The sequence below is a fragment of the Castanea sativa genome, chromosome 3 (assembly GCF_040712315.1).
Source record: "Castanea sativa cultivar Marrone di Chiusa Pesio chromosome 3, ASM4071231v1".
NCBI lineage: Eukaryota > Viridiplantae > Streptophyta > Magnoliopsida > Fagales > Fagaceae > Castanea > Castanea sativa.
The window spans coordinates 12086617-12158705 of NC_134015.1; the positions used below are offsets into that span (position 1 = coordinate 12086617).

Sequence of the window (72089 nt, forward strand, 5' to 3'; positions counted from 1 at the left end):
GGTTTTTTTTTTTTTTTTTTTTTAAATATTTTACTTTAGATAATTAAAATATATAACAAAAAAAATCGTAAGGGTAGGATTTAGTTAAATAGGTTGACATGTGACAAGTTTTTATTGGTAGTATATAGAGTGGGGCAGAAAAAATAAGATATAAGATTTGAACTCCCACAAATGAGGGTTTTTTTTTTTTTTTTCCAACCTTTATGTATATTAATAATTTTGTCTATTTTCTTATTGTCAAATCAAGGAGGAGGTAGGATATGGGTGTTGGGTTTTGGAAAACCTAGTTGTGTTTGATCCAAATTATGACCCGACCCGAAATAAAATTGCTACAGTTTTTAATGGGAGATTTTTTGAGGTTTAGTCCATAGAATGGAGGCTTGGGCCTATAGGATAGAAAATTTGTTGTTTTTTGGAGATTGGGGTTTGATATTGTTTTGAGAGAGAAAATTGTACTGCTGCAACTTGTAATATTTCCCCGAGAATAGTGAAATTCCTACAACTCCATAAACGTAAGCAAATTGTTGAATCACGTAAATATTGTCTTATGTGATTGTTTTTCATTGGCGCATTTTTTCTTCTTCTATTTTTGCATCTCACATATTTGATAATTTTGTGTATATTTCCTTAAATGGGGAATAAATTATCATATAGTATATAAGCTCCTGAGGCTCCATTGCTGCCACAGATTCACTACCCATGGCTCCCTTGAGCGTACGTTGCTTCAAATTGTTGCAGCTGTGGTTCAGACATGCAATCCTCTTCACGCTGATCACAACTTCTGCTTGATCTCTGAAGAACAGCATTTACAAAAGAAATTCCTTGGAACAAAATCTAGTTGGCATTTGGATTTTACAAAATAAAAGAAGAGAATGATATATGAAATCAGCTTGATTTTGAAGGTAGCCTTGAAGCAAAGATTCATTTTAGAAATGAATACAATTTTTCTGATGTGATATATATTTTTCTCAATGCTTCTACCAACTGGGTTGTTCCTGCCTTAAACCATTAGTTCTTTACTGTTTTTATGTTCTGATTCATTGATATGGTATTTGGTCCTATAATATTTACGAAAACTAATTTGTGGGGATTTAGATGCTATTGCAACCATTTTTCCTTGAATTCATTAATAAAAACCCTGAAACTTACTGTAGCCACTTTTTCAGGAATTACAATTTCAAGTGACAATAGTAAATAAGTTGGCAGTGGCAGAGGAAGCGAAATGAAGCAAAGGCGTGTGCTAGCTGCAACCCTCAAAGCAAGTACCGATGGAGAGCCTCGTTTCGAAAAGCCCCATTGAAAGATTCGTTTCCTTTTGGAAATCAAAGTATGGCTACTGAAATGCAATTTCTGATTTGTAAATGGCTGGCCAGAGAGTTCTGAGGGACTATTGTGAATGAGAAGCTTTATTTGCGTTACTAATCATTAGAAATTTAGAACTATAATATGTTGCTATGCCTCGTTACAATGAAGTGGTTAGTTTTGATTAGCAGTTAACAGTTAACACAACCATTGTTTGACTATGGACCTCATTCGTGAGTGTAGGATGAAAGCTGAGAATCACACTAAACGAGCCCGGCCCAACGAGCCTGGGAGTTGGGACTAAAGGATACACAAACCTTATAATTTAAGTTTTTGTAATAAATTAAATTTTATAATTTCAAAAGTAATAAATAAATCTTGAGGTTTGAAAAGTTAATAAATTAAATCCTTCACTCATATTAAATCCCAAACACAACATTATTTCACTTAAATGGTCAAAGATTAAATTTGTTTTACTTCTTTAAAATGTATTTTTTTCCCCTTTTATATGGGTCCAATTAGAGCATACATTAATAGTCTTTTCTTTTTTTTATAAAAAAATTGTGAAAATTTGAAAAAGCTTTCCAAAAAGTTTGATGATTTTTTTAAATTTTTCATTAAATTTTTCTAAAACGATTCACAATTCATTTTATTATTATATATCATTAATTCTATAATATTAATTTTACTATATAATACAAACTACAAAAGTGGGCCAATTTCACCTTGAATTCCTAAAATCTAAGCCATCAAGTTTGTAATGAATGAATTGAATTTTATTGCATCATTAATAACTTAAACAAATATTCAAAAATAATAGTTAAAGGTTTTTTTTAATATATTAATGATATGGTAAAATTTAATTCATCCATTTCAACATGAAAAATAGAATTTCAGATATTTCAAGTTGGAGTTATTCCAAAAAAAATACAAACTTTCCCTTACTCCTTTTGTTATTCTCTATAATTATCTTACTTGGTCAAAAATTTCAGAAAAAATTCTAAAAACACGAACTTTTTTACAAATTTATTTATGGAGAGCTGATGTGGCATCGAGCTTTGGGTTTACTTATTGGTTGAATTAAAAAAATAAAACCCACTGGACATAACGGAAAGCACATCAATGATCAATCCTTTGAAGACTGCTTGTACTCTCTGTCTCCTTAGCTTGTAGCATATTGTAGCATCTCTCTCTTCTTCTAAAAAATAAAATCAAATATATACGGTCTCTCTCTTTCTTCCCGGGCCTTTTCATTAGATCATTTCCCTTTTAATTGAAGGACTTGACAAGAAATAGATTTCCAAATGTGTGTTTTGACAATGAGCCCAGTTGGTGCGCAAGGGTTGGAAACACGCAAGGGTTGTAAAGGAAACGCAGACTCTCTCCAATGAAGGGCCTTCGCTACAGCCTAAATACAAGTTTTTTTTTTTTTTTTTTTTTTTTTTTTTTTTTTTTTGTGTTTATCTTTTTTTTTATAGAAAGAGTCTGTAAATTTTATTAGGTAACAGCAGTCAAATAGACTTGAATTATAGCGACTTTAATTATTGCAGAGATGTGTAGTGAGACATCTTTCATCTACACTAAAAAACTTGTGACATGAATTACATATCTAATAAGGTTGTAAGCTACATAGTTAGGTTTGTTTTCACTCTTCACATGCAATGAATCATAAGCCTACGTACATAAATTAATCAATTTTCTTTGAAGTTGAAAAAATATTCTTGTCGCAAATATGTCCAAATATTGAGGATGCAGTGTGTTTGGCCGTATTGTATTTGGTTGTTTCTTGCAGCTTTGCCTTGAACTCTATTTTAATTTTCGTTTATAATTTATAATTAAGGGACAAGTTGATTAGTTTTGTGCATGACAGCTAATCAGCCCAATCTTAAGCATTGGGTAGGTAGTAGCCTTGTACGCATGCAGTAAGTTACAATTATTAATACTAGTTTATTGTTTTATTTTGTCTGAGTTCTGACAGCTAATCTTTATTATTGGATTCCTAAACAGAAGATTAGGACTGATTTATAATTAATGGACAAGTTGATTGATTTTCGTGCCTGTAAGCTAATCTTAAGTTTAATTTGTATTAGAATGGGGTTAGGTTAGCAGTTTTTTCAAGTCATTTTCTCTCCCAAGTTTTTAGTCAAAATTCAATCTCCCGAGTGTAACACTGTTTTTTTTTTTTTTTTGGTTTAATATATCCCCACCCATATAAATCCCCGAAGACAACATTATTCTAATTAAATTGGCTGATATTAACATTATGGATTTTAATTATAATTTTATCTTTTATTTTTATATAATTAATTCTATAATATGAATTTTACATAAGGCTGTAAATGAACCAAGTCATTCATAAAAAATAGAGTTTGTTTGAATAATAAAAAAATAGAGTTTGTTTGAATAAAAACTTATTCATGTATGTTTGTTTATAAACAGCCAAAATGAGCATTTGTCCCTTTTGCACAAAACAAGTAGCAAAATGCCCATTTCGCCCAAAACAAGTAGTAAAATGCCCCTATTCTGAAACTATCCAGCAAAATGCCCTAGTTTTGGAACTCAATTTTTAAAAAATCAAGTTTCAATAAAAAAAAAAAAAACTCGATTTAATGAAAATCGAGTTACTTGCAAAATGTTACATGGAACTCGAGTTCCATGTAATTTTTTTTTTTAAGTTTTTTTAAGTTTAAGCATATGGCTAAATAATTTTAGAACCGAGGCATTTTGCTACTTGTTTTGGGCGAAAGTGGCAAATGCGCATTTTGGCCATTTATAAACAATCTAAACTTGAGCCTTTAGTCTTGCTTAATAAATGAGCTAAGTCCAAGAAAAAAAAATTGATGATAAACATGCTTGTGAACATTAGGGCTCGATATAAAATAACCTAAGTCTAGACTTGATTATGAGTTTAGTAAAAAGCTTGAAATAAGCTTGAAAATTCAGTCCATATTAGTTCAGATCACTCATCTAAACAAAATATGCTTGATATAGGCTTGATAATGTAATTGTGTTAGATATCAAGCTCAAAAACTTGATATTAAGCTTGATGTTTGGCTCGAACTTGGGTAAACTAATGAATCAACTCATACCAAGCAAAGCTCAAGATTTTAGACTTTTTCCCAAACTTAAGCTCGAACATCATTTATATGCTTAGTTCGAGCTTCAGCCAATCTTGAATACTTATTACTTGATAAAGCTTGTCTCATTTATAACCCTAATTTTTTTTCTCTCTCTCCCTTTGAGGGAGAAAGGATTGAATTTTATTACGTCATTAATAATTTATTCATATATTAAAACAATGATAGCCAACGTTTGTTTATATAGTATCGACTTGGTAAAATTTAATCCACTTACTTCAAAATAGATCATAGATGGATAGGATTTTATAAATTTTAAGTTAGAGTCATCCTAAAAAGTTTAGAGGACTCTAATTAAGTCCTAGCAAGTCTTTTTTAATAATTAATAATAATAATAATAAAAGATCTATGCTTTTGAAGATTTTGATAATAGACCGAGTTCATTATAAAGATTGGGAAGTAGCATGAGCTCAATTGAAAGAAAGTAGGGATTAAACAAAACGCATACCATGGACGGAGTTATTATTGGACTAGTGCCCCCTAAATTTTTTCTTAAAAAAATATTATTATTAAGTACTAATTTTAGCAATTTTGTTCAATAAAATTACACTTGCCCCCCTTTAATAATGCTATCAATTTTTTTGAGAGTAATGTTATAGCCACAAACGTTTTACAATGTTTATATAAACTATTGAGGTAGCAAATTCTTATTGGTTCGTACACTTGCATAAAATTTTGTAGTTTTAGCATTTTTCACCTATTAAAGAATATAAAAAATTAATAGATTAAATTTAAAACAAAATATACAAGCCCAAAAAAATTAGCCAAACAACAAAAATTACCAATAATAATAAAAAAAAAATTAAGCCCAATCAACTTATTTTACCCAAAACAAACAACTTAGTCATTTAAAAAATTTTAAACAAAAATCCTTAATAGTAAAGCAGTGGACTCGAAAGCTGGAGTTGCTGTACACAGGTAGCAGTAGAGTTGCCCCCCCTAGCTCCAAGCCCTGGCTCCGTCCCTGACACATACCCTCTTGAGCCTCGAATGCAAACATTTACCTTATAAGATTGTTTCATGTAATGTATTAATGTTCCCTCTCATAAGATGTGGGTGAAATAGATGTGTGGAATACATCAAATATGAGAGAAACATTCAATGAGACAATCTCACGAGATACTTCTTAATTGGAGAGCATAGTTGCAGATCTTGTCCAAGTTTTAACTCCTGTCCATGGCAAGGCGCCACACTCTTATTATTATTATTTTTCTTAACAATACCTATGTATATAGTATAAACCAGTGAAAGCACCCTTCTTTGGAGTCCATAGTCCAGTGTGTGAATGGATTGATAAAAAGTCACAAGTCTTACCTCATAGGAACTCTGATTGCCATAGGCATGCTTACTTTACTTTCCTGGACAGCAGTTACTAAGACAAATTTTATTTTGGTTTGACAATTGGCTTCCTTTTGGACTTGTAAGGAAAATTCCTGCAGTCCTCTTACTAAGTTGGAGTTCAATCTTAAGGTGGTGGGACAATCTCTCCACTCGGGAAAGTGGGATTTTTATTGTAGTCGGATTTTCCTTTGAAATTCCTTACAATTACAAATAAGTAATCCAACTATGCAAGTCACTATCTTCTCAAAATAAAAAATAAAATAAAAACAAAAACAAAAACTATGCAAGTCACTCATGTCACAAATCCACCTTCCCATGATAAACAATTTCGGCCGACCAACTCAGGCAATTTTTTAGTCTAGGCTGCCTTTCGATTCCTTAAATAAAATAACCACAATGATAAGTGTTACCAGATTACAAATGGAAATAGACGAGATGACCAATATAAAATAAAATCAAATATGAAAATAAAAATTTTTAAATATAAAAGATTAGAATAAATTAACAAAAAATTTAAGTACAAAAGTTGTATTTTAATATATTATATCATATGAAACACAAACGTAGGCTTTGATCAACTTTAAGATGCCCCGAATAAGAAAAATAGTGTACTTTTAATCGACTCAATAATCCAGCCTCCCTCTATGGCACCACCTAATGAATTCGATGAAGAAAGCAAAGGGAAAGAATGGGGAAAGAGTAAAGACTGAAAAAAAAAAAAAACAAAAAAAAAAAAAAAAAAAAAAAAAACGAGAGTAACTTAATAAACTCAATCATTCTGCCTCTCACCATCCAATATAGACAAGGAAAAAAAAAAGTTATAAGCTCCTGTCCCATGACTCTTTGGCATTTTCCTATAAGAATTCAAAAGATTCGTTCCACATCACGTGGATCCAGAATTATTTATAATAAAAAAAAAAAAAAAAAAAACTAAAAACAAGGACTTCCATGCTTGTTTTTTGTTTGCGTTTAGTCTTTAGAACTCTTCAACACTTTTAACTACTCCTCCATATGCATGTTAGTTTAATATACATGAGGTAATTACAACGATGAATCTCCTATGAAATCTCTTATGAGTAATCAAAATATGTTTAAATCTAGGACTTCGTGAATTTCAAGAGGTTTGGAAAATTGCTGCACCAATCTTTTGAGGTTTTCCAGCTTTCTTAAATTGGAAGCGTAGTATGAATCTCACAAATATAGCTGTATGCTCAAATCTTTATACATAATTTTTGGCAAGATATACACGTAAAATTTAACTTGAATGTATTAATTTGTTAATATAGTATTAGGTGAAAATAACCTTGCAGATGTTCAATGCCGATGAGAAAAACCATATAGTACTTTTGCTTTTCAAATTAAGATGGGAGATGGAATGATATCATTGATATGTGCACACCAATGCAATTCTTGTAGCGGATTATCTTTGGCTCAAATGGCATTTAAATAGGATTGTTGATTCAATAGACATTTTATGCATATGTATTTTACCAAATAAAAAGGGGAAAAAAAAAACTATATCTTTCTCCCTTTCAATTGAAATGTCAAATTTTCATTATTGGTTACGTCTTTCTTTATTTTCGTAGAATGTTAGTATAATTTATTTGACCTAGAACAACGCCCTTCTCTGTAGTCCGTAGTCCAATGTGTGAATGAATTGATAAAAATTCATAGGTCTTACCTCATAGGAACATTGATTGCCAAAGGCGTGCTCACTTTACTTTCCAGGAAAATAGTCTCTAAGACAAATTTTATTTTGGTTTGACAATTGGCTTCCTTGTGGACTAGCAAGGAAAATTCCTGCGGGTCCTCTTGCCAAGTTGGAGTTCAATCTTAAGGTGGTGAACAATCTCTCCACTACGGAAAGTGGGATTTTTTTTGAAGTAGGAATTTCCATTCCTAACTATTACAAATAAGTAATCCAACTATGCAAGTCACTATCTTCTCAAAAATAAAAATAAAAATAAAAACAAAAACTATGCAAGTCACTCATTTGTCACAAATCCACCTTCCCATGATAAACAATTTCGGCCGTCCAACTCAAGCAATTTTTTAGGGATAATGCTAGAGATATAAACTATTTTACAAAAAAAAATTTATAAACTGCTGATATAGTGAATGATTATTGGTAAATAAAAAATAAAATTAATGGTGGACCTAAATGAAAACTAATAAAAGGTTGTTCATATCAACATTGTGTAAAAATATTGTAAAATAATTTATGTATATAGCACTACTCATCATTTAGTCTAAGCTGCCTTTCGATTCCTTAAATAAAATAACCACAAAGATAAGTATTACCAAATTACAAATGGAAATAGACAAGATGGCTAATATAAAACAAAATCAAATATGATAAATAAAAATTTTGAAATATAAAAGATTAAAATAAAATAACAAAAAATTTAAGTACAAAAGTTGTATTTTAATATATTATATCATAATTTAAAAATCTATTTACAGTAATCTTATGAAACACAAACGTAGGCTTTGATGAACTTTAAGATGCTCCAAATAAGAAAAATAGTGTACTTTTAATCAACTCAATCCAGCCTCCCTCTATGGCACCACCTAATTAATTCGATGATGAAAGCAAAGGGAAAGAAGGGGGAAAGAGTAAAGACTGGAAAAAATAATAATAAAAATAGTAGTGTACTTTAACCAACTCAATCATTCTGCATCTCGCAGTCTCGCTATCCAATATGGTGAAGAAAAGTAATGTGAAAGGAGGGAAAAAAGACAACGAAGAAATAAAAGTTATATCTCCTGTCGGACCTGTCCCATGACCCTTTGGCATTTTCCTATTTAGAATTCAAAAGATTCGTTCCACATCGATTATGTGCGTCCAGAATTTCCAAAAAGCTAAACAGCAATAATTGTAAAGCCAACGAATCGCGTAGCATTGATTGATCACCAATACTACGAATAAATAAGGTAATGGGACAAAAACTTCCATGCTTATTTTTTGTTTACTCAAGTGTTTAGAACTCTTCGCATACTTAACTACTCCATATGCATGTAATCTTCTGTCTAATATACATTAGGTAATTAAAACAATGAATCTCTTATGAGTAATCCTATTATGTTGCTTAAAATATTTAAATCTAGGACTTCTTAAATTTTATGAGCGGAAAACTACTGCACCAATCTTTTGAGATTTTCCAGCTTAAATTAGAAGAGTAGTATAAATCTCACAAATATAGTTGTATGTTTAATCTTTATATATACTTTTTGGTGAGATATATATACATGTAAATTTAACTTGAATGTATTAATTTGTCAATATATTGGAAATAACCTTGGAAATGTTCAATGCCAATGAGAAAAACCATATAGTGCTTTTGTTTTTCAACTTAAGGTGGGAGTGATATGTGAACATCTACGCAATTCTTTGTAGCAAATTATCTTTGACTCAGATGCCATTTAAATAGGATTTTGGATTCAATAGACATTTTATCATATGTATTTTACCAAATAAAAAAGAAAAAAATAAACCTATATTTTTCTCCCTTTCGATTGAAATCTCAAATTTTCATTATTGTTTACGTCTTTCTTTATTTTTGTAGATTGTTAATATAATTTATTTGACCCAGTTCATAGGTACACAATTCTTTTGGAAAATTTTTGTATTTATCTCAAGAATTGATAATTAATTTTTTTGTACTCACCCAACGGGCAAAAAAATATTTTCTGTCTATATCAGGATTTGGTTCAAATATCTTTTTACAATGATTTTAGGAGAAATGATACTTTATCACCCTAAACTAACTCACATTACACTTTATACTCTAAACTTTTCAAATACACGTTTTACACCCTAACTATGACCAATGTTACATTTTACACCCAACATTAAGTTTGCTATTAACTTGGATCAAAATTTAAAGTTTAGAGTGCAAAGTATAATTAGAAGTATATTTTAGGGTGGTAAAGTGTAATTTATTTTTTGTTTTTAAGCATTAGGAAAATGGTCAATTAGGTCTTTTCATGTAGTGTCATACTTATCCATCCAAGTTAACAGTAAAATTAATGTTAGGGTGTAAAGTGTAACAAAAATCATAGTTTAGGGTACAAAATGTGCATTCAAAAAGTTTAGGATGTAAAGTGTAGTTAGGAGTTTAAATAGGATGATAAAATATAATTTTCCCATGATTTTGCATAGGAATTATATTCGTAGAAAACTAAAAAAAAAAATGTAATATACATGTGCTTTTATATGTTGTCATCCTAATTTTATTTTTTTGTCTAGAAAAATGCCCCACTAAATTTTGTGTTCTACCATTAGAAGATTCACCTTGGCCTTCCTAAAATTTCATCTCAATTTTAGAAAAAAAAAAATTACATTTTCTATTTTAGCAAACCACTTTTCAAAACATTCATATTTGATTATCTGTCCTATACCCTAATACATTAAAATACTATTGTTTATTATTTCTCTCACTTTTCAAAACATCAAGGGGTGCTTGGTTGGTGTTTTAAAACAATCATTTTTAGTTTTTAAACAACATTTCACGCATTTTTACACACTTTTTCACCCACACGTATTTCCACATATTTTCAAACAACAATTTTCAATTTTTAAACACATATACCAAACGAGTCCCAAATTTTCTTTATTTTGGTTACTAAAACACAAAAAAGAACAAAACAATTGTTTGAGGGAATGATTTTTATTATTTATTGACCCATAGTACATCATGTTGTTTATTTTATTATTTCTCTCACTTTTATTTACTTTATTTTCCTAGATTGGTCTCTCACCCTATTTTAGGGAGATGGATGAGAATGCTCAGTTTAGACTTGATCCGGCAGACTTGTAAGTTGTATCCCGTTCTTCAATATTCTATTCCTTTTACATATCAAGTTTGCCCATGAAGCATTATATCTTAATGGAAGATAACTCAAACAAAGATTGAATTGTCAAATACAAAACACTTAACCATAGATTTATTAGGTTTGGTGGGTGATGACATCATCAAACTGACCAAGAACAGGACTCTGTGATTAAGTTTAAGTGAAATTGAGAGACGTCATTTTTTTTTCTTTCTAATATCTAACAAGGTAAAGGGTGCCTAAGATCTAAAGTTTTACATTTATCAAAAAAAAAAAAAATCTAAAGTTTTTGAGAAGTTAAGCTCGAGTTAACTCAATTAATAAAATTTATTATTGTCAAATAAAATATTTGATATTCAAACTTGTTTATGTCAAAAATTAGAGTAATGCAACAACTACAAACTATTTTACAATAATTTTTACAAAATGTTGATGTAGTTAGCCTCTTATTGATTTTCATCTAAGTCTACTATTGATATCACTTTTTCATTCACCAATAATTACTCACTACATCAACAATTTATAAAAAAATTTATAAAATAATTTGTACCTCTAGCATTATTCCAAAAACTAAACAACATTTTAAAATGATAATTAAGAACAATTATTATGAAGCAGTCGTAATAAATTGAAATGCTATCTTCCTTATTAAAAAAAAAAATTAATGAGCAAGAAAAGAAACTCTCTTCCGTCCTTTTGAAAGACCTTTCCTACTCTACTTTCCTTCGTTTCATTTGTCCTCTGAATTAATTTTCGCAGCAGCTTTCTGTGTTGTCTCTCTTTGCCCTCTCATTTTGGTTTTATTTTGCTTCACTTCTAAAAACAAAAAAGTTTGATACTTTCTATTATACACCATTAATTTTCGTTGTAGTCATCCTCTTATTAGTTTGGTTTTGCTTTGCTCCGGTTCTTTTAATAAAAAAAAAAAAAAAATGCTGTAAAGAGTGAGATTTTTCCGGTTCTTAATTGTCGTTTTAGTTTGATTTTGCCCCACTTCTCAAAAAAAAAGAAAAAAAGAAAAAAGAGTGATGTATTTTTAGCTTGTCACCGCTGCTCTCATTTACTATAGCGACCATCCTTGATCTGCTATGTCAAAGGAGTAGAAGAGAAACCTGCTGAAATTGTAGTGTGAAGGAGAGTGGTACTTCCTTTTATTTTTGTTACCTTAATTTTGTCCTTGCTTGATCTTCTTCGCTTATGCTATCCATTCATTCCTCTTTTTGTTAGATTTATGTTTTTGTTATATAAATTTTAATTTTAATTCGCTCTACTTATCAAGACTTGTAACAAAGGGAAAAGAAGAAGGTATCGTCAACTATTTAGTTTACTGATACTCAGCAGAAAGACTGTCCGAGTGGAAAAGAAGCTGCTCTTGAAAACAAGGTACCTTCTTACTTCTTTTTTCTCATTTGTCCTTCCACATGGTTCTTGCTTTATTCAGTTTATTGTGGTTGTATTTTTTTTCTTCTTTTTATCTCAGTAATTGTGGTTTAAATAAGTAATAGCCGTTCCTATTGGTGCTTAATTAAGGATGTAATAGCTGACCTTATAAAGAAAAAAAGAAAAAAAAAGAAGGCATACGAGTAGATAAGGAAAGAAAGTATCACACTTAAGAATTTAAAGAAAGTACCAATTCTAATAGTAATTTCCATTACAGAGATTTTTTTTTTTGTCTTGAGACATACAAACTATTTTTTTTAAAGAGAATTTCAACTTATGACGTCTGCTCTTGATAAATTTTTTATCATCAGACTAAGACACTAATTGATTTTTAGTGTAGGCGGGAGTTAAACTCCAAATCTCTTATTCAACCGTCAAAAATTTTAACAGGTGAGTTAACTGGAACTTACAAAACATACAGGCTTTTTTACAAAAGAAAGAAATGAATGATTTTAAAAATCTTGCAAATCCCCCATATGACAAAAATGAACTTCAGTACTATTTTTTCCTTTTTCTTTTTCTTTTTTGAGGGAATGAACTCAATGAAGGGAGGTTTAAAATCTCAGGTTCTCCAATGAGAGAAACTAGGTAGTTCCACTCAACAATAAATTTATAGAACTGTGAAATTTTTGTCATCAAAACAGAAACTTAATTAACTTCTTCTTTTTCCCTTATTTAAAGAAACTAGTTTATCATGTATGCTATTGGTAATTGGTAACCATGTCCATAATATATAAAAGGGAGTTAGGACACCAAACGGCATGAGAACTTACATTTCAAGAGCCAAATTTTTTTTTTAGAAGCATTTCAAGAGCCAAATTAATTACCTATTAGAATTGATATTATATTTATCCCAAAAAAAAATCATATTAAATTCGATTTTTTTTTGGTTATTCGTGGACCAATTTCTTTAAATGATGGATCCGATAGAGGATATATGATAATAACTACTACAAAATAACAAAATAGCTTCTCAAATATCATTGTGGAATGTTATTTTATTGAATTGGTAGATCTCTTGAACTTGGCAAGGATGTGTTCTTTGGGAGTGGTCTGGATCTTGGAGGATATTAAGTTGATTTGTGAACAATTTGTTAGTATATTCTTTGTTACTGTTCCTTTCAGATATAATCTTATTGCTCTAACTCTTGTTAATGCATAAAGAGACTGAGGAGATCATTGTTTGGTTAGAAGAATACTCTTCTTCTCTCTTTCTCATTGAACAGCATGATATTGAATGAATTAGTGGCGGAGTCAAATTAAGACCAAAGGGCGCTTCCCCCCCCCCCCCCCCAAAATTTTTTTAAAATTAATTAGTATATATTAATATGATAATTATCCTTACCAATTTAAATTTTTCTAAGAAAATGTTGGAACTGCCCCCTCCCAATTTTCGGATATGATTTTTGTATAAAAAAAAATGCTAAAAGCACAGTATTTTTACAACAATTTCACAACAAAACCAAGATATCAAGTAGGTAAAAAAAAAAAAGTTAATAATAGACCAAAATGAGAACTAATAATAATTTACCACTGAGCTTTGTTGTGAAAATATTATACCTACTTAAAAAATGAAAAATAAGATTCTTTTTTTTTTCTCCATTTTCATGGAATAACCCTTGGGCTTTGGACTTTTGGATTTGACGGCGAGAAGAGCTCTTCTTCATTCTAGAAAAATCATCGGCCGCATTGTTGAACACCTCCATCATATTTGCACCTAAATGGATAAGAGATAGGTAATACACTAATACACCCACAACAAATGAGCCTTTGACTCTTTTCTTTCTCTAATTCTCTCCCCTCTCTCTTCTCTCTCTTTGTTTGTGTGATTTTTTGAACTGGTTTGTTGTTTTATTTTTTATTTGGATAAATTTCACAAATATACCTGAGGTTTGGGGTAATGCCAATAAAGTGCATAACATTTAGAATTTAGAAATTGACCATCTCAGTCCAATATCCAAACGGCTTGTTAATGTCGTTACCTTTCTGGGTAATTTTTTTGTTTCTCTCTCTCTGTCAGAACTCTCCTCTTTCTCGTGTCTCTTCTCTTTCTCTTCTTCCTTACTCTGATCCTCTCTCCGATTTATGTTTTCTTTTTCTTCATTTCTCTCTCTCTCTTCCTTTGACCCTATCGCCTCTCTCTGATTTATAATTTCTCTATCTTCCTCTGACCTTTCAGCCCATAACCTCTAATTCTCTCTTCGTCTTTTCGGTGGCATCATGGTGGTAGGTTCACTAATTTCACCTCTCTCTGTCTTTGTGGTGGCCCCATGGTTGTGGGTTTTGTAGTGGGTCCGTTTTGATTTGGATCGGTGATAGAGGATATGGGTTTTTCGTGGGTGTGTTGGAGTTTTGTAGGTTTTGGTTTGGATTGTTGGTTTGGGTGTATTGTGGGGTGGTCAGTGGCAGATTGTCAAAAAGCCACAAAGGAGATGTGATGAAGATTTTGTGGGTTTGAAATGTTTGTGAATTTGTTGATGCATGTGGTTTGTGGTTGCTAGTTTTGGGTTTGTGGTTGAGTTTTGCTGATGGGTTTGTAAGTTGATGGTGTTTGTAGGTTGATGGTTTTTGTGGGTTTTGTTGACGCCATTGTTTTGCTGGATTTGTGATTTTTGCTGATTCCATTGTTTTGCTGGATTTGTGGGTTTTGATTATGGTCGATGGTCACTGGGTTTTTGAGATTTGTTGGGTCGGTGGTAAGGCTTTTTTTTTTTTTTCCTTTCTTCTGTTTGTTTTCCTGAGAAAGTCGTTGTTCTTCAATTTCTTTTCTTCTTCTCAGAATCTGAGAAAGGAAAGAGAGAGACTTTTAGGGAGAGGGATGAAAGAAAGGAGAGATGTAACGGACATTACAAACCGTTTGAGGATAAGAACTGAGATGGTCAGTTTTTAAATGTTATGGACTTGATTGGTATTTCCTCAATCCTCAGGATATGTTTGTGAAATTTACCCTTTTTATTTTTTTCTTCTTTGATACTTTGTCCCATGGTCTCAGGTCCTAGCTATTATGCTAGACTTTTAAGCTTAAAGACTTGAAGTTCAGACAAGATTTTTTTGACAAATTTGAGATTACAATTTGGTCCATGTCCTACATATGTATGGTTTTTCTTCATAAGCAAAGGCATTACTATTTGCACAATAGTGCAATACTTTTTAGAATCTCAATACTTTCATGTATGACTTTTCTACGACTTGTCATTTGTTATTAAATTAATAATATACAAATATAATAAACGATTATATATGTAAGATCATCCACAGCAGTGGAGTTAAATTTTTAGCTTTTTAACATCACAAAAAGTCACTTTATCTATTTTTCCTTCTCACATCCAACAGTAGTGGTTTTATTTTAGTTTTTAATACAATAAAATAATATAAACACTACAATAGAATAATATTTCATTCAACCACCAAAACACAACCACAACCAAAAGTAGTGTGAACTCATGGTGGATATTGGGAGAGACACGGAGAGGTAGAGTAAGGAGAGAGACAAAAGCAGTGTGAACGCAAAATAAAAAATATAGCTTTGGCTTCACTATTGCAGGGTAGTGGTGCTAAAAATAAATTTATAGCTATTTAGCACCACTATTGCTAGGTGAGTGTTTTTTGTTTTGGGTGAATAGGTAATGGTTATTATTATATGGTTTTGTACTTATTTAATAATTTTTTGTTATTTTTGACAAATTGAATAATTATAACAAAAAATTGGAAAATTTGAACTTTTAGATGTATCTCTTAGAAATACCATGAGATGTAAGCTAAGTTTACAAGATTCTAGACAACTTTTTCTTTCTTATAAGTCTTTTAGCAGTCTTTAATCATCTCATTCAACTATTGTACATAGCATAGATATATACATATAGTAAAAGTTAGGGAAAAAATATTAATCTTATTTTATGTATAGCCCTCCAAATACAAATTCCTGGGTTCTGCCACTGGGATGAATAATGTTTACTATTTTTTTCTACTCAAAAAAAAAAAAAAAGAGTGAAAATAATGCCACCATATATTTTTATTTCCATATAAATGTTAGTAAAAAAAGATAAATTGATCAAAGTAGATGCCTACTATTTACCATTAATAATTCATTGCTATTTGCCTCCCTCCTTATTACAACATGACGCATTATTACCATAATTTAGTGTAGTAATTATGTCTTTTTACACAATTTTATATGACATGATATGGGTGAATTTTGCACTAGGTTAGCTAAAATGTGGTTTTTTTTTTATATACAGGCACTAATACAAGTGCTCTTATAAGTTATAAGCCAAAAAAATCTCTCTAAAATAAAATAATCATACATCATCATTTAATTTTAGATTAACTTGGTTTAGCGTTCTTTTTTTTTTTTGGGTGGAAATTGTCAGCTTTCAGCTTTCCCTTGTATCGCACTCGCGGCCCACATGCAGACAATAGAAGACTAATTATCTTCATATTAATATTCCAAGACAGAGAGGTAAGTAATGTCATTGCATTGGCTTCTTTTGTCTTTCAATTTGATTACACTTTCATTGTTTTCATCGTTTTTTATTGGGCCATTCGTTGCGTCTACTCTCAGGACAACAGCCCAACCCAGAAACAAAAAAAAGCATACCAATCAGAAGCGAAAAATGGAGATTCTTACGGCGTCCTTTCAAGTGATCTTTGAAAAAATTGTGGATTACACAATTGGAGCAGTCGGACGTCAGATGGGTTATCTGATTTGCTACAAAAAAAATGTTGACAATCTCAGGAGCGAAGTTGATGATCTCGAAGTTGCTAGAAATAGTGTGCAACAAAAGGTTGAAGCTGCTCAAAAGAACGTAGAAGAAATTGAAGATAAGGTCAAGGGGTGGCTAACAAGTGTTGAGGAGATTACTGTAAAGGCACAAAAATTATTTGAAGAGGAAGGCCAAGCAAAGTTGAAGTGTTGCAATGGGCGCTGTTTTAATTTGAAGACTCGTTATCAGCTTGGCAGAAGAGCACACGAGCTGGAATTTGACGCCAAGAATATCAAAAATAAGGGCACGTTCAAGACAGTTGGCCATCGTGTCCCTATACCAGGAGGTACTTCAATTTCTACTAAAGGTTATGAAGACTTCGAATCAAGAAAGTTAATTTTCGATGGAGTGATGAAGGCTCTGAAAGGTGATAATATCCGTGCCATTGGAGTTTGTGGAATGGGCGGCTTGGGCAAGACCATGCTTGTTGGAAAAATTGCTAAACAAGCCATAGAAGACAAGTTATTTGAAAAGGTCGTTACAGTAGTTGTATCCCAAACTCCAAACTTGAAACAGATTCAAAAAGACATTGCAAAAGAATTAGAGTTGAAGTTTCAGGATGAGGACACTGATTTTCAAAAAGCACATTTGCTATGTGAGCGGTTGAAGAAAGAGAAGATTCTTTTGATTATGGATGATATTTGGAATAAGATTGACTTGGAGGCTCATGGAATTTCTTTTGGGGATGATCACAAAGGAAGCAAACTATTGCTGACGTCTAGATTTCAAGATGTATTAGGCACGTACATGGATCCTCAAGGAATATTCAATGTTAAAGTTTTATCAAATGATGAAGCAAAATACTTGTTTTCGAAGATAGTGGGCGATTTTTTTCAAAACTTGAATTTCCAATCGACTATGGTTGAGGTTGTCAAAGAATGTGCAGGCTTACCGATTGCCATTACAACAGTTGCAAATGCATTGAAAAATCAAAAGAACCCAAATGTTTGGAAGAATGCCTTGCGGCAGTTAAAAAGGGCAAATCCAACACAGATCGAAGGGATGCATGAGAAGGTATACCCCAGTATAAAGTTGAGTTATAATTCTTTAACTAAGGAAGCGAAATCTTTATTATTGTTCTGCAGTTCATTTGAAGAAGATATGGACATACATATAGATCTCTTGTGGAGATATCTGGTGGGTTTGGACTTCTTTGAAGATGTTTATAAAATGGAAGACATGAGAAATATGGTCCACACATTGGTCGAAAGTCTAAAAGATTCTTGCTTGCTGTTAGAAGGTAATGGAAGTGGCACATTCAAAATGCATGACATCATTCGTGATGTTGCCATTTATATTGCAGACAAAGAAAAGAAAATGTTAACCATAAGAAATTCAGATGATTCGGAAAAATGGTCCAATATGAGAAAACTAAAAGATTCCTTTGGAATTGCACTTTTTGAAGCTAAGTTTAGTGAGCTTCCCAAAAGGTTGGAATGTCCACAACTGAACTTCATTATTTTGGGTGATAAAGAAAATTCTTTGCCAATTCCTAATCACATTTTTGAAGGGGCGAAAAATCTAAAAGTTTTAGTTTTGATGAGACTATGTCTCCCACTTCCTTCATCCCTTTCACTTCTTCAGAACCTCCAGACATTGGTTTTGCTTGAGTGTGAGTTAGAAGACTTGGCTTTAATTGGAGAATTGAAGAATTTGAAAGCTCTTGTCCTATTTAACTCTGAGATTAAGCAGTTACCCATGGGAATAAGGCAATTGACTCACCTTCAATTGTTAGATTTGAGAAGGTGCACCAAACTTGAAGCCATTCCATCAAATGTATTATCAAATTTGAGAAACTTAGAAGAAATACATATGAATCGTAGCTTTAATCAATGGCAGGTCGATGGAGAAATTACAGAAAGAAGCAATGCTAGAGTCTCAGAGTTAGATCATTTGTCACAGTTGACCATATTATGTATACATATTCCGAATCCCAAGATTCTGCCAAAAGCCTTGCTTTTTGATAGGCTAGTAAGATATGAAATATTAATAGGCCCTGATTGGGGTTGGGATTGGAATAGTAAAGTTGAGTTTGAAATCTCAAGAACATTGAAAATTGACCTTGATAGAAGCTTTCAAGAAGAGGATGGAGTTAAAATTTTATTGAAAAGTTGCGAATATCTCAATTTGGCTCCTGGGAAGGGTATTAAAAAAATTCTTTATGAAGTTGATACGGAAGGTTTTCCACGATTAAAGCATCTTTATGTTCGAAACAGCATTGAAATTCAATACATCATTGACTCGATAATGTTTCAATGCATTGCCTTTCCTGTTTTGGAATTACTTTCTCTTGTCAATTTGATCAATTTGGAAAAGATATGCCACAACCAACTTGCAATGGGGTCTTTCCAAAATTTGAGAAAGTTAGAAGTGAGAAAATGTGATAATTTGATATTTGTCTTCTCCTCAACTTTACTCGGATGCTTTTCGCAACTCCAGGAAATAAAGATTAAGAATTGCAAGGTAATGAGTGCAATTGTTGCAAAGGAAGGAGAACATGGGATACAGGTCGATGATGACGTCATGATGGATATAATGGACTTCACTCAATTACGTTCTTTAAATCTAGTAGATCTACCAAATTTCATGGGCTTCTATTCTGATGCTGATTCTCAACTACTTTTCAACAAGAAGGTATCATTATTACTTAATATCCTTTACAAATTTTGATAATCTTCACACATGCATACACGTCTTAAAGTTGAGCATGAAACTAAAACTTCACTGCTTTATTAATAATGTCTCATACATATGTTTATAATAATGTCAGTAAGAATAAAAAAATATGTTTAAGTGATTGAAACTTTTGGAAAAACAAGACAAATCAAAACTTTATTTTACCCATTCTCTATACCCTTTCCTTTTTTGGGGGGGGAACATTTTTGGAATTTTATTTTTCTTCATGTATTCTTGCCATTTTTTTCTGAACCATCTTCAACACTTCAAATTTTTTTATTATTGATTTCTATAAAACTTCGGAAATATGTTGTTGATCCACAACTCTTGATATAGTGCAAGGATGGAAAGAACCTATTAAAGGGCATATACCCAACCCAACATGCACAAATTTTTTCCAACTCAATAGGGGATTTGAGAGTAGGGTCGGGTATTGGTATTACCTAGCCCAACCTAATGATTCTTTTTATCTTTTATTGAATAATAGAACTCTTTTTTTTTTTGCCATAAAAAAACTAAACCAAAGATAAAAATTAATATTGATTACTGAACTTTGATGATAGCTTAGATTAGGATAATAAATGTTTACAATTTGATCCAATCTTGTTAGGAATACCAGTTAACCCACACCACAAGTTCTACTTCTATTGGTTCCTAATTTTTACATAACATATAAGAAAAGAAGCAATCTTAATAAGAATTGCTCTAATCCCATGATTATAAAACAGGCTTAAGGTTTATGTTTAATTAATGGACGTTCTTATTCTTCTAATAAATTAATTAATGGAAAAAATATCCTTAAATTAACATCATAATTGCATAGATGCATTTTGCCTAATTGAATTTTGGTTTGTGATTATAACACGAATTTGACTTTAACTTGTATGGAAAGTATTATTGCTAGTTATTCATTTTCTGTAAACTCAAACATCTTATATTATGATTATAACTTTCATTTTGATGGAAAGTAATGATCCATTAATATCACTACTTCCCATAAAATGCTAGATTGACATAATTTGTTAACAAAATTTCCTTACGAGGGAGTATGTTAGACAATCACAATAGCACATATCACATCAATCTTATTATTAGTTACTAATTAATTTTCTTTGCAAATGTCAAATTATGTCAATCATATCCTTTTTATTTCCATACTTAACTTATTTGACCATTTGTAATATATTTAGAAAGTTTAAGTTAGTTTGTTTAATTACTAATGTTAAGGTCCAAACTAAGTTTGTTTTCCATTAAAAAAAAAAAACTAGAGGAAAATTTTTTAAAAAAAATTATTGCCGTTTTGAGCTTCACTAAAACTAAATTACCCCTATTTTCAGCTCTCATAGTCATAGTCTCATTCTCACTTTAAAAAATATAATAAAAAATTCAAGTCGGGTTGGGGGGAAACCCACCACATGCCCAGCCCGTGCCCATACCTCGATCCCGCCCACAAGTTCTTAATTTGACAAAAGTTTCAAAACCACATTTGGTTTAATCTGCTGGCCTTTTTTTTTGCCTCTAGAAAACGCAGCTTTTGTGTTGTTTGTAGCTGAGTGTGCGATGGGTTTATTCTGGTGGGGTCTGGGGTGGCAATGTGGCACACTACCACAAATCATCATTTGGAAAACACAAAAATGGGTGGGCGAGATTTTGCCCAAAATGAGATTTTACTTAAGAAATTCAATTTAAAAAAAAAAAAAAATCTTTGAAAGCTATATTTTTATCCGAATTTCATGAGCACAGACATCACACTTTAGAAAGAACTCCAAAAAACGAACCTATTGTCTGCCACTCAATCTCTCTTCATTAAAGGCTGGTTTGTGTTTCTTTTATTAGTTTCTTCCATGTTCTACTTGCTTCGTGGTTTTCTGGAATATAATTCAATTAACTTTTCCCATGTTTGTCTCTATGTCTTATTCCCAACATAAACCTTCTTGTCCTCAACTATTTTGGGCAATATAAAGTTATGTTATTGACTCAATTGATATGTGACAATTGTAGGTTGCCTTTCCTAACTTGGAGGAATTATTCATTGATGGCATAAATAACCTGAAGATGTTGTGGCACAACCAACTCGTTCCAAATTCTTTTTGCAAACTACGAGAATTGTTCGTTGACAACTGTGAAAATCTAATGAACATTTTTCTGCCTAATATGTTGAGAAGACTCCAGAATCTTGAACAATTGGTGATAAGAAATTGCAATTCAGTAGAAAAGGTATTTGAGGTTAGACGGGCAAATGTTGATGAAATATATGAGAAGGGATCCACTCAGTTGAGAATCCTGAATTTAGTTAGTCTACCGAAACTCAGGCATGTATGGACTTCGGATCTTGAAGCAATTTTAACATTTCAAAATCTACGTCAAGTTGAAGTTTCTAAATGTGAAACTTTGAAAAGTCTTTTTCCAGTCTCGGTGGCCAAAAGTCTTGAACAACTTGAGAGTTTAAATATAAATGATTGTGGATTAATGGAGGAAATTGTTGCTTTGGAAGAAGGATTGGAAACAACGACTAAGTTTGTGTTCCCACAAATAAACTCTCTAAGTCTTATATCGCTGCCTAAACTCAAGTGTTTCTATCCCGAAAAGCACACTTTAGAGTGGCCATCACTGAAAAGTTTGACGATAAGCAATTGCGACAAAGTGAAGATTGTTGCCTCGCATGAATTAAGCTTCCCCAATACAGATGAGTTGGGCCATCATGTTCCAGTTCAACAGCCCCTCTTTCTTATTCAAAAGGTATGGATTTATACTTGTTTCTTGTTAACATGGATGTGACACTTAGTGTAATTATCCTTAAATAATCTGAAAAATTAAAATTAATAACAATATATTAATACTTAAAAAACTAGTCGAGTTATAAATTTTAAAAAAAAAACAAAACAAAACAAAAAACAACAAGACTAGTCGAACTACATATGAGTAGTTGGATTATAGGAACCTAATTTCCAGTTGTACCATAGTTGTGTTGAAGCTATACATAGTTACGTACATACTAACTTTTAACTGAGCAATTCTTGCTCAGACAAACATAGCTACATTTAGCCAACCTCCAACCAAAAAAAAAAAAAAAAAAAGAAGCTACATTAAGTAAATGCTTGGAACAAGAAATTAGATATATATTGGGTAAGTCCATGAACACTTAATATTATATAAATATATATATATATATATATATATATATATATTGTTTTGCAGAAAAAACAAAACAAAAAATTTAGATTTCTTTTTTGGAAAATTTATGGAAGACTTAATTGAGGTGTCTAAATGATAAAACCTTATATAAAAAGATTTTCTTTCAAACTAATTAGGATTTCATATTTGGTTATTAATGTTTTTAAATTAGAATTTTTCTAGTGGGTTCAAATTAGTTTAATTGTTAAAATTTTATGTTCTTAAATAAGAGATTTGAGCTTGAATCTACTTACACTAAAAATCAATTTAGTATCTTGAATTGATCAATAAGACCCTTTTTTATATTTTATTTTTCCAAAAAATTAATTTTAAAAATAAAAAATAAAAAATTGTGTGCATTCATGTACTCATACTTTTGTGCTTGACTTATCTTGTTTGGAAGCAAATCCCTTAAAAAGAAACTATAAAACATGTAAGAGGTAGTATCTTGTATAACAACCATATAGGAATGGGTTACCTTTATGGAGGAGATGGGAATTCACATCCACCAGAGAAAATGTTATATATAATTATTACATAGGATAATAAATGGAGATGCATCAATGCACGTTGCTCTCCCTCTCTAGATAGCCACTTGATTTACATACATTCAGTCCCACTTGAAATTGTTGGTAATATTATCCCAAACTTGCTTAGAGAACACTAACTTCTGCTTTCTTTTGTTCAATACTTCGATCTTTCCCAGGATACATTCCCTAACTTGAAAGAATTGGATTTGCATTGGAATGAAACCATGAATCAGACAAATGGTCGACTTTTTGGAGAGTTCTTTTGCAAAGTAGAAGAACTCAGTTTGCACGGCAAAGATGATAAATTGATAGCAGTCCCTTCGGTATTTGTTGAAGGATTACGCTATCTTAAGTCTCTTTCCGTTAGTAATCTTTTCTTCGATAACAAAGGTCAATATGCTGGGACGTTTGAACGTTTGACAGAGTTGTATCTACATAAAATGCCCAAGTTGATGCTTTTGTGGAAGGAAAACTCTGAACAAGGTAGGGCACTTCAAAATTTGGAGAATCTGACAGTATCAGAATGCGGCAGATTAAAACATTTAGTGCCATCCTCAATGCATTTCCGAAATTTAAACACTTTGAATGTATGGGAATGTCATGGGTTAATTAGTTTAGCAACTTCCTCAACAGTCACAAGTTTGGTCCAACTCAAAGAATTGTATTTATCTGGATGCAAAAGAATGAGAGAAATAGTCACAAATGAGGGAGAAGGTGAAGCAGAAGATGAGATTTGTTTCAATCAATTGAAAAATTTGTACCTTGATGATTTACCCAGTCTGAGAAGCTTCCACTTAGGTAATCGCACCATCAAATTCCCATCATTGGAATATCTACGTGTGACCGGATGCCCAGAAATGAAGATCTTCTCTAATGGAGTCTTAAGCATGCTGAAGCGAATACAAGTTCGACTGGGCGAAAACTTTTCGGCATCATACAGAAGAAAACTATTAGTGGAGGAAGATGTGAATAGCGCCATAAAAAGATACTGGGAGGAAAACTATAATCCATGCTTGCAACAACTATTCACTGAGAAGGTATGTTCTAACGCTTTTATTTTATGTAATTTTTAAAAGCATTTTTGTTGGAGTAGACACAAGGAAATTGGTATGCGATGTGGACCCAATGGTCACTATCGTAATTTCGAAGGTAACATAAGGTTGTTTGATATATGCGTAACATTTGCAATTGTTAATATGGTTTGTCACTAATGGTCGCTAATAGTTTCAATGCACTAGAACAGTAAATATTTTTATAAAAAAATTATATATATTTAATTATTAAGTGTTTAATTTTTAAGTATTTAATTATTAAGTATTAAATAAAAAGTTAAAATACAGATTTTTTATAAAAGAATATATATATAGCTAATTTAATTAAAATTTGTTAAGAGAACAAACTCTGATTAAATTATAATTTAATCAGAGTTTGTTTGATATTAGATTGCTTTATATATTCAATTTGAACAGTAAGTTTAACTTAGTCTTAAGTTTGGCTTCAAAAATAAATAAATAAATGACAAATACACACGCCACTTTGGCCCCTTTTTTTTTCCTTTCAAATTTACCAATTAGTTGACTTATATAATTCCCTCCCAAAAAAAAATACTGACTTATATAAATTTCTATTTTATGTATGAACTTATATTTCTTCTATGGTGATGAAAGTGCTCATCGCTCCTATACGTAATCACAAAATGATAATATTTTTTTACATAAGCATTATATCATTTGCTTATATCACTGATATAAAAACTCAAATTTAATCTTCTTAATTTCTTATTTTTGCTTCTAAGGAATTTGGTTTGAAAAGCAGTGATATTTGTTTTTATGCTTGCGGATCTTCTGACTTAGGTTTCAATTGCATGTATATTTGGTAGATAAGAAATTAAGAATGTTATTGTTTATTTGATTATGATGTAGTGTTGTGTTGTTTTGGGAATTTTCTTTCATCTCATGTTTTTGGATTTTATTTTCATTTGGGCCATTACTTTGAACTGATCTTTTATTGTAGGAAAACGGTGTTGATGACTTGGAGGATAACCCAAAGGAAGATTGATCTTTTAATTTATTAATGATTCAATTCTAGAACATATAAATAATTTATATTGAAGTTGTTCAATGTAGGTTTTACTGTTGAACGTGTGATGTAGTCTTTTTTTTTAGGGTGTGATGTAGACTTTATTGGTTGGACCAAAAAGTTTGCCAGAATGTATTGGTGTGTTATGGATAAGGTTGAGACTCATATATAGACTCATAGTAGCTTTGTCATGGGGCTTTGGAACTAAGACAAGGCTATTATATAGTCCAAGAAATTATATGAAGTTTTATTAGTGAATCGTGTAGTTTTGTAGACAAATTAATGCATTTTGTACTCATCCTTGCTCATCTTTAAGGAGTGAAAAACATATAGTAGGATCTCTAACTCATATCTAAGGAGCAAAAAACAAACACCTCTTCTTCTGAAACTATGATAAATTACCAATGGTATCAAATAGGAGATCTTGAGTTTGATAACCTTATATGTAGGACCTAAGATACAGAAATAAAATTAGGACATTCACCCTGTAAATAACAACTCTTTAAGCCATGTAGTATGTATTTTAATTTCAAATTTTTAATTAAAAATGCTTAAGAGGGAACCAACTCAATGAGACCCATATTAAAAAATGGCTAAGTAGTACAAGTAGAGGCCAACCCATCATATTAGGTGGGCTTAGGTGCTAACACCATCCCAAATTTTTACCCATTCTTACTTAAACGATTGGTCTTCACATTCCCCCACCCCTCAAGCACACTGCTTTCTATTTTCCTTGTTTATCTGCAACACTTTCCCTTTTGCCAACAACAACCCAACTATATATCAATTTAATGTTTTGTGTTTGTACCTCCATAATGAAATAACACCATCTATAAGAATAGCCAAACCCAAAACCCTATAGAGGCTCTCTCACACTAGAACTTAACTCTTAATAGTGGCCCTCTCACAAACATGAAGGCCCACACCATGGCATTAACACCTTCCTTAAGGATGAGTGAACCCAAATCCCCACTTAGGCCCCTTGCAAGACCAAAAGTATCTCCAAATAAAATATGTATCTCACAGTCACAGATATGTGAACTTCACAAGTATAGACCCCACATCTTTGTGTGAGACCTACTCTATGAAACGAGCTATAGCCCAAGGGATACTTTCACCTTTACAAGACTAAATTATTTATTATAACTTTTTTCAATGGTTTATTTTACTTAAAAATAAAAAGTTGAATAAAGGTAAAATTATCCCTAGACAAGATAAAGTTCAAAGAAAAAAACAACTATACTTTTTCTATTAGGATGAAATAAAGAGATATTTACAGGCAAGTCAACCAGTTAATGGTTTAGTCTTCAGACCTAAAAAAAATTGTTAATAACAAGCTCCTTTCAGGTAAGTAGACCTATTAGTGGTTCAAACCTTTTAAAACTTTCAGTTGTTGTGAGCAAAATCAGCATTTTTGTACATCTTGTGGACCTAGAAAATGTTCTCAAGTAGACGTTGGGCCTACATGGAGAAGGCATGGCTTGATATCTCTACCCCGCATGTATGTCAAAAACTGTCCAGGTAGCTCTTCCAATAGAGCCTGAACCACAGAAATCTGCCCACCTGTACAAACCAAAACTAATTTATTAGATGAAACAGAGTGAAGAAGCTCATTTAAAAAAAAAATACAAGAAGTACAACGAAATGAACAAATAAGCATCAGGAATTCATCAATTCCAATTGATAAAACAGATAATAGAACAAATAAGGAAATCATCAAATTCCAATTGATAAAATGGATAAGAGGCTCAAAAAGATGATAAAAAACATCAAGAGGTAAGATACATAGAAATCAGCTTGTTAAGTATGCATTCACACTAGATTGAAACCATGACCCCATTTTCTACCTATAACATGTTCAATGGGTACTGGAAAAAGGTGGCTGCAAAGTGTATTAGACTGTTAACAACAATATAGACAAAGACAGGATCAAAATAGTAGAAGCAACGGCAATCCATGCAATGTCTTTGTTTAATACATTTTCAAAGTTCTCACACACCTATTTGGGCTTTTCTACGATACGAGTAAGCAGTGATCTAAAGCTTTTTTGCTAGGGGAATTCAAACCCATACTTACCCACCATCTCATGCATACGGAGGGAGAAAGTGTCATTTGGTCCAAAATTTATTGGCTACAACAAATCTTCTAATACTTTGACCCACAAATTTAGCATGCTTTTAGGACATATTACCAACAGGGAGAAACTTGTGAATGCACAATTACAGTTAGTGGATGCTTTTAGATGTAATAACAAAAGCTTTGTTGAGACAAGCAAGTGTCATTGTGTACTCACTATGTACTTCTCGCATTGGAACAAATTGTACAATGTCACGTGTTGCCACACGACCTGTAGAGCTCTCTAATGGTCTTCCATCGTCAGCATCAAGCACCTACCAAAAATTAAGAAACATTAATCATTCAAGTGGAAATTCTAAAAGCTAAATTTCCACCATTCATTGTACAAAATAATTGAAATAAAGCAATCAAAAGAGTCTTAACGGCTAACAGGCCATTATATTAGGAAAACAAGAGTATACCTCCATTTGCGTAAAATCAGCACCTCCCACTCCTACTATGAGAATTGATAGTGGAAGATCAGATGCCCTGACCAGAGCATCTTTTGTTTCTTGTAGGTCTGTAAGGACTCCATCCTAGAAAGATGACATTTTATTTAATTAACAAATGAAAAATTGATGGAAAGAGAGATCAAATAAAGTAACATTTTTATTCGAGAGAGCTTCATGTATAGATCCTCTGTACATAAAACCTCTCCTTTTCAATGAAAGTTGTAATTTATAATAAATAAAATCAACTAAAGTAGACATTCTCTAATTTTTCTTTTCCTTTTATTAACCATGTTATTAAAACTTCTCATTCCCTCTAGGTCTCTCTGTAGCCTAGAGCACGTAGAAGCCTCAAGCTTGTTGTTTGCCTCCAAGATTCTAACCTTTCCAGGTCTGGTCAGTCACTGTGGTATGGGTTTTTCTTTTTTTCTTTTCTATTGCTTTCTTTTGAGTCCTTCTCTGCGTCTGGGGTATTTTATTCTGGTGGATAGTTTTCTTCTGGTGTTATTTGATGAAATTAGAATTGGAGGAAATGTGGAAGATGTTCCGTTATTGCAAGAGTAGGGGGGGTGAAATGGTGGTTAAATCAAAGGAAGTGGTTTACTCCAATAAGCAATCTCAATTTGATGTGCTAGCAAAACTTCAGATCAATAAGGATTACAATAAGGAAGCTTTTAAAGCTACTGTCAGACGTTTGTGGCCATTTTTGAGAAGGAGAATGATATGGAGGAGATTATAGCTAAAGGCCCCTAGTCTTTTAATAAACGTCTCGTCCTTCTGAAAAAGTTCCAGAAACTATGATGTCTTCTTCTACATCCTAATACGTCTCAGTGATGTGAAATTCCACAATGCCTAGTTTTAAATTCGTGTTTTTAATATTCAAACCAGACATTGGCTGCAAGCAATGGCACTGAGACAAAAAATCCTAGGATCTGCACGACATAATCTTCATTCTCAATGTGAAACCACAATACCAAACAATCGGGAGGTAGACAAAGATGTCATTGTTTCTGGGGACGATTTGGAACTGGTTTTGCCAATGACTAAGTTGAACCCGCTGGAAACACACGAAGCTGTGGTCCCAGCAACACAGGTAATGGTCCACTAGGTTTTTTAGGATGACAAGGATACAATGGCTTCGGAGGTTGATCCCTACACTCATGGGGATAACAACTCATCTGATTTGAAAGTAAGACCACCTAATTCAAATTAAAACCTTGTAACTGACTCAGAGAAGTGTATCGATAAAGATAAGAGGGGAATTTTTGGATAAGTCAACTTTACAAGAGAGTTGTGATACGGGTAGAGATAATGATAAGACTTTTGTAGTGGATTGGGGTCGGTCCATAACTTTACAAAATTTGGAACTAGCTGATGGGAATTGGATTGCCTCATCTAGAGTAACTAATATAGAAGATGAAAATTGCGAGATGTATGTTGTTGATAACGTTCCAAACTCAAACTGGTATTGACAAAGATGATCCAGTGACTGCAAAAAAGAGATTTGTGAAGGTGTGTAATACAAAAGCTCAAATTTCCACTATTGAGGCTGTTCTTCAACCTTTCTACCCTCCATGAAAGTTCTAAGCCTAAGCTGTCCTCTAGAATTGCTTGGATTTTAGAGGATATTTCCATTATTTATTAAAGCTTTCGTACTAAATCTTTTTTGTTAGTGTTCCTTTAGAATGTAATTGTGCTGCTCTAGCTCTTGCTAGTGTTGCAAAAGAGAATGAGTCGGCCTCTGTTTGGTTAGAACATGCCCCTTTTCTCTTTCCCATTGTACATGAATTTCAATAAATAAAGTCGACTATCATTTCCTTTGGAAAAAAAAAACAAAAAAAAAATAGTAGACATTCTCTTTACCGTAATAATGAGTAAAACAAAGTACTTGCTGTTGTTGTATGAGATCGACTGGCCAGCAATTTGTGCAGCTTTGTTGATCACTTGGCCAAATAAAGTGGGTCCTGCTAGAGCAACATTATGTAGAGCACTTGAATAAGCAGCCATGATGCCTTCAACTCCTTCAACCTATTGATAAATAAAAGAAATTAAATAGTTCATCCCAAAGAAAAACTTGCAGTTACTTAAAGAATTTAATGCAGTGTTCAGAATCGTATCAACTTATACTTGACAGTTGTTAACTTACAACACATGAGAGATGCATCTGATGGTACCATCAATCATTTTCTAAGATATCTAATCTTCCGGTTATGATGCAAAACATATGATGTTCCAAAGTGTATTAGGTGATAACTCAATCCATTTAATTTGCATCAAGGGCCTCTGAACTTTCTCAAATCTTTTGAGGACAAAACTCAGTATTTGGGGTTTTTGAATGTGCTGTTAGTTGTAAGTGGGGTTTTTGAACTTTAAAAAAAAAAAAAAGGAGATTGGTTGAAAATGATGGTGATGTAGAAAATGGGAAATCCTAAGCAAACAATCTATTAAAAGTAGTAAAAGGAGAAGGAGAGAGAGAGAGAGAGAGAGAGAGAGAGACCTGTGTGCAGTATGAAGAAGATAAATATTTTCAGACAATATGACAGCCAGATTCTTCAAAGATTAAGCAAATCAAAGCATTATAAAGTCAGTTCCTCTCACCTCAAAGGCACCTGCACTTCCATTCAAGTTAAAACAATGCGATGTGGTCCCATCACAAGTTCTTCCTCCAAAGCCCCAAGCAGGAAAGCGCCTATCAGAATCATAAAACTGAATGACCTCCCCAACCTCCAATATAGCCTGCAAGTTTAATATATTAAGTAGACAATTACTTCATCAATCAATGATGATTTCTTTGAAGTATATGCTAACAGAAGACCCCCTAACAAAAATTTCAGAAATACAGAACTTACTTTATGCAAATGTCACTTTCTAAGACATGTTCCATGTATGGTTTTTTCTATATTATATAGCACTTACATGTTCTGCATTAAGGCTTCTTCTTTTTTTGTTTGGAAAAGTAGATATTGAGAGGGGGAGGATGAGGGTGAGGTTTGAACCATAGATACGAGGCACCATAAAAGAAGCCATTACCACTAAGCAATCACCTAAATGTTTATGTTCTGCTTTAGTTGGGAGCAAACACACCAGCAGGCGAAATTTGATATGTAAAACAATTAGCTTGATCATATTAGGTCATGACAGACATAAAAGACAACAATTTACAAACATTTGCATTGACCAATTCAATGTAAAAGCCAAGTTTTCTTATTCTAAAAGCAATTTTCCAAGTTGTTTTGTGCCTCAAGAAACCATATACAATTAAAACTGCATGGGGGAAGAGATGCCATTCAGTCCAAGGATCTCTTGCACCTAATGTTTAGAAAAATACAAACATACAAGTGCCAGAGACAAGCAACCACCCTCTTGGGAGCACCAGAGGATGCACAGCCTTACCCGTTGATAAGAATTCAACCGACCAGAAGGATCAATGTAATGTAAAGAATCTGGGTTCCGAGGATTTCCATTTGAGGCTAAAAAATATATTGAATATTCAAAGTATAAATAAGTCATTAGCCAAAACATTTAAACCGAGGAAAAAGAGAACGAAAAAAATCCACATATATAAAATAAAACTATATAACTCCTCTAGAATGTGAAATAATTTACCTGTAAAGTCAACAGCAACCATAAAGTTAAGCTCAGATCCACTAGAAATGTAATCCAGAAAGCTGTACTGTTGCTTTTCACAAAATTGATCCACAAACAGCTGTCCCTTCAAAACCTATATTGATCAATTAGAAAGGAAATCAAAATTTAAACACAAAGACTAAAAATATTTTATTTAAAAATAAAAATAATAATTACAAGTATGAATAAGTACCTTATCACGACCATGATGAGAAGATGGTAAGGTGAGATTTGCACCACTTCTTTCTTTATGAAGTTTTTCCAGGTCTGCCACTGACTTCTGGAGCTTACTGGTTATTTTAAGATCAATATCCTCTTTTAGTAACAGAGACTAAATTGTGAAAACTGAAAACAAACAAAAGGTGAAAAGTGAAAATAATACAAAACAAATATGGACATCGATAAATTTAACTTACCCAATAAGCACATGATTGCCACTGCTATTGAAATCAAAGCACTCAATAATTAATGGGTTATCCTGCAGCAAGTCAAATTGCATATGCCATGTGAATCTTCAGTAATTATCAAAATAACAAAACATCCTATAATTATATTCTAATAGGAAACCAAGAATTATAAATCGACAAGCTTACCTTACTTCCAAACTGCTGTACACTCAGGCATAGGGGGTTCCAAATTGGATTCAAATTGTTGTTCACCACTTCAGTCTTGAATATTGGAACAGAACCTCCGGTCTCAACGATTCTAGATATTCTTAAAAAAGGATCCTAAAATAAATGAAGAAATTTATAAAATAAATACAATTAAGAATATGTATGCCTAAGTAACATTAAACATTAAGGTATGTGCTTTGCAAATACATACACTTTTAGAGAATATGTCCTTGTTATCCAAGTGGGAACAATGGACTAGCATCTCAACACAACTCCTCGAAGCAATTGTTTCCTCTGCATGGATAGTGAGTGCCCCAAAGTTCATCAAGCCCGTATGCCCATTTTTGATATGGAGATTTAGGGTTAAACTCCGAGTTTGTTTAGTCACTATCTGCCATGAGAATAGAAAGAAAGAATAGAAGGAAAAACAAATACCAAAGTTTTAGCATATGGAAACCAAATTACTATGAAATAATTAAGCCACTAATTACATTTGAAATGTACTTTTTAACTGCATCAGTGGTGGTCTAAAATACGATGTTCAAAATCTTAAAATAACATTAACATAGTGAAGTAGCTCTCCCAATTTTCTTTCTGCCTTTGAAATTTTTAAGAAGAATATACTGAAAATTAAAACAACTTTATACTCAAATTTCACCAACTTGAGGGATATACATTATATAATTTCAATGAGCCCAACTAAAGACAAGGGGATATACCTCTGATAGAACACAAGTGGCCTCTCCAAGAAATTCTTGATCCTTCAATTTTAGCGTCTGCAAGGCAACAAAAATAAAATTTCAAACAAAAAACTTCATCATAAACTAAATCTGTTAGATTATTCTGGATAAGGTGATAACAAATTAAAATTTATACAATCCTTTTTAAGTTGTTGCCTTATTTTCTCATATCTGTATATGGTTAAACTGTAACAATCTTTAAAAGTATCTATCAATTCATAATGGATATGGTCAACCAACCAAATTTGGCTTTTTTTGTGTAATTGCTCCTAGTAAATAGCAGGTCTAGCGTGATAAAATATGCATTCCTTGCTTGGTACAAATTACCATAATCACAACCATGGAGTTAACAATTATTAAAAAAAATATAAACATCACAAATATTACTTGGAGGTCTTACTTTCATTTCTTATTTGTTATAACCTCTTTACTGTATCAGGGACAAATTGGCACCAGCAACAAATCCAGTTTAATTATTTTGAAAGTGGTAAATGCAACACACACAAAAAATAATTTCATAATAATTTAGTGCAAGTGCTTTCCCATACAATTATACCATGCACAATCGCATCTATGCCTATTGTCAAATTGACTTTCTCTGAGATTTTCTAAGATATATAACACATTTCGTATCAAATATTCATTTATAATTGTTCACTAATAACTTTTGTTTCCACTTCAATGTTTTTGAACATGGATTGACCAATTTAGTGTTTAGCATACCTGCAAAAATATAGTGTGATCTTGTGAATACACATTTCTTACGTTAAAACTCAAAAATGTGGTTAAAAGTTTTATCTTGCAAATTGCATTATTCAGAACTTGAAGATTGGCAGAGATGCTACAAGAAAACTTAGCACGTACACTTTATGCATGTAATTTATTAACAGAGCAAAATAATTGAACAAACACAACCTAAAAAACATGAATTAAAGTAATGGATACTTAAAGTGCAGAAACTGATATATATACCTTCACAGGTATATTATGATATTTTGTATCCACATCATACACATGAAATCTGGATCCAAAAAAAAAAAGAGGCAAACACGAGCCAACCAGTCAAATTAAAACATCACTTATAGTAAATCAAGATATATCTAAACAAAGATAAGCACTTAAAGAAATTTGTAAAGCTTACACCAATGGCTGCACGATCTCGAAATGGAATGCAACTGTAACTTTTTCTATCCATGCAGGATTCAAACTATTCAGTACAACCTCAGTGCGACCTAACTCCTCTAGTTTACCATCTATTTTCTTTGCATATACCACAGCCATGGGGTCACTCTGAATGAAATAAAGTATATATTAAAAAAAACCATAGTAAGACCATGGCATGCACGCATGTCATACAAGCACATAAACAAACTACCAAGGACTGTCAAACTTAAGACCTTTAGATATATGAGAACATTTATCAGAAACAGCCACCTCCTTAAGTACGGGACCATCCCCATAAGAAAATATCATTTGAGAGAGGTGATTGGTAGGCAGCCAATTTTTTTGGAGAGGCCGAACTCCAGACTTGAACCCACAAATTATAGTAAGTTTCCATGTGTTATTTAGTAATAGGAAATGTACCCACTGCAAAAGAACTTCCAGCCTAATAGTACCCATTTGACTTAAAGCATTTTGCATGTGTTATTTAGTATGGCATATCCTTACTAGCTTAGGTTGAATGGTGGGCTACAAATAAGAATAGAACAATTTCTCACTTTAGTAGGTGAGTTGTTGTCTTTGATTATCAAAAGATGAAACAAGTTGGCTTGAAAGGTGTAAGTAATGTGTCTTTGTTTTACTTATAGGCGATAGGCTTCTATTGCTTGTTTCCTTATTTTTGAATTCTAGTATTGGTAGGTATTTCATTCTATATAAGGACTCCCATCAATTGCAAGGGTACAAAAATGCAAGTGCAATAAGAAATAAAAGAGAGAGTGAAGAGTGGTATGGTGTGTGTAGCAAATGAAGACTTACTACATAATATTTGATAAGATACGTTATTCCTGAGTGCAAAATTTATTATTCTAAAAAGCTTCCGCTATGAAAAATCTCAACAAAGTGTGATTCAAATCATTACTTCCCAAACCTAGTCAAGTGCAGGAAATATGAAGGGCAAATAAAGACAAACCAACTCAAACATCACACTAATACAAAAGGTGCACTATGTTTAAATGAGCTTATTTTCGTTGACAATTTCTTTTTTTAAAAGGTTGTGTAAAAGTACAATTGAATCCAAAAGATAGTGAAGTTTTAAAAGGTTTTACATAAACTAATGGTAATAATATGCTGGCATTATAAAGTAAAAACAAACAGACCCTAGTAAATTACCAAAATATTTAGCACATTGCAAAATTATTGCATAACCCTGTAATTATTTCACTATCAAATGATGTTATCTATAGAGATGAATACCTTTGAAGTGATGTCACGATCAAGCAAGTTAGATGCTGATAGAGATAACTGCAGCATAAAATTGAAACACAAGAATGCATAAATACATAATGAGAAACCACAAAGGGCTAATGTATAGAATAATATGGAAATAAAAGACAAAACAGAAGAGCCATTGACGTAAATTGAATAACAATTCCAATGTCAATATACGCAATACTAATGATCCTATCTTGAGTTAAATTATTTCAAAATGCACGATTGCTTAGGAGCTTTATAAAATGTCACTCATGTATGGTGAAGGGGTGAACCAACACACTCTGCAATGTCCATTAGTTGGAGATAGAATAAAGGTACTTCAATACAAGCAAATGAATATAGATATACAATACTACACACAACAACAAAAATTTTGGAATCATTGTTTTTTCTGATGCTCCATCTTTGAATTGGCACCACAAAATGGGAATCTTAATGTTCCCCTTGGGGGAGCATTTTGTAGTGCAACTTTAAAAAAAGTTCAGGTGGGCTCATTGATGTGGACATAAAGTAGCAACACAGTAACTCAACCATATAAAGAACATGCAAACACCAACATCTTCAAAAAAATTAACATGTATGAAAAAAGATCTGTTGCTGTGAAGCAATGGAACATAGTGGAAACCTAACTACACTATCTATTCTCAAATTCTAAGAAAATGTTCATAGATGATATGCCAAAGGGCAGTACATAATGGATCACGATGTTAATAACATTTCCTTGGCCTGCATGCCCTGCAGTGCATAAACTCCAAGCTTGACAAGAACTAAGGACACATTTGGTATACTGTAACAATAATTACATTGTAATAGGAATAACCATTACAAGAAATAAAAGTAGATGAAATGTAATGATTATTCATATTCATCAGTTTGGAAATAACATAAGAATAGAAATGTGGAATGGCATCGTATTAGAAAATTTTCCTAAAGTACCCTTTTTTAAATGAATTATATATTTACACTTTTTTGTGAATCTTGCTTTCCGTCTTTTTTTTTTTTTTAGTAACTTCTGAATCTTGCTCAACATTCTATTATCTATAACTGTAAAAATAATATCGAATAAATATTACTGCTTATTGTCAAACTTAATATTTTTATAAATAAAAAAGATAATATCTCCATGTTCCATGTTCGCACCAAAGAGAGGGGAATAGTTGTGATTGGTGCTAGCATTCTTCCTAGTTGAAATGGAGAATTAAAATAAATTTAAAACAATGAATTTTTCAGAAATTGAAAACAATAAACCTCATGAAGTGCAATTCTGGTAGAACAATGGGAAAAGGGGGAAAAATGCTTATCAATCAAGACTCAAGAACAAAACCATGAAAAACAATGGTAGAGAGAGAGGAAATGGAGAAAGGGTACATGGCGATCGGTGAGGAAGAGCACAGTTGCTTGGGGCTTTTTGGGAAATTTATATTTCATAATTATTAAGTAGGTTAAGGAATAGCAATTACACTCATTTTGGTAAGGAATAATTATTCTTTGTTTAAAGAATAGCCATTCCAAATGAATAACTATTCCTTGTAATAAAAACACAACCAAACAATTGAATGGTTATTCCTAATGAATAGCTATTCTATTATAGGGTCTATTACAGTGTATCAAATGTACCCTAAGATAAGTGAAGCTTTAACACCATTGAAATAAGAAAAATCTCCTCCACTATGTGATGATAATTAATTAGATCTGTCTGTGTACAACAAAAAACACTCAAATTTATAGAAAATTAATATCATTATTTCTTTGTTAGGTCCAACAGCGGACATTCCAAAAATCTTTTATGATTCAGTTACACGCCTCGCATTTATTTGAGCAACAATGATAGCAACAAAGTAGTATCACTAGAGAACTTTTCCTAAACAAGAAATATTTCACTTATAAGAATAACCATATTTATGTTATTCTTGTTCTCAATACTATTGTTTTCAAAGCAGCATCCAATGTAATAATAATAAGCAACATCCAATGTAATAAATTAATAATCAGGTAACATGTATCTAATTCATGAATCAAATTATTCTCGTTAAATCAAGTAACATGTATATAATTCTTGAGTCAAAAAATTCTCGTGACGAAAGAGACCGAGTTCTACAACAAGAATGCAGTGTAGTTCTCTCCCAAAGATTTTTCATGCTCTTAAGTATGAAACTCTCAGCCAAAGAAATCCCCAAGATGCAACTTCCACCACATGTCAAAGCAGTGTCTCATGCTCTATTTCACTGTGGCATTAAATAAACCATCATTCAAGATATTCGAATCAAAAGTATTGTATATTAAAATTTCAGTCCCCCTATAATTTGTAGGAAATTGAAAACAATCTCAAGCCCTGTAAATCTTGTTCCTTCAGTATCGAAATTCTAATAGCAATTACCATACATAATAATCTAATAACATACTATACTAACTTGTTCCATTGGCTTATTTTGCTTAAAAAAAAATAAGCATGATCCTATTCCTACCTAAATAAAAAAAGTGAGACTTTAAAAATGTGTACATTCTCTTTTAGGTTTTTTTTTTCCCCCCTTAAAAGCAAGCTAGACCAAAATACACATTAAAAACCGTTCCCTTTTTTATCCGAAAATCTTATTACATACTAGCTATTGCTACTGCACACTTCCATACACATTTTTTCACGATTTTAACCCAAGTTAAAGTAAACACTATTACAGTCCATGTGACAGTGTGTACTACTAAGCATTACACTAAACATTAAAATTGACACAGTTATTACAAATACAATAAGCACTAATAAATCTAAGTAACATATAAAAAAATAAAAAATAAAAAAGTAAAACAAATAATTCAGGGAATTGACTAAATTGGACTGACTCTGATCCAGTGTGGGGTACAGAATAAAGAATAACACAATTCGTACACATACACATCAAATATTGATAAAATTTCTGGCATTGTTTGGTTTTACACTTTATATACAATACCTCAATTTGAGTGAATAGAGGTTGAAGGCCACGGGACTTGTAGAAGAAGTCAACGGCGTCGTTGTGACCACCATCGTTGGCACTAGTGGGCCTCTGTTGGGCCCCACCCACGGCCTGCTTTCCTCCCTCCAAATCTGAAAAGCAATGTCCCATTCTCTTTTTTCTCTCTCTGAGTCTCTATAAAAATTCAAGAGCAATTTTATGTCACGCGGCCCGTGTGTGTGTCACAATAAATAGGTGAAAGATTTTACGCGTTTGTAAGTTACGGATTCTGATTTCGGATTGTTATATATATATATAGGAGAGAGTAACTGACTTTAGTTTTTGATTGGAAACTTGGAAATTTAAAGGGAATTTCAGGAAAAGGAGTTTTGGTTTTGTAGTTGAATGTATACAAGTAATAGTAATAGTGGTAGAGTATTCAATTAATTCGCAGGGTCTTATTTCGCGCGCTGAAATCAACAACGCGTGTTTTTAAAAATAGAAATTATATGAAGCTGGGTCTCTTTTTTCCTTAATTTCTATTTATGGGAGAAGCGTATGCGTATGATGTTGGAATTTGAAATCGGGGAAGAGTTTTCCTCAAGAACAAAAAACAAGAATTTACAGGAAAGGCGAGAGATATAAATACTAATATAAACAGAGGGGAGAAGAAAACCTTTTTTTTTTTTTTAATATAAAAGGAAAAGAAAATGAAGAAGAGAAATTGCTAAGAAAGAACTTAGTAAAATCCATTAAAGTATTCTTGAAAGACCAAGAGGGATATTACATGTGTGCGTGTGCGTGGCACATGCTGATGATACTCATATCAATCTCATCACTCACCTCGTGCATCATTTTGATTGGTAAAAAATATTGAGCAGTTCTAATCTTGAACGGAATATAAGTTTGAATATCCTTTTCTTACTTTGTTTAAGTAAGATGATAAAATTGGTTTCGGATATATTTTGTCAAAAATAATTAATTATTTTGATGGTTTTTTATATTTCAAATAAAAGTGGTGTCAAAATTTTTTTTAAATGATTTGTTAACAACTGTTTTGAGAAGCATTCGCATCAGTCTCAACAAACTAGTTTAAGATTAAAAATATAATTAAAACCCCACAAAAAACCCACACATCAATCTCATTAAACTACTCTCTCTCATGAATTGATCAACATCAATTGGTGGTTGGCTATGGTGGATGTGGTGGTTGGTGACAATGGCTGGGTTTTCATCAACGTTGATGGGTGGTTGCATGAGGTTTTGGGGTTTTGTAGGGTGGATGTTGGGAAGTAGTTGTTGGGTTTGTTCTATTTCCTTCTCTCATCTCTCTCATGCAGAGATTGACCATGGTGGTTTGTGGTAGCTTGGGTTTGATATGATTTGTTCATTAATGGTGGTGGATGAGTTTCAACGGTGGCCAATGATTCCTAGGTTTAGTGCTTGAAGGTGGGTTTCGCCATTTCGCTGTTTCTCTTGTGATTGGGTGGGTAGTGCTCGGAGGTGCGAGCTTGAAGTTGGCTTTGACTAATGGTGGGTTTTGCTTTGGTGGTGTTGGATGTGTGGTTGGTGGGGGCAAAAAAAAAGTAGAAAAATAAATTTTGAGGCCGATATATGTGTCTATTTATTAAAATAGTAAAAGTGGAGCTTTTGGGGTTAGTTTAGTTAAAATTCTGGAGAGACTAGTGTGAATGCTTTAAAGATATCCGTTAATGGAACATATTATTTTTATAGGAAAAAAATTAATGTTAAGATACTATAAAAATTTGTTTATTTAAAATATATTTATTATATTGTTAGTGTCCTATACTATTTATTATTTTTTTTTTTTTTGAATAAGTAAAGGGGTGTCTAGAATAGCAGTATATATAGGGATGATAATGGAGATAGGGAAGGTGCCAGGACCCAAGTGTAGACGGATGGATGCCTCCCCAATTTTTTTTTTAAATTATTAAAAAGTATATATATTTTCTAATGCATTTTGGAATCAATAATTTTAATTTTGTTTGATGCTTCAAATAAAAGTTTTCAAATGTCTTTTCTTATTATACATTTTCTAATAAATTTAATAGTCATATTTTAGTGTCAAAAGTCTTATAATTTAACAACATAACCTAGTCTCTTTTATTAAAAGAACCATGATTTAAATTTCTCCTTGTGATCTTATAACTATTTAATTATTCCAAAAGAAAAGTCTTAGCAAGATAGCATTAGAGGAATTTGGACCAGAAGGGCCAGGTCTTTTTATTCTTTTCTTTGTTTTTTTTAAAGGGAAACAGAGCCAAGTCAGTCTTCTTCTTCTTTTTATTTTTGTTTAAGCCAAGCCAGTTGAGTGAACAAGTAATACAACAATTAAAGTAAACATATTTTTCCCTTTTCTCTTCTTTGAAGTCATTCTATATCATTAACTCCAGCAACTACGTACGACGAGTCGAGATCTATTTTTCAATATAATAGCGTGTTATATTACACATTCCAAAGTCTTTGATACAAAAAATAACAACCAACGTTATTAGTTTTAAAGTCTGAAGTTGATTGCTAAGTTTATTGATTGTTCATAAATTCTAATAGTTGAGAAGAAGCAAGAAGAGAAAAGTGTCAATTCTTCTTATAGTTGGGTTTAATTTGAGGGTTTCATCGTAAAGTTAGAACAAAAATTTTTTATGAAAAAATTTGGCATAGCTATGATGCAGGCTTTGTTAAATTCATAAGAAATGCACGGCTATTTAGCAAGGAATTGCAGAGAGCTACGTAGAAGTAAAGGCAACGGCAAAGAAAGTTGTGACGAATTTTGTTGATCGAGGCAACTAAGACATAGCACTTTAATAAATGCAGAGAAAGAATTGTGGAACGCATTTCAGGGAGGTATGTGAAGGTGAAGCAAAATTATTGTACTCTTCAAAAATAAAATAACATATATTTACCGGAAAAAAAAAATAACAAATATTTATAATTAGATAAATGGGAGAGATAGGGAATAAAAATAGATAGTTTTTGGGTAGCAATGGATATTTCAGCAACCCATTTGTTGTGAAGTGTACCTTTTAGGTAGAAAGTGGGAGAAAGAGGCATGGAATTCAAACCACATACATTTTTTGAGAAGCTCAAACCACATACATTGAGGAACCATAAAAATGCGGATACTACTTAGTTATCACTTAAACCCCTGCTACATGTAGTAAGTTAATGTATTATCCCATTGTCTTTTAAAAATCATTTTATTATTATAAGTGTGTCCCAATTAATCTCATATGTCATACATAAGGATTATCCACAAAATAAACAAGCATCATTATTCATTATAGGTAAAAGAATTTACATATGCACCAGAATAAGAAAATGACCAATTATTGCATGAATAAAGTTTGGCTTCAAACTAATTTAAAGCTATCCTGTTTAACTCATTACGTGATGATTTATAAGATTCTATTCAAGTATATTATTTATATAAGATTCTACTGTGTTTCTTAATTGACACTTTTTTCATAAAGAATTGTATAAATGTAAAATTAATAAATATTAGTTTAATTAACATAGCTCACTTATAGTGATCCACCATCAAATTACATAAAATATCAATACTATTTCCATAATATTTCTTTCACCAATTATGAAGAAATCTCAATCTCACATTAATTTGTTGATATCTGTATTCTTAAAACATATATGTGTGTAAATGAGAAAGAGAGAGATATATCTGTAAATACAATGTTACAATGTTCAAATGTTTGTAAGTTGTAACTATAATGTTATTATTATTATTATTATTATTATTATAAACACATGGTTAAGCTTACACTTAACCAATGTGGAACACTAGGATCATAATATACCACCACATTCCGCAGCCAACATCCACAACGGCTCACTCTAATGACACTGACCCATTGGTAGTCCTTTTCTCTTTTTGATGACTCCACTCAACTATCAGTAATTTTAATCCAGCCTCTAGGTTGCCCCTTCCGAGTTCTGACCAAAGAGTCACAACTTATTTGATCCCATACTCAATGAGCTACACCCGACTAATCAGGGTGATGGTTGAATTTGATACCAAATGTTACAAACTCATAGATAGAACTCACCCTTGAAAACCGGCTTACAAGGGGAGGGTGCCCAAGATCTTATAAACACATGGTTAAATTTACACTTAACCAATGTGGGACACTAGAATCATAACACGATTTTCCACGTCAACACAATATTTAAATAAAATTATCATTTTTATTTAAATAAATTTATTTTTGTTAGTCCAAACTTAACAAGGAATAAAACTCTATCACTCTAACAAAGTCCAACTTAAACTCAAACTCATTATTATCATTTTTTTAAAACAAAATATTTTCCACGTCAGCACAATATTTAAATAAAATTATCATTTTTCAAAACTGTTTAGTCCAAACTTAACAAGGAATGAAACTCTATCTCTCTAACAAATCCAACTTAAACTCAAACTCATCATTATCATTTTTTTTAAAGAAAATATTTTCCATGTCAGCACAATATTTAAATAAAATTATCATTTTTTAAAACAAAATTATTTTTGTTTAGCCCAAACTTAACAAAGAGTGAAACTATATCTCTCTAACCAGTCCAATTTAAACTCAAACTCAAATATTGATAATTTATCTCTAAATTTGCGAGGTTAATCATAAACACTATAAAAACAAAGCAAACCCTAATATTTTTTTTTTTAAGTCGAGTAGAGGTATGAACTCTTCTTATATTATTTTCTTTTCATCTACTTTGTTAAAAAAAAAAATTATTTTATGATTTTTTATATATTTAAAAAAAATTAATTTTTGTACATAAACCACCAAACTCTCTTTAGCCGTTTTTTACAAAATAAAAAAGCTTGTAATAATTGAAATTATTCTTTCAAATGTAACCCATCTTTCTCTATTGTTTAGTCATATATATTTTGTTTTGTTTCAATAATTTCTAAGCCGTGAATCATCTAATTTTTTACTATTTTTTGGTCTTCCAGAAGTTTTAATATCTGAATTTTTGAGTTTTTTTTTTGCAGTATCTAAAATTATCTGACAAATTTTTTGTAAGCCATTGGATGTTCAAGCAATGGCTTATTCATCAAATTGTAACACAAATTGATGTCACACAAGATAAAAACATGCAATGGTGTAGTTTCTTAAATTTTTTATAAAATTATTTTAGTTTACCTCACAAATAGATAGCTTTTCATGCATAACACAGGTTAGTGACTAGTTAAGTTATAATGTTATAACATTATAACAATAATGTTATAATGTTATCAAAACAATAATGTTACAATTAAGTGGTTTTATATCTATAATTTTTTATTATAAAATGTCCATAATTATTAAGTTACATGAAAGATAAAAGATCATAATATGAATTTATGATGACATCTACGATCCCAAATAACAAATTATTATCTACTAGTTTTAAAAGAGAATTTTTCCATTAAAAAATACAACTTAAGAAATAATTTTTTAAAATAAATAATAATTGTAATACAAGTCCAGTACAGGCAGCTATTTTGTCAGAGCTATATTAATATTTTGCAAGTGCCGGATAATTTCTTACGTTGGTTTTGTCTCAACTTCTCCGGTTTTCTTTGAATTGAAAATATAATAGAATTACGTTTTTGGAAAAGGATTCCTTCCAATTGGTTTTGTCACCACATATATAATAATAATAATAATAATAATAATAATAATAACAAAAGTTCTTTTAGAAGTGTATTAGGTTCCAACTCATTCAACTAATGAATTTTCGTCAAGATATTCACTACAATAAAGCTGACTTTTTTCAAGGGTCAAAATCCTTGAAAAATGTATTAAAAAATCTTGAGAAAAATTATTTTAAGAGTCAAATCGACCATGGATAACCTTCGAAACTTATACCGTCAAAAACAAAATTTTGAAGGCCTTCGTGACCCTCAAAACAAGTGCCCTAATATTATTTTAAGGGTCTTTTGACCCTCAAAATAAGATTGTCTTATAAAATAAATAATTAAATAAAAAAAAAAAAAAAAAACCACAATCATGCACAAAAACCACATACTACAACCAAATACATCAAGTCCAATGTCCTAATTGTCTAACTAGTATATTTCCTGTATACTTGGGTGGCTCATTTTTTCGGATTTATATAATCTTATTACTTATAACAAAAAAAATAATTCTCCTTTGCACATACAAAGATCTTATTCCTAGGGCATCACAAAAACCGCTAGTTCATATAGAGCCATCAAACTGGCCGGACTAGCAACTAGAGCTCTATGCATTATATGGATAGATATCAATCAACCCAGATCATTATAAGACAAAAATTAACATCTGAAAATAAGGATATTGTAAAGGTACTGAAAGAGTACGACCTTGGAACTGAATTCTTCTGTCGAAAGCCAAGAACCCATTTTCAACAAGGCAGCCAAAGCAGGGGCAGCAGCTGAACCAAATTCAAGTGCAGAAGCTAATAATGGAACTAACTGTAGAAACAAGAAAATAAAAACATAAGCTGGCATTCAAAGACATTTCAAGTGGATATATAACATTAGAATTTCCATGTCACACCTTTTTCAGGACAATTGGACGAGGAAGCTGCTCTGCTAAATTTGGAAGCTTGCGGAAGAAGGTCTCCTTTTCAACACTGTCTTTTAAATTTAGAATCTGCCTAAAATGTATCGTGTCCACCAGTTTATTTTGGAAATATTCTGCCAATCCATTGGTTGAAAAACTTTATAATAAGAGGAAAAAGAATGGCAGAGAAAAGAAAATCCATGAAGCAACATTATGCCTAAAACAGAAAAGCAAAGCTGAGAATAAGAATTCATAGCGAATTTCATCAAAATAGGTACACAACTTGACATAGCCACCACTCACAAGGCACATCATGTAGCAGGTTACCAAGACTAGAGTTTCTCCAAAATTATTAAATACAATCAAGTTTAAGAACTCACCACTATTTTCAATAAGCTTTGATGTATTCAACCTATGAGAAAGCCGCTGATAATCTGGAAGCAAAGACTGTGAGGCAAGAAAACAGATGCAAATGAAAATTGAATCAAAGCAACCAACGCATGCATAAACAAAATAACACAACAATTAATATATTACTACAAAATAGAGGTAATGAAGGCGAAGGTTGGGTGGAGATAGTATAGCAAAGAGGCAGGGAAATAACTCATTGTAAGAACTCACAAAGCCCTACACAAAACCAATCCAAAAGGCCAAAAAAAATAAAAATAAAAATTACCCAATTCCTGAGCTTTACCCAATTCTGTTTAATCTAAAGTTGGATTAAAAATTTAAAAAAATCTTCAATGAGGGACACACCTTAAGTTGTCCTCAACCGGAAAAGAGTACTAAATCCAACGGAAAAGCCTGCATAAAAAAATATTTCAACGTTAGAGTTTCAATCTTGTTGAGGATCTATAGACTACTCCAATGTTTTGGGACTAAGGCTTTATATCAACAGTCAAAATCTGTTTTACTATTGCTAACTCATATGACCTTAACAACTTTTGCTCAAGATGTACCAACAAATTGAAATTGGTCCATCTTATCACTCACAGTGTGTTCAAGGTGACATTATGTTATCAAAAAAATTATTTTATCAATCAATAGCGAATCATATGCCTTCACTTGTCTCTATTGCGATCTCAATCTCCATCTTGCTTGTGAGTTGTGAGGAAGATAGATACCTACTGTTTTATCCATTTATCACTGTGGAGACTGTCATTTTGTTGCTGAACTTAAATGCATCATCTTTCAGGCAACCTGATATATATAGAATCTTATTTTTATTTTTGAAAGACCCAAAATTTAAAACCATTACCTACTAGCTACTAGTGAAGATCTTTTTATTTCAGAATTGAAATCACCCTGAGACTTGAGTTGCATTGGATAAACACAGCTTGTTAATGCCATGTGTTTGTAAAATATGGCTAAAACAAGATTTTCATAGAAATCCCATGATAAAAGCATGAGTGTGTTAACTAAATGCCTAATAAACTGGTAACAGGTGACAGAAAATTCATTGACATACAAATTCGTATGCAAGGAAGAATGATCGCCTATATCCTCTTTAGTAAAAAGCTTCCAAAGAGCAGCAATGTGACCATCAGCTAAGTCCATGACATGGATGTAGTCTCGGACCTGTTTAACACAAAAACATTTGATATTTTGTAAGTGAAAAAAAATTTGTCAATTTAATTGAATTTTATGTAATGACAGAAAGTCAAATACTACTGCCATGGTTATAAAAGATTATAAGTGGAATACAAAACTAGATATAGTCTGTGTCAAAAAGTCCATGAGATGGGACTAATGGATATTACTGAAACTAGGGAAATTCCTATCAACTACTACTCAAAAATATTTACACAAAAAAGAACATACCGCACTACCATCCTTTGTGGGATAATCATGACCATACACATTAAGCTCAAGCAATCTGCCAATAGCCCACTTGCTGTATTTATGGCATGAGATTGATTGGGATGCCCTTTGGATCTTCACCAATTCTACCACTCTCATGAGCCCCAACAGGATTGAAGTAACTGAGTCATATAATTTTCCAATCTGGCTCTGCCTTCTGAATATCTCGAGCAATTTCTTCAAGGAAAAGCTATAAGTATAGAATATATTAAAAGTCAGGAAAGAATAGAAACTGCACTCCTATGAACGCAAGAAACAGCAAGTGGGATTATCCAACTTCAAAGACGGATCCTATGTGTGGTATGCCCAAAATAAACATTACTAAGCACCCAGTGATACATACCTTGGTCCTTCCATAAGGATACATAGCTTTCAATTCGAAATCCTCAACACAAGGCATTTTTTCAGGTTGACCATAAACTGTTGCAGAAGATGAGAAAACCATCTATTTGGCCACAGGATAACATTACTTGTGTCAGTAGTGGACAGAGCATGCCAACATGTGATGTAATCAATAAAAAAAATGGTTCACATTCTAAGACTTAACAATTCTCTGTTAAAGATTCAACTGGAACTTGAATGCTATAACTACTTTGGACAAACAAATAATTAGACATTTTTTATGATTCAATAGTTACAATGGTGGGTGATATACAAGGCCCGTGACGTCAAAAGAATTAGACATTGAACATAAAAACTTCAATTTAGCAGTAAGACACCAAAAACAACAATATTGCTTCCACAAATATACAGCTACATATACAAATCATAGTTTATGCAATTATGATTTGAAAAGAAATATACTGGAATCAAAGATTTTTCAAAATCAAATATGACTAAAATGAACGTTTAATGCATAACTCAACAGCCAAAAATTCTTTAAGACATAGATTATTGTTGATTCACTTCCAAATCATTTGTTACAAGAGCAAGATTCAAAAACAAAATCAAACGAATTCAAGAAATTAAATCGTGGACCTTTTTGCAATCATATTTTGCCATAACCTTATACAGATTAATAGTGGCAATCAAATTGTTATCAAAATAACGGCGAGGGTTTGCAACACTCTCCCCAACAGCTTTTAGGCCAGCAAAATGGATCAAAGCATCAAATCTGTCTCAAACAAAGCCAATGGCACAAAATTAAGCCAATTCTGAAAAAGTCTATGATTCTGTTTGTTTCCGCAGAAAATAGTTAACAGTAAAACTGAATGAAAACAGTGGAAAATCATAGCACTGCTAATGTAATTGAAATTAAACATACTGTGTTTGAGAAAAGAGCTTCTCCAAGTCCTTATTCCTAAGATCACCCTGCAATCAAACCAACACGTAATGTAACCAAAAGCCAAAAACCTCAAAACGCCACCATTTGGTTGCCAAGAAACTGTTAAAAAAAAAATTTTAAATACAAATCTCCCGAAAATTAAAACCAGCATTGCTCAAGATATTCAAGAATCTCTAATTTCTAACCTTCTTTTCCCTCATTTTCACGGTAACCAAACAAAACAGAAATTTACACACACACACACACTACCAGGTGGAATTCAAGATTCTGAGAACGCTTAGGGCCACGAACCCTATCAACAGCTTCGGCGACGGAATTATCAAGATTGTCGAAGATCGAAACCCTAAAGCCTTCATTGAGAAGCTGAACCACAGTGTGAGAGCCAATGAAACCGGCTCCTTCAGTAACCAGAATCGTCTTTTCCGAGAAAGTCATTTTCAATTCGAACTATAAAGAACAGGTAGTTCTGATAATATGTTCAAACCTCGTACATCCAACCCATACTTCAGATTCCAAAGGACAGGTATGTACAGGGGGGTGCCACCTTCTGGCCAGGGTAGTCCCAAGGCACCCTGATCCGAAAAAAAAAATATATATATATATATATATAATTTAAAATTTTATATTTACCTACCTTTGAAAAAAAATTTCGAAACACTTTAAATTTTTTTTATATCAATAAAATTAAATTTTGATCTATAATTTAAGAAACTTAACAATATATTAGAGTTTTTCAAGTAAAAAGAACTAAATAGTAGTTTTAGTTAATTAAGTGAATAAACTTAAAAAGTTACTTAATTTTTATATAACATCAATTAATTCATTATATATATATATATAATAAACTTTTTATTTTTATAATTATAATTAAACATGTAATTGTCCATTTTAAGGAAATTTGATTAAATTTACACGAAAAATGTCACTAAATATTATGTTTTTACATTTTTCTATCATATTATTAGTAATAAACTTATTATATTTTTATTCATATAATTTAAAAGTTTATTAATTATATTATTTATGACGACACCGGTTCGACCATTGGTCGGATCTCAGTCCAACCAAAAAACTAGTAACTAGTCCATTTTCTGGTTCTTTCACTGGTTTATAAAACCATGGAAAAAACCCAAAAAAAAAAAAAAAAAAAAACTTGAACAAAAATCTGGAAAAAAAAAATTATAATAAAATCACTAACAAGGTCCAAACCAAATGCCAATAAAAAAGCCCAGTACAAGATCAATCTCATTCCAAACTAAGACTATCACTACTACAACACCAACAAGATTATGTTTTTAATTCAACAAATATTAAAAAAAAAATCATCAGTGCCTTGCGGATTCACAAGTCATATTAAACAATTTAAACTAAAACTAAATCAAACCTAAAGGCTAAAAGGAAATAAGATACTCACTTACTCTCCTTAACCATCGTCGTCCATCCCTGTTCAGCAACACTAACAACAACCACAACTGAACTCCAAAAGCTTTATATTGTAAAATTTTATGTATTTGCGTATTTTTTTATTATTGTTGTTGTTGTTGTCAATATATACATTTTTCTTTTTTATTAGATTGTGTAATTTATACTTCTTAAGAAACACCCTAGAAAAAATTCCTAGAGCTGCTACTAGGTATGTAATTCCATTTCCAAAGTATCCAAAACCTAGCCCCAAATTATATTATTGGCGAGGAAGAGGAATATCAATGGAGAGAATGAGAGAGAGAAAACAAGAGAGAATACCAAAAATTCTTTGCAAAGTTCTACTAGGTAATTTCCAAATTCAATTTTTTTTCTCAGGAAACAAACAGAGAGAGAGAGAGAGAGAGAGAGAGAGAGAGCTGTAATGGAACAAAGGGGCGGAGGAGAAGGCTCTGACTATCAACGGCTAGTCGTCGTCGAAGATATGATCACCGACCACAGCGCCTCAACCTACCGTCGGAGATGAGATGAGCTCCAAGAGAGAGAATTTTATAAGAGTTCACATTTACTTTGGAGGAAACAAAATGATAATGGGTTTTCTAAGAGAGTGAGCAAAGACTTTATTTGAAAATTGGTTTTTTGAATTTTGAGTTCGTGAAAGAGAGTCTTTATTCCGAGGGTTGTGTTAGAATTCCGTTGAAGAATGTAAAAATTTGAAGGAAACAATTACGCGGGATTTTAGTGTTTTAGTTTATTCCAAGGGTTTTAATGACCATTGTAAGAAGATTAGTCAGATTTTAATTAGCGCGCCAGTTTTTAGCATTTGTTTCAACCATTTTCAGTAAACCCTTAGAAAAAAAGGGTTGAAACAATTCTTTTTTTTTTTTGTAGTGATTACAACTGGTTGGCTCATCTATGATCATGAATTCATGATTCATGATAGCTATTATAACTATTGAACTATCCAAAAATATATATTAATATTGAATTATCCAAAAAAAATTGGCAAAATCTTTTACCCTTAAATAATACACTTAAAAAAATATTAATATTTCGGCCTAATAATAAGCATTAATTATTATAAAACTAACGCATAAGCTCAAGTCATATGGTATCCATAAAGTATTTGGAAAACATATAGTATCCACAAAGAAAAAAAAAAAAGTAACGATAGTCACTGTAGACACCCTATTTCGTTCCTCAATTATAATGCATACCTTTTGTGTATGTGTCCCCCAATGATGAACTAATTGAATGATGTGCATAACTCTCTGATCTCTGTCTCTCATTAGACACTTTTTTTTTTTCAACTCCTTTATTTATTCATTCATAGTTTTTACTGTCAATCTTTTATTTTAAGTGCATTTGAAGCAACAATTTTATTCATGCTTGACTTTTTTCCCCTTTTCCACAAAATCCTCAGTTTTTGAAAGTTATATCCAAAAAGGTCAAGTTTTGTCCCTCAGGCTTCGTTTGGGAGTTCATAAGGGCATGGAATGAAATAGAATAGAATGATCATAAGGAAATGGAAAGGAATGGAATGGAATAGAATGCATTTAAGTAAGGGAAAGTAATGGAAAAGAATGGAATTAAGTAACCTTGATTGGATGTTTTAAAATAAAGGAATGGAAAGGAATGAAAATGAATGGAATGTAAGTAATCTTGTTTGGAAGTAACATGAAGGGAATGGAAATGAATCATTTTATGACAATATTGCTATTAGACCCCTATTTTAAAATAAATTGTTGAATATATAGGGGTATTTTGAGAGTTTTAGTAAAAAATTCATTAAATCTAATTTCATTCCTTTCCATTCCTTCCAATTTCGAGGGGAATGAAAATTTGAGGTTTAGAGGGAATAGAAATGAATGAGTGTTCCCTCCTACCCATTCCATTCTCTCCCACTTAAACTCCCAAACAAGGGAATGAACTTTCCATTCCCTCCATTAAAACTCCCAAACAAGAGAAGAGAAGAGAAGAGAAGAATATTCTAAAATTATTCTTTTTCATTCCTTCCTCCCAAACGAGGCCGCAAGTTTCTTCTATTAATTTAACTTGAAAACAATTGCATTTATTTCAAATATATTGGTAAACCCAGCTTTAGTGGTCAAAAAGAAAAGGACAAAAACAAAACAAATGGTGAGACGTCCATTTTCAGTATAGTGGATAGACACCTCCCACACTAAGTAGGTCCGACATGCCCTCCTCTGCACGATTTTTGTCTTGGTTGTCATTCCACTGTTCCAGCGGGGGCAGTAGGGTGTGTGCAAACAAAAACAGATAGGGTGATTGGATTTGGAATTTTTGAAAAACAGGAAGGGGGGAGAAAGAAGGAAAAAAAAAAAGAAGAAAGGAGAGAGAACAGAGTAAAAGAAAAGAAAAAAAAAAAAGGAAAACAGGGAGACCATTTTTTCCACTGGATTCCAAAACTAGGACGGACCCATCTTTTTCTCATCTCCAAAAATCATTTTCATTACACCTCTTTGAATTCTAATTTTCAAAAAAGCTTTCAAAAAACAGAAAAAAAAAATTTGAGAGATTGAAATTTCTTGGGAGAAAATCTGGTCCTGATGGGGGACAAATCCCACACTGTACGCGGCTAGTTCAGCACCTCTCCGTCAACCATCGTCAGTGGAGCGTCGCGTGGTGGGAGGACCATCCATTAGAAAATGACGTTGTCGTCACCATTCGTCTTAGTGGAGTCACCATCAAACTCGTCCAAGGGTGCTGGGTATGTTTTCGGCGTTCCCACTCTTTATTCTTGCGTGTTTCAGTTGTTTGAAGCTTGGTTGCTTTGCTGGGTATTTTCTTTTCAGTCTAAATGTTAAAGCTTGAAGCTTGGCTGTCTTGTGAACAAAGAACAAAGCTTAGTTGTAATAAAAGAAACTAAAACTAAAAGTGAAAAGTAGGGTTAAATCATGTCAGCATGTGACTTCTTAAAAGGTGGACCCATGCATTGAAAGCTTGTGACGAAGACATAGTTTTATTTTTTTACACCGTAGCTAATCTCTACAAGTTGCCTAGACCCATGTTGTTTGCAACAACCTGATTTCAGTTTCCACAAACAAAATAAAAATATACTTTTTTTTTTACTTCAAATCAAAAGCAAGTCTATATTTTCGGTTTCCAATTTCCACATACAAAAATAAGAATATGCTTTATTTTTTTACCAAGTCCATCATTTCAGTTTCCACAAACAAAAATAAAGTTTTTTGTTTTTTACTTTAAATCAAAATCAAGTCACAAGCTAACCTGATTAAGCCCCACTTTTTTCTTAGAAAAAGTATAACCCCACTAGTTCCCTTAAAATGAAATCTTCTCATGTTGCTCAGATCATGACTTGGAAGAGTTTAAGCTTGCACATGTTTTTTATAATAGTCGTTATATCAATTCCTCGAAATGCTTCTTAATTTCTTGGTTATTGTTTCGTTTTATTATTAAGTTGCTGCTTCTTTTTATTATTATTATCTTGTCTTGTGATCTAGCTTTAGGCCACCATGCCATAAAATCAACTACTTGCTTGATTTGGTGTAATGAATTCGATTAATAATATTGTGCCCATTGAACAATTAATTGAACATCAAATAGTCCTTGCTTATTTAGTAGAGACCGGGTAGACATATCGGGCGTGCGTGGGTGCCTCATACCTTCCCACGGCGTAATTTGACCCCCGAACTTGTCCCTGGTGGACATAGACCGTTTTCCTTATCCATTGAGTCAATCAAATAAAAAAGAAAGGGTTTTTATTTCTTGTTTTGTTTTCCCTTAAAAAAAATAATAAAATAAGTGGTGGCTCCTCAACTTTTTTCAGACTCGTGATTTTTCTAATAAAAAATACTCCAAAAATCAAACATTTCTTTCCTTAAAAACCCATCCCAAGAGGCGTCATGTGGTCGTGTCCACAGTCACACACTTCTCGTTACATACCCACCATACGTGTATTGCCACATGAATTGAAATGTGAAATAGTGAAATTTTTTGAATTCACAATTTTTAGAAAGAAAAATAAGAATGCACTTGGATCACGTCTTGTATGGCAACAATAAAGTGCTAAATATACTTGAGTATAGTGCTAAATGTACTACAAAGTTTACTAAATTGGCTTACAAATTGATATGTTACCAATCATAAAGAGTCAAGTTAAGTGCCAAAATCAATTTATAATATTATGTAATAAAATTTATAATATCTTTCCGCATTTTTAATAAAGTTTGTAGGCGGCATTTTAGGTGCATCTTCAATAAACATTACCCAAGCTTTAGTTTGGGGGTTGAGCCATCAGTCGTGAGTTGATTGGGCTTACAAGTATTCATAGTCAATGCAAATCAACCAATGACTTTTCCCTACATATACAAGAGAGTTAAGGGTCCATTTGGTTGGAGGAGTGGAAAAGTGGGAGGATGGAAAATTAGTAGGAGGATGGAAAAGTGGGAGGATAGAAAAAATTTGGTTTTCCCTCATGTGTGTTTGGTTGGAGGGGTGGAAAAGTGGGAGTGTGGAAAACTTTTTTGTTTGGTTGGATAGAAAAATGGGAGAATGGAAAATGCAGTTTATATAAATTGACTATTATGTCATTAGGAAAGTGAGTGGGGGTAGGTGAGTACAATAAAGTGAGGGTATTTGTATAAATTACATCATTCAATATCTTTTCCTCCTCATTTTCCTCCCAAATTGGAAGGATAAAAAAATGTGGGTCTGGATGGATTATTTTCCTCCAAATTTTCTGTCTCTTTTGTTTTCTCTCCTGAACCAAATGGTGAAAAATGCAATTTTTCACCCTATTTTTCTCTCCCTATTTTCCATCCTTCATGTCTTCACCCTAACCAAGCATACCCTTAGGCACCAACAACAATGCACATATCAATCACTCAGCCAAAAAAAACAACAACAACAACAAAAGGTCATACTCATATCAATTCAAACTAGATAGCATGGCTAGGCATGAGTAATTTGCATGGGATGCTTATTACTTCTCATTTTTTTTACCTAAAAGCAAGCCATATAAACAGTAGACAAAACCAACTAAGCTTTTAATTAATATATATAATTAACTAATTAAGGTCCCCTTGTCCCTTGGGCTTTGTTCTACACATGGTTTTAAAAATCGGTACGGTGAAAGAATCGGTCGAGGAGTTAATTACCGGTTTTCTGATTGAACCGGTGACGTCATAAATAATTTAATTATTAATTATTTAAATTATATAAATAATTTTTAATTTTTAATATACTAAAACTAACAAACCAATAGTAATAAATATGTTTCCTTTAAAAAAAAAAAAGTATATAACATTTTTTTTAAAGAATTTAACATAACAACATTACAAAACAATCATCCTTAACATAATAAAGTTTCAACAAAACCAAATAAATAAGTTCATTAGTCATTACATTTACATCCAAATGGCAAATAGCAAATAAGTTCATTACATCCAAACAATAATGCTACTCTGTAAATATTTCACAAACAATAATGCTACTCTGTAAACTATTTTCACAAACAAAAAAGCTCTGTAAATCAAATCCACAACATAATCCTCAACACACACAAAATCGCATATAAACTAAAATGATATGCTAAACTAATAATTGAAAGAATAAATTGAATAATTAATTTAATGAGAGAAGTTACCAATGAAGTCACTGAACTGATTGGAAATTTGAAGGCAAAGAACATGAACAGAGAACTTGAGATGAAGCTAAGAGAAATGAAAAAAAAAAAACAGAAGCCAAGAGAACCAAATCACAGATTGATGCTAAGGTGAATAATTGTGAGACAAATGAAAGAAAGAGAATCAACAAATTACAATCAAAAGCAAAGGAAAAAGAAAAATAATCCAAATACCTGATGAAGCAGAGCACAGAGGATGGGCGTGACCGATACCGAGACGGTGACATTGAGAATAAAGAAGAAAAAAACCCGAGACAGCAAGAGACGTGACCCGTGATGATGAGAAGCAAATCAGATGAGAGGCTGTGACTCGTGAGCTTGAGTGAGGTGAGAGTGAGAGTGAGAGCGAGATAGAGGGGCGAGAGGCATGAGAGACTGAGAGGTGAGACTTAAGAGTGAGAGGCATGAGCGTGACAAAGAGGTGAGAGGCGTGAGTGAGAGTGAGGGTGAATCAAGTGGTTAGGGTTAAGATCTAGTTTTTAGGTTCCATTGTTCCAAAACGAGGTAGTTTAGGCTGGGCAAAACGGTGTAGTTTAGGTTTTCAACCCAAACGGGCATTAACCGGTTTGACCGTGTAGGTTCCCAGTTGAATCGGCCAGTTTTCGATTTTTCCCGATTTTTATGTAATTTTTAGTTTTTACTCATAATTGGACCAGATTGAAGGCCGGTTCCTGGTTGAACCAGTTGGACTAACTGGTCCGGTCCGATTTTTAAAACTATGGTTCTACATCCATGGTTTTATGAGTATTATAGCAATCTGAAAAGTCAAAGCACTTTTTATTTATAAAAGAAATCTTAAAAGGGTCAAAGTCAAAGTTCAATTATTGGAAGTACTAGGGTTGGAGCTCAATGCAAAAAGTGAAGCTTTCAAAACAATAAGAATGTTGTTATTTGATATTCATATGTAACCACATCTTGTACATTCTACGCCTTGGCTAGTTGGCTTTGCTCAAATGATCAAGATTTAAGAGGATCTTCAAGGAGTTAATGTAAGTTCCTTTTTTTTTTTTTTTTAAATTAAAAAAAACCATGTGCTTTGTTTTCTTTCTTCACTTTGAAATCTTAGGTTTAATTTATTTTTATTTCTCTGCTTTCGTTTCGTTCCTAGTTTAGAAGTAATTGCATGTTAAGATAGTGGAGATATAGAAATTAGAGTTACAAATGTGTGCGTAGCCCTCCATTGTGTATGCATCTTGAAGCATTGTGTAGTGTGTACACTGCTCTAGTCCCTACCTAAGCATATGCCTCAGACTCAGAGAAACCCTGAATTCCTGCTTTCTTTCATTGGTTTTCTTTAAAGAAAAGTGATTCACATGTGGTGCTTGTCAAGGTGATGTCTGAGCAACTTTAAAATTGAAAATTTCCAATTAGGGTTTTATAAATGAAGCCCTAAAATTAGGACACCCACCTCTAAGTGATTGATCTTTGAGCTTGTGGTTTATGTATTTAATCCTATATATGTGTGTGTGTGAGAATTTTACATGCTTAGAAGGGAACCAACTTAGTTGGACCTTGTTAGAAAATGACTAAGCAGTACAAGTGGAGGCCAGTCCTTTAAGTTAGGTGTGCATAGTTGCTTAACACATTCCCAAGTTCGTATTCTAACTTCAAAAGACTTAAAGTTTGGTGATTTAACCTCTACATAGGCATCAAAAGAACGGTTCTTAGACCCAACTCAAGTGACGACTGATGACTAGCTCCCATCTTTGCTTAGACTTTGCCCAAACCATGATCCAGTGACATATTATCATATTTATGTGTAAGAGTATTCACATCAGGCAACACTCAAGAGAGTCATCCCATGGTAGACATTGTGGAATTCACAAAATATTTGAAATCATTCAAAAAAGAATCCTTTACATTCTTTGTAATATAAAAATTGAAGCATTTCTAAAAACATAATAATACAATGTAACGAGGCTCTTTTTGGAGGAATGTCACTATTCAACGCTCACACAACACAAATAGTGAAATACTTCAACCGCAGTATATTATTCCTTTTGTTAACAGCTTCTCAATTAGATATTGATTTAATCTAAAAATGTTTGTACTCCACACAATGTAGTGACATTCGATAAAGATAAGTGGACCTAGATCCTTATTTAGGGCCAAAAATTGCTACACCAAAAATTATCGCCAGATCACATACATGTGAACCCACAACGTGACAACAACACCTTCCTTACAGATGGGCGCTACAAATCCTTGTGAGAGTCCTACTCCATGGAACTAGCATGTAGACCAAAAGACACTTTCTCCTTGCAAAACTAACTTCTTTTTCATTGCTTTGTTTACTTAAAATATAGGTTGAACTTGAAAAAAGTTTAAATTCTACCTATACAAGATAAAGATTTTTTTTTTTGGGTTAAAAAATCTGTACATTTTCTTTTAGGATGATATAAAGAAATTCTTTCAGGAAATTCAACCTGTTAGTGGTTCAGACCTAAAAAATTTGTTAATAGATAGCTCCTCTCAGGTAAGTTAACTTGTGATTGGTTCAGACCTAAATTTTTTCAGTTGATATGAGCAGAACAGCATATTTATAAATCTTGTGTACTTGGTAAATGTTAGTCAAGCAGAAGTTGAGGCTGCATGGAGAGGGCTTGGCTTGATATCTCTACTCCGCATGTATGTCAAAAACTGTCCAGGTAGCTCTTCCAATAGAGCCTGAACCACAGAAATTTGCCCACCTGTACAGACCATAGCTAATTTGTTAGATGAAACACAATGAAGAAGCTCAGGCCAAAGAAAGTACAAGAAGTTGAAAAAATAAGGATATAATCAATTCCAATTGATAAAACAGATAATAGACTCAAACAGATGATAAAAAAGTCAAGAGGGAAGATCATAGAAATGGTTTCAAGGTTGTAAGGGAGCCAAGCAGTTTTAGAATTTGTAGGGCTTGGTCAAGCTTGGTCCGGTCAGGCTCAGCAAATCAGCTTGTTGAGCACACATTCACACTAGATTAAAACCATGATCTCATTTTCTACCTATAACGTGTCTAATGTGTACAGACAATCTAGCCAAAAACAGTGGATCAAAACAACAGTGGCAACGGCAATCCATGCAACGTTTTTGTTAAACACAGTTTCAAAGTTCACACACACCCTTTTGTCCTCTCATCACTCCACCCATCAATAGTTATCTGACTGGCAGAACTAATCAAATGTTCATTCCATTTTTTCTAGAATAATTATCTAACCGGGATAGTTGTGAATGCAGAATTACAGTTAGTGGATTCTTTTAGATGAAACCACAAAAATTTTGTACAGACAAGTGCCACTATGTACTCACTATGCACTTCTCGCATTGGAACAAACTGCACGATGTCACGTGTAGCCACACGACCCGTAGAGCTCTCTAACCGTCTTCCATTGTCAGCATCAAGAACCTACCCAAAAATTAAGATACATTACAGTCATTCAAGAGAAAATTCTAAAAGCTAAAATTCCACCATTTTTACTGGATAATTAAAATAAAGTGTAAAAAGGTATAAAAGACATCAAATTAGGAAAACATTATACCTCCATTTCTCTAAAATCCGCACCTCCCACTCCGACAATAAGGATAGATAGAGGCAAATCGGATGCCCTGACCAGAGCGTCTTTTGTTTCTTGCAGGTCTGTAATGACTCCATCCTAGAAAGATGACAATTTTTTTTGAATGATTAATTGAAGAATTGATTTAAAGAGACATCAAATAAAGACAAAATTCTCTTTAGGAGAGCTTTGTGTATAAATCCTATGTACATAAAGTGTCTCACCTACTTCAATAAAAGTAGTAATATATCACAAACAAAATAAATTTAATTCGACATTCTCTTTACCGTAATAATAAGCAAGACAAAGTATTTGTTACTGTTGTACAAGATGGACTGGCCAGCAATTTGTGCAGCTGTGTTAATCACTGGGCCAAATAAAGTGGGTCCTGCCAGGGCAACATTATGTAGAGCCCTTGCATAAGCAGCCATGATGCCTTCAACTCCTTCAACCTATTAATAAATAAAATAATTTGATTAACTTACAAAGAAAGAAACTGGATGTTACATAAGAGTATGAAATGCAGTGTTCAAAAAAAGATGAACAAACTTATACTCAATAGTTATTAACTTACAAAGAATAATATGAATCCTATGGTACCATTTACTTGTAATCATTTACAACAGACATCTAATCTTATGATACAAAACATATAATGTTCCAAATTTTATTAGGTGAGATAACTCAATCTATTTAATTTGCACCGTTCTCATGGACTTCTTTTTAAGGGCATCTGAGACTTTGTCAAACCTTTTGATGATAAAATTAATGTATTTGGGGATTTTGAATGTATTTTAGTTTTTTGTAAATAGGGTTTAGAACTTTTCGTGTTTGGTTGAAAATGTTTGTGATTTAGAGGTAATAGAAGAAGGTAAAACATCAATGGTGACAGAGCCAGGTTTCAGATGCTATTCAACAGAATTATAAATAAATAAAAAACTATATTTGACAAAAAGAAAGGAAATATGAGATAATAACAGTAGGAATAAGAAGACATGAATAAGCATAGATTTCACTTTAATAATAATTAAGGGGTTTCCAATAAAAATTGCAAGAGGATTACAGAGAAAGAGAAAGAGCTGTGTGAAAACAGCTAGGCAATATGCCAGCCAGATCAGATTCTTCAAAGATTAAGCAAACAAAGCATTACAAAGTTAGCTCCTCTCACCTCAAAGGCACCTGTACTTCCGTTCAAGTTAAAACAATGTGATGTGGTACCATCAATTGTTCTTCCTCCAAAGCCCCAAGCAGGAAAGCGCCTATTGGAATCATAAAACTGAATGACCTCCCCAACCTCCATTATAGCCTGCAAATTTTCTTAATTAAGTATAAAATGACTTCATCAATCAATGAAGATTTATTTTAAGTATATGCAAACCGAAGAACCCTAACAAAAATTTCAAAACAAAGAAACTTTTTTTACACAATCCACAATCTCAGACATGTTCCACGTATGGGTTTTTTCTTTTTTATTTAAAATTTCTCTAACATGTTCTGCGTTTAGTTGAGAGTAAAAGAACCTGCAACCTTGATATGAAAAACAAGATGCTTGATCATATTGAGTCATGACAGACAAGATAGCAAAAGATAGCTGCTTGATCATATAGACATTGCTATCGACGAATTCAATGTAAATGTTATTTTTTCTTTCCCAGGTTGTTTTTGTGCGCCTCTTTTTGGACCAATTCAATGTAAAAGCTATTTTTTCTTATTCTACAAGCAATTTCTAGGTTATTTTGTGTCTTTTCTTCTTCTTTTGGCGTGTGTGTTACAAAAATACAACTCACGAACCCATACAGGATTTAAATTGAGGGGGGGGGGGGGAAGGGGGAAGGATCTGTTGTATCTAATGTTTAGGAAAAAAAACACACACACACACATCAGTGCTAAAGAAAAGCAACTACCCTATTGGGAGCACCAGAGGATGCACAGTCTTACCCGTTGATAAGAATTCAACCGGCCAGAAGGATCAATGTAGTGTAAAGAATCTGGATTCCGAGAATTTCCATTTGAGGCTAAAGAAAGAGATATTGAATATTCAAAGCATAAATCAGTCATCAGCCAAAACATTTTGAACTAGGAAAAAAAGAACCCAAAAAATAAAATAAAAAACTATATAACTCCCCTAGAATGTGATATATTTTACCTGTAAAGTCAACAGCAACCATAAAGTTAAGCTCAAATCCACTGGAAATGTAATCCAGAAAACTGTACTGTTGCTTTTCACAAAATTGATCCACAAACAGCTGTCCCTTCAAAACCTATATTGATGAATTAATAAGCAATGTAAAAATTTAAACATAAAGATTAACATGAAGTATTTTTTAAAAAAATAACTGCAAGTATGAATAAGTACCTTCTCATGACCATGATGAGGAGATGGTAAGGTGAGATTTGCACCACTTCTTTCTATATGAAGTTTTTCCAGGTCTGCCATAGACTTCTGGAGCTTACTGATGAGGTGAATTTTAAAATAAATACCTTCCTTTAGTACTAGAGACTAAATCATGAAAACTGAAAAGTGAAAATAAACAAAAACTAAAACTAATCCAGACAACAATAAATTTTAGCTTACCCAATAAGCACATGATTGCCACTGCTATTGAAATCAAAGCACTCGATAATTAATGGGTTATCCTGTAGCAAGTGAAATTGCATATGCCATGTGAGTCTTCATTAATTATCAAAATTACAAAACATCCTATAACCATAATCTAATAGGAAACCAAGAATCAAAAATCGACAAGCATACCTTACTTCCAAACTGCTGTATGCTCAGGCATAGGGGTTTCCAAATTGGATTCAAGTTGTCCTTCACCACTTCAGTTTTGCATATTGGAACAGAGCCTCCACTCTCAACAATTCTAGATATTCTTAAGAAAGGATCCTAAAATAAATGAAGAAACTTAAGAAACAAACACAATCAAGAATATGTATGCTTAAGGAACATGAAATTTTAAGGTATCCGCTTTGTGAATACATACACTTTTAGAGAATAGGTCCTTGTTATCCAAGTGGGAACAATGGACTACCATCTCAACACAACTCCTAGAAGAAACTGTTTCCTCTGCATGGATAGTGAGTGCCCCTAAGTTCCTCAAGCTCATATGCCCATTTTTGTTATTGAGATTTAGGGTTAAACTCCGAGTTTGTTTAGCCACTATCTGCCATGAAAATAGAAAGAGAGAAAATGGAGGAAAAACAAACACCAAAGTTTAGCACATGTTGACCAAATCATTCTAAAAGAATTTAAGCCACTAGTTACATTTGAAACATAATTTTTTGGGGAAATTACACTTTGCCCACATGTAGTTTGCCCAAAAAATACTTTACCTATCTATGGTTTAAAAATTGGCACTTTACCCACCTAAGGTTAGCTCTGTTTGTTCCTCTTACCCACCTCAATTAAAAATCAAGATAAATTTGTATTTTTATTACCCTTTTATGTCTCTCTCCTCTCAAAACATAAAAAACTTATCAAGGGAAAAGAAGATCTAAAAGCTAGGTTTTGTAAAAATTAAAACCTAACTTTTACATCTTTTCATGTGTCAACTTTTAGATTTCTATTTTAACAAATTAAAAATTGAATTGAACAATTTTTGGAAAAGAGTGTACTCGTCAACACTGGATGTTGAGCCATCAGTTTATGTTCCCATTGAAAGACACCATCAAAAATATCACACAATCTTTCATCAGAATCTGCATTCCCAAAGCCCAAGAGCTCAATGTCTTCAGAAAATTGCTGACCACCATCCCCTCCAAATAGTCTTGACTGAGTGGACAATTCCTTCTGATGTCTAAATTCGTCCAATGACTGCTGACAACCAGCTTCTTGTCCTTGTCAGTGTGACTGTGAGTTGGTAACATGTAGAGCTAAGGAGCTACTTCCAATTTTACATCTCTCAAAGGTCAATACTCTAATGCACTTTGAATTGAAAAATTTTATACCAAGTGCTACTGTTTCATTCTTTGCAGCCTTGAGTGCCTTCTCTATCTTTCACTCCCCTTATTTTTCCCAGCTTAATAAATTAAATAAAAGTCGTATTTCTAATTTTATATCACTATTAATACAATAAAATACGCTCTCCCTCTCCAAAACTTTTTTTTAGTACTACGTAAAATTAAGTAATACAATACATTTTTGTTAAAATAGAAGATTTAAAAGTTGATATATGAAAAAAATATGTAAAAGTTAGATTTTAATTTTTACCAAACCTAGCTTCTAGATCTCAGTTTCCCTTGATTTTTTAGTTTTTTATGTTTTTAGATGAGAGAGACATAAAAGGGTAACAAAAATACAAATTTACCTCTGTTTTTAACTGAGGTGAGTAACAGGAGACAAACGGAGCTAATTTCTAGTGGGTAAAGTGCCAATATTTAAACCACAGCTAGGCAAAGTGTTTTTCGGGCAAACCATAGGTGGACAAAGTGTAATTTCCCCTAATTTTTAACTGCATCAGTGGTAATCTAAACTATGATGCTCAAAATCTTAAAATAACATTATATTGAAGTGGCTCTCACAATTGTCTTTCTACCATTGAAATTTCTAAGAATAAAATACTAAAAATTAACGCAAATTTTTACTCAAATTGCACCAGCATGATATATATGCTTTATATAATTTCAATGAGCCCAACTGAACCCAAGGCGATATACCTCAGATAGAACACAAGTAGCCTCTCCAAGAAATTCTTGATCATTCAATTTTAGCGTCTGCAAGGCAACGGAAATAAAATTTTAAAATAAAGACTTCATCATCAACTAAATTTGTTAGATTATTCTAGATGAAATGATAACAAATCAAAAATATAATCCTTATAAGTTACCTTCTTTGCTCACATCTGAATATGGTTTAAATTGTCACAATATTTCAAAAGTATCAATTAATTCATAATTGATATGGTTAACCAATCAAATTTGGTTTTTTGTCAAAAAAATTTGCATTCCATGATTTGTGCAGTTACCAAAATTACACCCATGGAGTAAAAGATTATTAAGAAAATTATAAACATCACCAATATTACATGGAGGGCTTTAGAGTTTAAACTAAATTTCCCTTTACTTTCATTTCTTGTTTGTTATATAACTTCTTTCCTATATCATGGCCAAATTGACAGAAGCAACAAATCCAGTTTAATTGTTTTTGAAAGAGCTAAATGCAACACACTGAAAAAAAAAAAAAAAAAAGTTTCATAATAATTTCCAGCAAGTGATTTCCCATACAATTACACCATGCACAGTCACATGTATAGCTACTATCAAAATAATTTTTTCCTGAGATTATCTGAGACATATCACACAATTGACATCAAACATTTGTTTATAATTGTTCACTAATTACTTTTGTTTCCACTTGAATGTTTTTGACCATGTATTGACAAATTTAGTGCTTAGTATACCTGCAATTTATAGTGTGATCTAATCAAATCAATACACATTTCACATATTACAAATGTTGATAAGAGTTTTATCTTGCGAAGTGCAATAGTCAGAACTTAAAGATTGGCAGAAATGCAACAAGAACACTGAGCATGTACAATTTTTTGTGTATAATTTATTAACAGTGCAAATAATTGAACATAACCTACAAAACATGAATTAAATTAATAAATACTTAAAAGAGCTAAAACTTATATATACCTTCACAGGTACATTATGATATTTTGAATCCACATCATATACATGAAATCTGGCGCCAAGAAAAATAAAGGCAAACACAAGCCATCCAGTCAAATTAGAAAATCACTTATAGTAAAATAGGATTTATCTACACAAAGATAAGCACTTAAAGAAATTTGTAACGCTTACACCAATGGCTGCACAATCTCAAACTGGAATGCAACTGGAACTTTTTCTATCCATGCAGGATTCAAACTATCCAATACAACCTCAGTGCGACCTAACTCCTCTAGTTTTCCATCTCTTTTCTTTGCATACACCACAGCCATTGGATCACTCTGAATGAAATAAAGTATATTTTAGCAAAAAGCATAGTAAGACAAGCCTGATCACGACTTGCATGCACATCATACAAGCACATAAACAAACTACTGTGGATTGACAAATTCAAGACCCTTAAATATATGAGAATCTTTATCAGAAACAGCCAACATAACAGTTCTGCTTGCTACATATCCAAGATTATACAAAGAAGTGCATCTCTGACATAAACACTACTTATGGCACATGTAATTTTGACATACCCCAGGTAGGAACCAAGGACTACAAGTCATACCCATAGCACAACTCACCCATTTTTACAGGGTTTGAGAGAGGTGATTGGTAGGCAGCCTTATCCCCATTTTTTTGGAGAGGTCAATTCCCTGACTCAAACCCATGAATGCTAGTAAGTTTACATCTATTATTTAGTGATAGGTAGCTGTACCCAGCACTATACTCCCACCCTAGCAATAGGCTGATGATTTGTTTTAAAGCATTTTGCATGTGTTATTTACTAAGCTTGCATATCCTTACTAGCTTAGTTGGTTGGTAAACTAAAATTATGAAAGAGAAAATTTCTCACTTTAGTAGGTGAGTTGTTGTCCTTGACAATCAAAAGATGTAACAAGTTTAGCTTGAAACAAGTATGTAATATGTCTTTCTTTTGCTTTTAGGTAATAGGTTATTATTGCTTGTCTTGCTTTGTTTTAGAATGTAGTGTGTAATTTTAGTCTTTCATGTATACTATATAAGTCTTGGCATTGATTGTAGGAGTATGAAAATGCAAGTGAAATAATAAGCAAGAGTAGAAGTGAAGAGTGATGCGGTGTGTGTAGCAAAGGATATGTACTGTTTTAATTATCAATAAAACTCCTCTTTCATTGAGAACTCCATTGTGTATTTTGCTTGAGTGTGGTGAGACTTATTATGAAGTACTTGATAAGATACTTGCTTCCTAAGTGCAAAATTTATTATTCTGACAAATCTTCCCCAACAAGAAATCTCATTTAGATAATAACTTCCCACACTGTCACATATTAGAAATTTGAAGGGAAGATGAAAACAAATAAACTCAAATTTCATACTATAAAACAAAAGGAGGTTGGATAGCGTTTGGATGATATTTTCATTGGCATATTTCTGTTTAAAAATAAGCTAGAATTTTAAGCTAAAACAAATAGAGCCATAGTAAATTACCAAAATATTAGCAAATTGGAAAATTATAGTATACCCTTAAAAAACTCACTATCAAATGTGGTTTTGTATAGAGAGGAATACCTTTGAAGTGATGTCACGGTCAAGCAAATTAGATGCAGATAGAGATAACTGCAGCATAAAATTGAAACACAAGAATGCATGAATACATAATGAGAAACCAAAAATAGGCAAACCACATAGAATAATATGAAAAGTCATGAAAAAACAAAAGAGCCATTAATGTAGATTGAATAACAATTCCAATGGTAATGTACACAAGACTAATGTCCTATCTTGAGTTAAATTATATAAGACAGTATTACTGCTTCAGAGCTTTATAAAACGCCACCCATATATAGTGAAAGGGTGAACCAACAAACTCCACAATACCCATATGTTAGAGATGAAAAAAAGGTAGGACAACTCATTCTTTTCAAAAATAGAGGCACTTCAATTACTTAAACCTAAATTAAGATAAAATTTCTTTTGATTGATAAGTTACACATGCACCCAATAGGTCCTAAACCGACAACCTCATCCTCTATCCCATTCTTATGAAAGAAGGAAATGTCATTTGAGCCAAAACTCATTCGACTAAAATGAGATTAATATTTTTACTCTTGTATGTTAAAATGCAAAATAGTTGCTTCACAGAGCTTCTTCAGTGTCCAAGTTTACTAATATTTCATCAATATAGCTTGATTAGCAATTTGCACAACATCAAATTTATGAAGTTAGTTACTTTTTGAAGTAGATAATTAATGGACCATCACAAATCGCTTTTAGGTTTCATGACTTGGCTAGCAATTTCGACATGATAATTATATATACAAGGAAAATTCCAAACTGTTGACCCCAATAGGACTTGCAACAAAGTACACATCGATAAGAAAAATCAAATAAAAGCATCTAGTGGTCCTGAATATAAGCAAATGAATATAGATATAAATTTTTCTATACCACAATAAACAGATTTTTTGAATCAATGGTTTTGTCTGATGTTCCATTGTTAAATTGGAACTAACAAATGAGAATCTTGCTAATGTTCCCCTTGGGGGAGCATTATGCAGTACAACTTTTAGGAGGAGGTCAGGTGGGCTCATTGATGTGGACCTTGGTGGCAATAAAACTACTAACCATACAAAGCATGCAGACGCCTACAGTTTCAAAAAAACTAACATGCATAGAGAAAAGGTTCCTTGCTGTGAAGCATTGGAACTTGGTGGAAGCCCTAACTACACGATCTATTCTCAAATTCTGAGAAATTTTTCATTGGCCAAACAGTGCGCTACATATTGATCACCATATGAAGAACAGAATACAATGAACTAAGGGAAATGAAACTTTTAACACCATTGAAATAGTACAAATCTCCTCCACTATGCATTGATAATTAATTTATCAAATATGTCTTTGTAGACAAAACAGTCAAATGAATACAAAAAACTGTCATTTTGTTTTAAGTCCAACAGCAGAGATTCCAAAAATCTTTTAAGATGAAGTTAAATCCTTGGATTTATTTAAGCGCAACAACTATAGCAACAAAAGTAGCATCACTAATGAACTTTTCGTGAACAATAAATATTTTACTTATAATGAAGATTAACCATATTTATGTTATTATTGTTCTCACTAGTATTGTTTTCAAAGTAACATCAATTGTAATAATCAGGTAACATATATATATATATATATATATATATATATATATATATATATATATATATATATATAAAATTCATGAATCAAATAATTCTTGTGATATATATATATATATATATATATATATATATAATTCATGAATCAAATAATTCTTGTCATGAAATCAGAGACCAAGATCTAAAGCTAGAATCCACTGTAGTTTCTCCCAAAGAATTGTCACACCCTTTATGTATGAGACTTCATCCTAAGTAATCCCCAGGATGCATCTTTCACGACATGCCAAAGCAATGTCTCATGCTCTGATTCACTGTGGAATTAACCATTATTCAAGATACTTGTATCCAAAGTTCTACCTGTGTGCCTTGTTTTATTCATTGTATTTCCTCGCTTATTTTTAAATGAAGTTATTTACTTATCAAAAAAATAAAAAAGACAATTGTATCAAAAGTATAGACTGTATAGTATATCAAAATTGCAGTCTACCTACAATTTGTAGGAAATTAAAAACCATCTCAAGCCCTGTAATTTTTTTTTTCGGCATCCAAAGTCCAAGCTATAATAGCAATTCCCATAAAAAACAATTGTAACATCATACTATAATAATTGGTCCCATTGGTTTCTTTTTCTTAAAAAACAAGTAAAATTGTTAGCTTCACGTCCAGAACATTTTCTCAACAACCAAATAGAACAATAAGGAATCTTAAAAATAATTATAATAAGCCATATATGTAAAATATGTACTTGAAAAAGAGGAATAGATAATGCCCAAATCAACAAAGCAATAGATTCATATATATATATATATATATATATATATATATATATATATATATATATATATATAAAAGCAGTACCAGCAAGCACTAATACAGTAAACATTAAAATCGACAAAGTTACAAACATAAGGCACACTAAAATATTTATAAAAAAAAAATATAAAGATAGACTCCACTCGTTAAATTTATAGTAGAGTCCATCTGAATGTGAGAAGAGAAGCACTATTTTACTATACTCCGGACTACCTAAATATTTTCCGGAAAACACAATCCGTACGCATACAGACAGTATCACCATTAGCACTACAGTGAACATTAAAATTGACACAGTTTACATGTAAAACAAAACAAAAAGACCCAAAATTTTTGAATGACTATAGGAATTGACTGAATTGGACTGACTTTCGACCCAAAGTGGGATACAGAATAAAGATTAACACAACCCGTACACATACAAAATATGGTTGTGTGTGTGTGTTTATGTAATGAGATTTTCAGTTATACATATAAAAGCATAACGAAATATTGAAAAAGTTTCTGACATTTTCTTTTTTTTTTGTACTTCGTATTTGACATATATTACCTCGATTTGAGTGAAGAGAGGCTGAATACCACGAGACCTGAAGAAGAACTCAACGGCGTCGTTGTGTCCGCCATTGTTGTTGTTGGTGGCGGCAAAACTATTGGGCCTCTGTTGGGTCCCACCCACTGCTTGCTTGCCTCCCTCCACATCGGAAAAGCAGTTCCCCATTCTCTCTTTCTTTCTTTCTTTCTCTCTGAAACGGATTGAAAGAAATCTTATTACGCGTTTGGATGTAACAGACAGACGTAACAGATACAACGTGTTTTGATGAAGTTTCTCCGACCCAGATTGTAAGTTGTGGATTATTATGTAATCTCGATATATATATATAGACACAGAGTATAGGGAAGACGAACTGTCTCTCTCTTGTTTTGGTTAGAAACTTTGGAGGGAGTTTCGTTGCAAAAGCCAAAGACTTGACACGGTTGTGAAACTTTGAAGCTTCTTTTGTTGAAAACAACTGGTCTTAACTCAAAGATCCCGAACTATGAAAACACGCAGAGGCGGAGCAGGCTTGGGGCGAGGGGGGCAATTGACCCCCTGACTTTATGAAAAATTCCCCAAACTTAGAGTGCTTGACGCTTTAACCCACCCCTTGGATACGAGAGAGAGAAAAAGCAGGCCTACTCCACTGAAATTAGGGAGGAAAAAAAAAGCTACAGTAAAAAAATATGAAGAAGTGATATATTTATAATATTTTTATAATAAATTATATGTATAAAATGTAATGTTTTAATTTGATCTTATTATTGAAATTAATTTTTTTCTTCATCAATAATAATTTGTAATAACTTATTGTTTAAGATTTGTTAAAAAAATATTGTGAATATAGCACATTCCTTATCTTTGTTATTTATTACATTATTCATGCATTTGTCTTTCTTGTTTATCTCTCATAAATGATCGGTTCCATAAATAAATAGTGAAATGCCATTTAAATTATATTGTCTTTTAGATAAATAGGATGGGGCTTTTTTTTTTTTTTTAACAATATGCAACATTTACTTTTTGTTAAATTTGTTTACAATTATTTATTTATTTTGTTACAATAATCGATTAATGTATTATTTTTTTAAATACTATCTTTTAATCTTGTCCCCCTAAACTAAAATACTACCTCCACACGATGAAATCAAATTCTGTAAAAGAGAGTTTTTATTTTCTTTTTCTTTTCCTAAAACGGGAAATAGGAGAACTTGTTAAGAAAGATTATATCACAAACACACTTTTTCATACACTTTGTCTTATGTGACACGTTGTAATTGGACTTTTTGTCATTGTTACGTGTACTCATCACTATTACTATTTTTTTTTTTACCGTAACAATTTATTCCATAGTTGATAGTTCTGCTGAAACAGCCAAAATTTTTCATTCCAACTTTCCAATCTGGTAACAAGTACTAATCTACAAATCACCTATCTATTCTATCTCAATCTAAATTTCATCTCATTCCACTTGTTTCAGTCTATTCTTTCTATCATGTATTGTGATTCTGGCCGACATGTGAACGAATTATTATTCTTTTTCCTAAACCCTTTTTTTATTACTTCACTCGTATATAACGATTTATTATTTATTTTAACAAATGTGTTTTTTTTTTTTTGGTTTACTTTACTTATATATGACAGTTTTTTTACTTCATTAATATATATTTTTTCTTTACTTATATATGAAATGTTATATATTTATATTATGCAATGATGATATTACTTAAGAATGTGCCTTATTTGATATTGAATTTTATATTTTGGTACGGTACAATATCATGTGATCCGGGCTTAGATATTAAATTTTGTAATATGTATAATTATAATACCATTTTTTAAAGAGTTTTAATTTACAGCGTCCGCTCCTAATGATGTTCTTTATCATCAGATTAAAACATTAATTTGTTTGTGGTGTAGGCAGGGATTGCACTCCAAATCTCTTATTCAACCACTAGAGATTTTACCAATTAAGCTAACTGGAACCCACAATTATAATACCATTTGATTTTGAAAGATCGGCTGAAACAGTCTAGTATTAAAACATTCTTATCACAATATGAAAACTAAGGTGCCATATAAAAAGTAAATAAAAATAAAACTGGGAGGGGGTGTACGTGTGTGTGTGGGCTTGGTGGCTTAGTTGTTGGTTCTTGTGTGTGTGGGCTTGGTGGCTTGAGTGTAAGGTAGGGTAGGGCTGCTATGATGATTAAATGATGTGTGCTAGGCGTTGGGCTAGTTGGGGATGGCTGAATGCATGGACAAGTGCTAGTGGGTTGATGACAATTATCTACGTGCTACATGTAGGCATGTTGTGTGGGCTGTAGTGCTGATGGGAGGCTTTGAGCATGGGCCAAGCCTCCCCAAAACGTGTAAGAACATGTCAAGTGGGGTGCTGGAGGATGGGCAGAGGCCCCATGGTCTACTAAGACATGGGTTGTGCATGTGCAGCATGTGCGATAGCAGTTACCAAGCAGTCCCTAGATTTCCTGATGTTTAGACCTACTATGTAGGGGTTGGAAACATGGAGAACATACCAAGATAGCATCAGTTGAAGGTATCCTAAGTCAAAACACAAGTGGCAGATTGTCCAACACAAGCTGTTACTAGGTGTAACTGTCATAGCAATTAATTCTGTGTATTTAATTCTTAAGCTGTTGGGGGTGTCAACAGCAGAGTATATTTTGGCCTTGAGAACGTTTTGTGTAATTCTCTAGGGCTTGTAAAAGGGTTTCCTTTGTACTTGAGATTAGGTAATAAAAGTTGGGGGTGAGTTCCCTGTAAATATTATGTGTGCTGTGTGTTTAAACATCCCTATATAATTTGTTCTAAGTGTTATTACAGTGGGTGTGTGGTGTTGGCTGAGACTAAGTCAGGGACTTAAGGCCATCACAAGTAGAAAATTTGAGTGAAAAATTGACCCTGTGACAACGTGGCACGCTAATACAGTATCACACTCATTTTGTGTTCAATTTGTTTTGGCAGCATTGTTCGGCTCTACTCGTGAATGGAATAAAGTTTCAATATCCTTTCTTTATTTTTATTTTTGTTTTGGGAAAAATTATTTATATACTGTTAATGTCCAATCTCTCATATTTATTGTTATGTCTTTATATGGTAATGTATAGGATGAAAATCGGACTAGATGGGATCAGATCATGGATTTTCCATTATCACCTCGTATTCTTTTTATGATGGGAAAAATTTATGTAGGATGGGAGTAGATAGTTTGCAGGGTAGAAGTATTTTATTATATCCCTAATTAATTAGGTGATTTTTTTTTTAAAGAAGGTGCCACTTAATATAATATTTATAAAACTAAGTGAATATATATATATATATATATATATATATATATATATATATATATATATATATATATATATATATATAATGTTCTTAAAAATAAGAGTCCAAATTGGATAAGGAAGG

The 72089-nt window shown here is 32.3% G+C and overlaps 3 protein-coding genes and 1 pseudogene across 6 annotated transcripts; 1 reads left to right on the forward strand and 3 right to left on the reverse strand.

Moving 5' to 3' along the window:
- The first annotated feature begins 11340 nt into the window (after positions 1–11340).
- Positions 11341–25541, forward strand: LOC142628026 (disease resistance protein At4g27190-like). 3 transcript variants are annotated; one of them, XM_075801959.1, is made up of 7 exons: positions 11341–11754; positions 11906–11996; positions 16424–16512; positions 16615–19450; positions 21494–22231; positions 23373–24233; positions 25210–25541. In XM_075801959.1, exons 4-7 carry the CDS (start codon positions 16667–16669, stop codon positions 25252–25254), a joined length of 4428 nt encoding a protein of 1475 aa, XP_075658074.1. In that variant the 5' UTR covers positions 11341–11754; positions 11906–11996; positions 16424–16512; positions 16615–16666; the 3' UTR covers positions 25255–25541. The 3 variants fall into 3 exon arrangements, with proteins under 3 accessions (XP_075658074.1, XP_075658075.1, XP_075658076.1); XM_075801960.1 differs by having other exon boundaries at positions 11350–11754; positions 11893–11996; XM_075801961.1 differs by lacking the exons at positions 11341–11754; positions 11906–11996 and adding an exon at positions 13699–13789.
- An 853-nt stretch (positions 25542–26394) lies between these two features.
- Positions 26395–38461, reverse strand: LOC142626956 (protein BONZAI 3-like). The gene is made up of 16 exons (XM_075800704.1): positions 38199–38461; positions 35236–35283; positions 33962–34110; positions 33793–33841; positions 32800–32856; positions 32292–32471; positions 32060–32194; positions 31883–31944; positions 31660–31756; positions 31446–31560; positions 31233–31309; positions 30438–30575; positions 29703–29867; positions 27813–27926; positions 27569–27665; positions 26395–26838 (listed from the first exon to the last, which is right to left on the reverse strand). The coding sequence occupies exons 1-16, from the start codon at positions 38349–38351 to the stop codon at positions 26720–26722; spliced, it is 1755 nt and encodes a 584-aa protein (XP_075656819.1). The 5' UTR covers positions 38352–38461; the 3' UTR covers positions 26395–26719.
- A 5778-nt stretch (positions 38462–44239) lies between these two features.
- Positions 44240–48443, reverse strand: LOC142626955 (bifunctional UDP-glucose 4-epimerase and UDP-xylose 4-epimerase 1-like; annotated as a pseudogene).
- An 8079-nt stretch (positions 48444–56522) lies between these two features.
- Positions 56523–69286, reverse strand: LOC142627572 (protein BONZAI 3-like). Of its 2 annotated transcripts, XM_075801447.1 has the most exons (17): positions 69029–69286; positions 68673–68865; positions 65733–65780; positions 64323–64471; positions 64155–64203; positions 63171–63227; positions 61499–61678; positions 61267–61401; positions 61090–61151; positions 60871–60967; positions 60661–60775; positions 60453–60529; positions 59683–59820; positions 58802–58966; positions 58500–58613; positions 58270–58366; positions 56523–57665 (listed from the first exon to the last, which is right to left on the reverse strand). In XM_075801447.1, the coding sequence occupies exons 2-17, from the start codon at positions 68838–68840 to the stop codon at positions 57547–57549; spliced, it is 1770 nt and encodes a 589-aa protein (XP_075657562.1). In that variant the 5' UTR covers positions 68841–68865; positions 69029–69286; the 3' UTR covers positions 56523–57546. The 2 variants fall into 2 exon arrangements, with proteins under 2 accessions (XP_075657562.1, XP_075657561.1); XM_075801446.1 differs by having other exon boundaries at positions 68673–69286.
- Positions 69287–72089: the final 2803 nt, after the last annotated feature.

What these genes read in the sequence shown, in the direction of transcription:
- LOC142628026 (XM_075801959.1), top strand. Translation starts at nt 16,667, where the DNA reads ATGGAGATTCTTACGGCGTCCTTTCAAGTGATCTTTGAAAAAATTGTG. An exon ending in AACTACTTTTCAACAAGAAG is followed by an intron (nt 19,451 to 21,493) that starts GTATCATTATTA and finishes TGACAATTGTAG; the next exon opens with GTTGCCTTTCCTAACTTGGA. An exon ending in AACAACTATTCACTGAGAAG is followed by an intron (nt 24,234 to 25,209) that starts GTATGTTCTAAC and finishes CTTTTATTGTAG; the next exon opens with GAAAACGGTGTTGATGACTT.
- LOC142626956 (XM_075800704.1), bottom strand. Translation starts at nt 38,351, where the DNA reads ATGGGACATTGCTTTTCAGATTTGGAGGGAGGAAAGCAGGCCGTGGGT. An exon ending in TTGTTTTACTCATTATTACG is followed by an intron (nt 27,927 to 29,702) that starts GTAAAGAGAATG and finishes TCATCTTTCTAG; the next exon opens with GATGGAGTCCTTACAGACCT. An exon ending in CTGATTTTACGCAAATGGAG is followed by an intron (nt 27,666 to 27,812) that starts GTATACTCTTGT and finishes AATTTTTGGTAG; the next exon opens with GTGCTTGATGCTGACGATGG.
- LOC142627572 (XM_075801447.1), bottom strand. Translation starts at nt 68,840, where the DNA reads ATGGGGAACTGCTTTTCCGATGTGGAGGGAGGCAAGCAAGCAGTGGGT. An exon ending in ATCATAATGTACCTGTGAAG is followed by an intron (nt 63,228 to 64,154) that starts GTATATATAAGT and finishes GTTGCCTTGCAG; the next exon opens with ACGCTAAAATTGAATGATCA. An exon ending in GGTTGAATTCTTATCAACGG is followed by an intron (nt 59,821 to 60,452) that starts GTAAGACTGTGC and finishes GAAAATTTGCAG; the next exon opens with GCTATAATGGAGGTTGGGGA.